This window comes from Caretta caretta, chromosome 4 (genome assembly GCF_965140235.1).
Source record: "Caretta caretta isolate rCarCar2 chromosome 4, rCarCar1.hap1, whole genome shotgun sequence".
In the NCBI taxonomy this organism is placed as follows: Eukaryota; Metazoa; Chordata; order Testudines; family Cheloniidae; genus Caretta; species Caretta caretta.
Genome location: NC_134209.1, coordinates 58,243,593 through 58,315,681, shown reverse-complemented (window position 1 = coordinate 58,315,681; position 72,089 = coordinate 58,243,593).

The following is a 72,089-nucleotide window of genomic DNA, read 5'->3' as shown; positions in this document are numbered from 1 at the left end:
CCTATCTCCTGCCTAAGCCCCAGAGCAAGTCACAAATGGAAAATCCGCCATCTCTGTCATATGCGGGGTGGGGGGGGCCCAATCTGGTAGGTGTGATCAGAGGATGCCAATTAGGTTGAGCCCCTCAGGTGAGTCCACAAACAGCTGTGGGAGGAAGACTTCCCTTTAACCTTTAGTCGAATAGCTAGGGTACTCCCCAGTGTGAGAGGTACCCTAGCTGTGTGGTACCCTATGATGTGGGAGGTATCCCATAGGTACCCTATGATGTGGGAGGTTCCCAGTTCATGTCCACCTTCTTCCTGAGGGGCAGAAAGAATTTAAACTGGTTTCTGATGCCTCTTGGGTGAGTGGCCTAAACGCTAGGTTATAGAATATTCTGATGTGGGTATCCCTTAATCTTTCTTTGATGATCTCATTCCATCAAATAATTAAATTGGGTCAGTGAAAGAATTAGAATGACTCCATAGTCTGGTGGTTGGAGCACTCACCTGAGGTGAGGAGGACTTGAACTGGGAATCTCTCACATCCTGGGTGAGTTCTCTACACATGTCAAGGTATCACTGTAACAAAACCTTTAAGTGGTCATCTCCCCCTCCCCCCCCCCCCCCCCAAAAAAAAAAAAAAAGTTCCAGTTCACAAGTTTGGTTTGGTTTTAGGTGAAAATAAAGATTGGGTCACCTACCTTTTGGGGACAAATTATTGCCCTCAGTCTCTCTCAAATATTGGAGCGAGGATAGCACGTTCCAGCAGTGTCTGAAAGAAAGATCATGATACTGGCAGTGGTCTGAGCAGCGTGACACAGAACATTTCCACTTTTTTTTAAAGTGGTCCATCACTTCCATGCTGGTGCTGTGGTTGAATAAGGTGTTTAAGGTCATTGCCACTGCCCAGTTCTACCCAGCCATACCAGTAAATGCTACTGGGAGCAAAGGAGGGAGGGGAGAGAAGAGTTCCCAAATGTTGCACTCATTAGTGCATCCAGGAACATCATGACTGCTTCCAATGCAGATGTGACAGGGAAGAGCCTCTTGCTCTCTCCTCCCTAGCAGACCCTTGTAGCTCTCACCCTCGTTGCAGAAGGCACAATTTTTGCCTGCAGATGATAAATCTCTAAATGTCTTTTACTACTTCTGGACATACACCTTGACAGTGGTGGTGAATAATTTCTGTCATACTCCCACTCTTATTTTTATGTATTTTGAGCCAAGTAGCTCAAAGGTGGCAAGAACAGAAGAAACAGTCCAGTGACTTCTAGCATCTAAATGGAAATTTAGCATGGATAAATTTTGAGTTGTGAACTGGCACAGTACATACTTAGATAGGCACCCTTCTTATTCTGCTATCCTTTCTCTGTTTTCAGCTGCAGTTAATTACATGTAATCAAATCCATTTTTATTTTCAACCCAATGAAAGGTAATTGTCCATAAAGCAAAATGCATGTTCCACAAACAATTTTCTGCTGCTTTTCTGTAGCTCTCCCTAAAGCAGTATGGCCACAGTTCTTTACAATTAGAATACTGTATTGCTTATACCCTTCCCAAAGGCAAGAACACCAGCTTGAGTATTTGCATGGAATGTAGCTCACAGAAATGTTTTACAGGAGCCTGCCAGTCTTGGGTTTCTGCCCCCAGCAGGGCATCCTGGGATGGATAAGAGGAGTTACTGCTGTGGGAGCCATCCCACTAATCTACTTTGCAATGAATAAAGGACCCCTTTTTAATAAAAATGATTTAATGAAGTTAATTGCCCTTTACTGAGGAGTAGACAAACTAGATTATGGCTTTTAACAGTGTTGCTTATTTCAGATTTGAAATTTAAAAGACCAAAAGTTCCTTCCGCAGATGGAATCTACATTGTCTTGGAAATATATATATATTTTTTTGCTTGAAAACAAATAGTGCAATGGATGCCTTCCTTATATTGGATTTGGCTCTCTTGAATATGCATCACAAAAAGCCTATGTCTGCACTCCAGACATTTTCCATGATACATTAAAGCCTCTCTGATCTGATTTACTAAGCCTGTGTTTTAGGAGTAACTCATAAAAATGTGAAAATGACTTCTTGTCATTTGCCCTTATACAAAAGATACCCTTCATATTTTCATTCTCTTCAGAATGGTACTGATTTGTTGAGACAACCACCAAAAGATAAACAAGGAGTACTAAAATTCTCCTATATAGCAGCCTTTTAAAATAAACTTCAAGAGCAATACAAATATGCAGGGTGCTTCAGTATAGAATACAAACACATTTTTTTGTGTGTGGAATATTCTACTTTTTAAAAGGAATATCTTCTAATTACGGCTGTAAAGTGATTACAAAATTAATTGTGATTGCACAATTAATTGCACTGGTAAACAATAGAATACCATTTACTTAAATATTTTGGATGTTTTCTACATTTTCAAATATATTGATTTCAATTACCACATAGAACAAAGTGTACAGTGTTCATTTTATATGTTTTTGATTACAAGTATTTGCACTGTAAAAAAAATAGTATTTTTCAATTCACCTAATACAAGTACTGTAGTGCAATCTCTTTATCATGAAATTTCTACTTACAAAAGTAGAATTATGTACCAAAAAACCCTGCATTAAAAAACAAAACAATGTAAAATTTTAGCCCACAAGTCCACTCAGTCCTATTTCTTGTTCAGCCAATTGCTCCTACAAAGGTTGCAGGAGATAATGCTACCTGCTTCTTGTTTACAACATCACCTGAAAGTGAGAACAGGCTTTCTCATGGCACTGTTGTAGCTGGTGCAGCAAGATATTTACATGCCAGATGCACTAAAGATTCATATGTTCCTTCATGCTTCAACCACCATTCTAGAGACATGCATTCATGCTGATGATGGGTTCTGCTCAATAATAATCCAAAGCAGTACGGACTGACACATGTCCACTTTCCTTATCAGAGTCAGATGTCGCCAGCAGAATGTTGATTTTTCTTTTTTGGTGGTTCGGGTTCTGTAGTTTCTGCATTGGACTGTTGCTCTTTAAAGACTCCTGAAAGCATGCTGCATGCCTCATCACTCTCAGATTTTGGAAGGCACTTCAGATTCTTAAACCTTGGGTTGAGTGCTGTAGCTATCTTTAGAAATTTCACATTGGTACAGTGATGGTGGCCCTCCGGGTCGAGTTGGGGTGCCCCTGTTGACTCAGACAGGATTGGTACACCCCGTCACACAGTCATTGGGATTCCTTGCTAAGCGAGTGATTCCAGTCAAGTGAGTCCCCACCCCCTGATATGAGATCCCTTAAAGAAATAGTCTGGGGGTCCCTGGGAGGGCAAAACAACCAAGCAGTCTGGAATCCTGCAGCCTTCTGGCTGGGGCAAGAAGTAGTACTTGGGGTATTAGCCACGTGGACCAGGGCAAAGCAGCAAGCTGGCTGCAGCTACTGGGCAGGGCAAAGGAAGCAAACAGTCTAGAGCCCAGCAGCCTCTGGGCTGGGGCAAGCAATAGGACTTGAGGAATTAGCCCCCTGGGCATAGCAAAACCTCAATCAGTCTATGGCCCCGGGGTGGGGCAAAACCAACAGTCTGAAGGCCTTACTTCCCTAGAAGGACATAGCATGGGCAGCAGCCACCTCAGCAGCTTGGCTTCTTGGGCAGTCTCTGCTGTTTGTGAGTCACCTGGACTGTAGTCTGGGTCTTTGGGCTCCACCAGGAGCATCACAGGCTCCAGCAGCATACAGCCTTCCTCCTCTAGTGCCTCCTTTTATCTGGTGTCACCACCTGACGCATACACAGCAGGGGAAAGGGAAAGTGGCTACCTGTGCCCACAATGATTAGTCTGCCGCCAGTGGCCCAGTGCAGGGTTGGTACACCCAGTCACAGGTACCTTCTTTGTGTTTGGTCAGATCTGCAGTGAAGTTTTCTTAAAATGAACAACATGCAGGGTCATCATCTGAGACTGCTATAACATGAAATATATGGCAGAATGCAGGTAAAACAGATCCAGGGATATACAACTGTCCCCCAAGGAATTCAGTCACAAATTTAATTAACGCATTATTTTTTTAATGAACGTCATCAGCATGGAAGCATGTCCTCTGGAATGGTGGCCAAAGCATGAAATACTAAACATTTGGGTGCCCCATCTGCCACGTAAATACCTTGCAATGCCAGCTATAAAAGTGCCATGCAAATGCCTGGTCTCTCTTTCTGGTGATATTATAAATAAGAAGCAGGCAGCAGTATCTTCTGTAAACGTAAACAAACTTGTTTGTCTTAGCCATTGGCTGAACAAGAAGTAGGACTGAGAGGACTTGTAGGCTCTGAAGTTTTACATTGTTTTGTTTTTGAGTGCAGTTATGTAACACACAAATCTACATTTGTAAGTTGCACTTTCACAACAAGCGATTGCACTACAGTAGTTGTATGAGGTGAATTGAAAAATACTATTTCTTTTAACATTTTTACAGTGCAAATATTTGTAATAGAAATATACATTCTGATTTGAATTACAGCACAAAATACAACATAGATGCAAAAACATCCAAAATATTTAATACATTTCAATTGGCATTCTATTTAACAGTGCGATTAAAATTGCAATTAATTGTGATTATTTTTTTTTAGTTAATAGCATTAACTGCAATTAATCAACAGTCCTACTTCCAATTAATTTCCTTCACAGAAAATTGAGTTTATCATAGCGTTTTCCTTTACAGTACCTCTTTTTCATATTCTCCTATCTTTCTGGAAGTTTAATTAAAAAAAAAAATAGTACAATACACACTATATGCTTACCAAAGAAGAATAGATCCAGGAAAATTTAAGTCCTGTGTGACATGTCTGATTCTCTGGGGCAAATCCTAAATATAACATCAAACCTGCAGACATAGTGTGATTTAAAAAAAAAGAATAATAATCTCTCTGTCTTAATGAATGTATTAACCCAAAAAGCTGATTTGGAATCAATACATGCCTCTTTAGGGGCATCTGTCAGACTAGGGTATGGGCACTATAGAAGAAGGTACACAGCCATGGAGACCTAATAAGAGAGGGGAGACTAGGCTTCTATATTATTCTGCACAAGCTATCCACATTGCAAGTCACAACAAGAATGAATTTACTCTCCCTTTCTTTTAGATGGGCGGGCAAGGGCAGAGAATGGACAGAGCTTTAGCACCACCCTCTTCCTGCCCATGCCCCTCTGCCCCCACATCTCCCCCCACACATACTAACTTAGTGCTGCTGGACTGGCAGAGTAGCATGTAACTTGAAGCAAGGACAGAAGCAGGGAATGAATTGTGACTGGATCTCAGTTTATCCCCCTCATTTTTTCTTGGGGCAGCGTAGCTAAGTGCTGTCCTTTAACTCAGGTAGATTATAAAGTTACAATCCAGTACATAATATTTGTTAGCATTTATATTAGTGATATTTACATATTATGTAAGTGGATTTAAAATCTTAGTTGCAGATTTGGGTTTTCAATGGATTGAACAATCAGACCTTTACAAATCACATGCAAATCCATATATTGCACTGTCATACAGGCACAATTTATCCAGACTACTTCTTCATGCACTATGGATTGGTACTGCTAAGCCCCTGAGCCAAAGTTATTGTTTATGGAACTTGCTGAAATAGTCATTTTTCCTTCCCCCCGGGGGTGGGAAGAGGAGGGGGAGTCCTATCTGGTTCTGATTTCTCAAGTAGCCCCCGGAAGCAACATATGTAAACTGCCATTGCCTGGAGAATCTCAGCAGTCTAGTCTGGTTGGAAGGTTTGGGTTTAGTAAAAAGTATAATGAATCAAATACAGTTGAGAACCATCTAAAACACACTTGAATATGCTTCTCCGATTAGCTGAGACCAAGACCATGTTACAGTTTGATTAGCTGGATGCAAAGGAAAAGGAATAGTGTTAGTTCCACATGAAATAACCCTGGAAAAGTAGCATAAAATAACCATACTACTTTACATTACCTCATGTTGTGTAAGGTGCCTAGTTGTTACAGTGATTGGAAATTAGATAAGCTCATGTAAAATTAGAGAAGGAATTTTGTTGAGCTCTTTTTATTCCCCCAAATGCAGGTTTTTGAAAAATACAAGGTGAATGATAAGCCAGAATTTAATTTCAGTGATGTGGGGGAAAACCAAAACTTATGTAGTCAATAGACAATAGTACATGGAAAGAGAAATGAGTGAAGAACAGAGCAAAAGAGAAAATTCTGTAAAGAACCTCATCTTATTCTGAAGTCATTTTTTTTAAGATGCTAGTAATGTTACATCCAAGCAATGAAGAGCATTCGTTATAGATTTTAGCCTTAATTTTATATTAACTTCTTCACAAACCATGTTTGTTCCATTGATTATTTTAAATATTTATCAAGTAACTTTGATTAATTTTCAATTTATTGTTTGGGCATAAGTTGTCTACTTTGAATATACATTATTTCAAATGATTGATCCTGTAAGTCACATGGTATTGTTTCTGTTCCCTGAGTAACAAACAATAGTTTGTTGTAAAATTGGTGGTATTTGCATTACCTGTGTACCATCCTCATGGATACAGGCACCTAAATATTAAAGAACAACATATAATATGACCCCAGGAATCAGTCATAGCAAAAAAACCTCCAGTGTTCTTAGTTGTGAAAATATTTAAAAATCAGTTTGCATTCTCCTCACTCCCCATACAACCAACTTTAGTTTTGATAGGTTTCAGAGTAGCAGCCGTGTTAGTGTGTATTCACAAAGAGAAAAGGAGTACTTGTGGCACCTTAGAGACTAACCAATTTATTTGAGCATAAGCTTTCGTGAGCTGCAGCTCACTTCATCAGATGCATTCAGTGGAAAATACAGTGAGGAGATTTATATACACACACAGAACATGAAAAAATGGGTGTTATCATACACACTGTAAGGAGAGTGATCACTGAAGCTATTACCAGCAGGAGAGCGGGAGGGGTGGAAGAAAACCTTTTGTAGTGATAATCAAGGTGAGCCATTTCCAGCAGTTAACAAGAACGTCTGAGGAACAGTGGGGGGTTGGGGGGGAAATAAACATGGGAAAATAGTTTTACTTTGTGTAATGACCCATCCACTCCCAGTCTCTATTCAAGCCTAAGTTAATTGTATCCAATTTGCAAATTAATTCCAATTCAGCGGTCTCTCGTTGGAGTCTGTTTTTGAAGTCTTTTTGTTGTAATATTGCAACTTTTAGGTCTGTAATCAAGTGACCAGAGAGACTGAAGTGTTCTCCGATTGGTTTATGAATGTTATAAATCTTGACATCTGATTTGTGTCCATTTATTCTTTTACGTAGAGACTGTCCAGTTTGACCAATGTACATGGCAGAGGGGCATTGCTGGCACATGTCACATTGGTAGATGTGCAGGTCAAAGAGCCTCTGATAGTGTGGCTGATGTGATTAGGCCCTATGATGGTGTCCCCTGAATAGATATGTGGACACAGTTGGCAATGGGCTTTGTTGCAAGAATAGGTTCCTGGGTTGGTGGTTTTGTTGTGTGGTGTGTGGTTGCTGGTGAGTATTTGCTTCAGGTTTGGGGGGCTGTCTGTAAGCAAGGACTGGCCTGTCTCCCAAGATCTGTGAGAGTGATGGGGGTCGTCCTTCAGGATAGGTTGTAGATCCTTGATGATGCATTGGAGAGGTTTTAGTTGGGGGCTGAAGGTGATGGCTAGTGGCGTTCTGTTATTTTCTTTGTTAGGCCTGTCCTGTAGTAGGTGACTTCTGGGTACTCTCCTGGCTCTGTCAATTTGTTTCTTCACTTCAGCAGGTGGGTATTGTAGTTGTAAGAATGCTTGATAGAGCTCTTGTAGGTGTTTGTCTCTGTCTGAGGGGTTGGAGCAAATGCGGTTGTATTGTAGCACTTGGCTGTAGACAATGGATCTTGTGGTGTGGTCTGGGTGAAAGCTGGAGGCATGTAGGTAGGAATAGTGGTCAGTAGGCTTCCGGTTTAGGGTGGTGTTTATGTGACCATCGCTTATTAGCACAGTAGTGTCCGTTGCCAACTGTGTCCACATATCTATTCAGGGGACACCATCATAGGGCCTAATCACATCAGCCACACTATCAGAGGCTCGTTCACCTGCACATCTACCAATGTGATATGTGCCAGCAATGCCCCTCTGCCATGTACATTGGTCAAACTGAACAGTCTCTACGTAAAAGAATAAATGGACACAAATCAGATGTCAAGAATTATAACATTCAAAAACCAATCGGAGAACACTTCAGTCTCTGGTCACTCGATTACAGACCTAAAAGTCGCAATATTACAACAAAAAGACTTCAAAAACAGACTCCAATGAGAGACTGCTGAATTGGAATTAATTTGCAAACTGGATACAATTAACTTAGGCTTGAATAGAGACTGGGAGTGGATGGGTCATTACACAAAGTAAAACTATTTCCCCATGTTTATTTTCGCCACCCCCCACTGTTCCTCAGACGTTCTTGTAAAGTGCTGGAAATGGCCCACCTAGATTATCACTACAAAAGGTTTTCTTCCCCTCTCTCCGTGCCCCCCCCCCCCCCCACTCTCCTGCTGGTAATAGCTCATCTTAAGTGATCACTCTCTTTACAGTGTGCATGATAACACCCATATTTTCATATTCTGTGTGTATAATCTCCCCACTGTGTTTTCCACTGAATGCATCTGATGAAGTGAGCTGTAGCTCACGAAAGCTTATGCTCAAATAAATTGGTTAGTCTCTAAGGTGCCACAAGTCCTCCTTTTCTTTAATTTTGATGATTCACAGTAACAACTGGCAACACATGCAAATGCTAGGAGGTGGGGAGGGAACTAAGTTACAGTGCAATGGATTTGTCTGGCAAATTGCAGTGAACATTTAATTTCAAATAATTGTAGGGAATGTTGAAAGTGAGAAAGTTCTGGGAAGATTTCTGCTTGTGAGAAGTCCTGATCTGATTACATCATAGGACCACTTAGACTGAACAAAGATCCCAGATGGCAGCAGCCAGTTCTCTAAACAAAGTATCACTGAGGAAGAAAATTATTAATTCATTGTGTAAATGGAAGGTTAGCTCTTCAGGGTGTGTAAATTGATGTAGTTCCAACTTCAATGGAGCTGCACCAGCTTTCATAAGCTCAGGGTCTGGCCTGGAACTACTATATGCACATTGATCTTCCACTGGATCTGTGTGCTGCCACTGAGTTACTTTGACCTGCGGAAACTAGAAACACCCACATTTTCTTTATTGTAAGACACAGTGAACATATATTTATAGATATAAGATACATTACTATGAATGGAAGGTAGATAGCAATGCTTGATATGTAACATTTTCAGGTAGCTCCTCTGTATCCTCCCATTAATAAAAATAAACTCTTGTTACCCAGGAAACACTTTTGGTTATCTTTCCTCTCCTGGATGCCTAATCAAGAAGATAGACAAACCTATGCACACAGGTTAAGTATATTATGAGTCAGGCTTTTGCTTTATATTCTTTGCAACTGTCAAACCTTACTAATATCCCTATAGCTCATGCTTCCAACTGTTTAAAAAGAACATATAGGGCCAGATTGTTAAAAGGAGAACATGAGATTCTTGTGCATCCCTGCATGCAGGTTTGCATACCTACTTTTATGTGTGCACTTTTATGTGCCCATGAACTATATTTGTGTATGCAGATAATTGGTTTGCACATACAATAGCAGTAATTGCTTGCACACAAAAAATCTGCACAAATGCACACCTTAAATCATGCATTGAACTTTTTTTTTTTTTTTTTTTGCTTCCCTTTATAAAGCTCAGGATCACAAGGACCTGCTTTCAAGAGTGACTGGAGAGGATAACAAATTGTTGTTGCCTTCCTTCCATTGATTCTTACTGGAAATTCAGGAGACCATCACGCAGAAACAGCTCATCAGCTTTCATTGCCTTGTCCTTTCCACTTTACTGGGCTATTAACTATAGTTGTACAATGCCTGGAAGTCAAATCTGTTCCCCTGCCCCCAGCTGTGGCAAAAGGGACAGTCAGCAGGAAGCTGACTTAATAGGTGTTGTTAGCTCTCACCAGTATATTGTGGGCAGAAGTAATCTGATAGGTATGCAGAAGTTAAAGAGTGAAAAGAGATGAAGGTAACAGCATGGACAACAATATGGGGAAGAAGGTGCAAAGGTGAAAGATGATACCTTAGTGGGTGATTGTATACCAGAGGTGGGGGTGTTCAAGGGACAGAATCAAGTGGTCGGGTCTCAGGGTAAAAGAAGTGAAGGGATTTTGGAAGATGGATAATGGAATTGAGGGTATGACGGGACACATGGTAATAAGGTTGTTTGGGTGGGATTTTCAGGATGATTTTAAAGTGGTAAGAGGTGGGGGGGAAGAGTGAAAAGAGTGGGCCTTTTTTGTTAAGAGATGGGTCAGTTGTCCGGGATTTGGGGAAATGTGAGAGAGCTGTTAAAACTTCTGGAATAGACAGAGTTGGGATTTTGCAAGAAAACTGTAGATTACTTTCTTACTGTTTCTAAAATAAATAACAGAAATTAAATCTCAAATGCAGTTAAGATAAATCCAAGGTAGAAAAAATATTTTTTGTCTATATAAAATTCTGGGTTAGTTTAGTTAGTTCAATGATCCCTTTAATGTGTTTAGGGATACACTGACAAAGGGGATTTACACACTGCGTTGCACCCTAGGCATACTGCTACTCAGCGGCATTCCCAGCCCTGAGTTAGCCACCCAGGCTCTTCATACATTGTATAGGGAGTTAGGTGCCTAAGAAAGGAATTCTCAGAAGCCAGCAACCTGAGTGGGAAGCCGGCTTAGCCAGCCAGGAGCAAAATGCAGAGGAAAAGGGTGGTCCTTAGGGCCCAGGTCCACAAAGGTGCTTCTCCACCAAACTCCCTTTGCTGTGGGCATTAGGTCCCTCAAAGACACCCCACTCTGGTCAATCTCAGTTGAGGATTCTCAGTCATGAACCTTCTGCTAGAAGTTAAGCTGACCTGGCACAGGCACCTTCTGTAGGAGAGACCCATCCCATTATAGCCAATACCCCAAAGGTCAAGACATTCACCTGGGCTATGAAAGACCCAGGTTTGAATCTCTAATCTGCCTGATGGAGCAGAGACTTGTCTCCCACCTCCCAAGTGAGTTCAATAACAGTCAGGCTTTCGGCTATTGAGGAGTGGGTCTCTCTCCTGTTGGAGCTGTTCCACTGTGTCTAAATTAAATATTCCTTGGAGCAGGGACTTGAACCTAAGTTTCCACCATTGGGCATGTACAAGGCCACATAAGTCCCTCTGCCTCTAGTCCTTACAGCTAATGTATCATTTTCCCTTTGTCCTTCCTCATTCCAAATTCAATCTTCCATGTGTAAGTTTATGAACAAATCACTTATGAGTACCTTATTTAATATGATCATTTGAACAGCAGCTGTAACTAGCCTGTCCCAAAGATGGCTATTTCAGTAGATAACCTGTTTAAATGACTGTACTTCATTTCTAAATTGGTGTGTGGGGATACAGGATTTCTTTTTGTTTTAATATTTATCAGCAAATTTAATCACAAAAGACAAGTGAAATCATAACTCCCACTCCCAAAAAACCTTCCCCTCAGATAGATTCCCACCAATGCCTTCCATTAAGATGAAAAACATTAATCAAATCTATTTTAGAAATGTAGGGACCTCTACATTGTGGAAAACCAGGACCACTGCAACAATCAACACCTCTACCCCCACTGTATGGCACAATTATTCAACCTTTTCCTTGCTAATATAAACACATAGCATTTATTAAGGAAACAACTCACATCATTACTCGCATAACTTTTCCCTTGGTAAGGAAGAATAAACACATGTGACTAAAATTTGTCACATCACTTAATCATAGAAGTGTAGCGCTGGAAGGAACCTCAAGTGGCCATCTGGTCCATCCTTCTGTTATGGGTGCTGGATCACCTTGTATAGTGGAGGTGCTGAGAGCCATTGAACCAAACTGTAAACCCTGCATATGATGAAAACCAAATTCAATCCAGGGGTGCAGTAGAACCCCTAGTTCCGGCAGAACTCCTATTTCTCCTGTGCTGAAGCAGAATTAATGCATGAGTGAAAGGATACAACAGTGGTGATATAAGAATCTAAAGAGAGTTCCGATTAGATTATTATTTTGAATCTAATTTGTCATAAAAAACTTCTCATTAGAATTCATTCAAATACGGGATTTCACATTGATGTTTTTAAGGACCTTAAATTGATATGACCCTTTAATATCAGCCAGGCATCCATTATAAAACTGGCCTTGTAACAGAGCTCTATGTTTTTTCCTCAACTAAATAGAAAGACACATACCCCGCAACACAAACCTTAAAACAGTGAACTAAAACACTTTTTTTTAATCATGCATATTTAGTGTTACACGCTGATTGTGTCTTTCTGAACCTGACAGTACAATTGAGTCTAACATAAAAAATTCCTTTATGATTTGATGTCTACTGAGATTACTACGTAACTAGGAAAGTCTGCATTTTCACTCATTTGTAAACAAATAGTACTTGTTGAATCACTAAAATATTGAGTCTCAGATACACATATTTGATGCATTTACAGTTTAAGTGGGAATTTGTTCAAGGCGACTTTAACATTTGCAGAAAGTCCAGCACATTTTAAATTAATATTTTTCTTTTTCCCTAGTTTACAATGCCTTCAAAGTGCTGATATGGTTCAAAGTTACTCGTACAATGCAATAGAAACAGGTTGAGCATTAAGTTAACCTCAGCATATCGCATGTGGGGGAAAAAACAAAAAAAACAATTCCCCTCCCCCCCTCACTTTCTGCTTCCAGCACCCATGAACCAAGATGAAAGGCTAGGTTTAAATTAGAATTGCAGAATGAAAAAGCCCCCAGTGCATCAAGAAAAGCATCTGACTCTGACCCATCTCTTTGCCCTTTAGGCTCAAGTGCCCGTTCATGTTCATGATGCATCCGATGAAGTGAGCTGTAGCTCACGAAAGCTTACGCTCAAATAAATTGGTTAGTCTCTAAGGTGCCACAAGTTCTCCTTTTCTTTTTGCGAATACAGACTAACACGGCTGCTACTCTGAAACCTGTTTATGTTATGTTTTCTCATTAAGTTTATCTTGCTGCTTGATTTGAATGTGAGGAGATTGACTGCTGCAGAATGGCAGCAGAGAGAAGTCCGTATTAATGTCATCACCAAAGTGGGTACACAGAAGCTGCAGTTTGTTTACAAGCAGCACAGGGAAAGATTGGACTTCAGGGCACCTGTATACATAGGACAGTGTAGGCAATTACAGTTAAACTAGTTTCTAACAATGCATAAAACAGAAATCAGGTATGAGATATATTAATAGGAAGGCCATTGAAATCAGTGGGAGCCTTTCCAATTACTTCACTGGGCTTTGTTTGGATCAGCCTTACAATTATGTTTTGTGCAAAATAAGGGCAATAAAGTGTGTGTGTGTGTGTGAGTGTGTGTGTGAGAGAGAGAGAGAGAGATGAAATCTCAAGATTTTGGGCAGAATTCTAAGTTGTGTGGCATAGCTGAGCAGGAGGCATAGCGCAGCCTTAAAGCTTCTGTAAGTTGTTCTGGCTATTAGTACTACCAGAGGGGACACTCGGCCAGCCAGGTAGGGCTAGAACATAGCAACACTCTCTCGATGCACCCCTGCACACCACAGTGTAAAATCCCAACTGGTTGCTTTAAACAGCTTTCTGACAGCTTTGCAATGCTCTAAGAAGTGCAGTGTGGGTGGACTGTGATGGATGGTGGGTTAAAATATGGCTGTGACAGGTTGTACCCTCCTTCCGGGGTGCCACCTGCTGTGCTGGGGTCCCACTGAGTCTGCCCGTTCCAACAGCCTGGACTCCCTCACCCTGTCCTGCAACGCAGACACAAACGGATAGGGACACACCTAGCTGTAGAATCATACACTCTGCAATCAGCTCTTGTGGGAAGACAGCTCAGGGAATTTCCCAGCACTTGGGCGCAAACACCCTCTGGAGTGTAAACCCAAAATTATATTGTCTTGTGCTGTATAGAGATCTATATAGCATAAGCTCATGAAATTTGCCCCCTCCCTCAATGTGGACAAAGATATGCACAGTTTTTTGCCCCTCTCTCCCCAGTCATGAATTGCATAAACTGAGTTTGGGAATAAACAAAAACCAAGTTTATTAACTACAAATGGGAAATGTTAAGGATTAGAAGGGATAGCAAACAGATCAAAGCAAATTACTGAGCAAATAAAACAAAGCACACAAACTAAGCTTATTACTCTAAGGAATACTGGCTACAAATAATAATTTCTTACCCTAAATGTTGTTTCAGGCAGGTTGCAGACTTTCCTGAAATTTGACTGCACTGCTTGCAGCTTAAATCGCTAGGGATTCCTTTTACAGGCTGACCTTTTCCCCCTGGGTTCAGCCCCTGCCTCCCCCAGCTTAGTTCCTTTGTTTCTTCAGGTGTTTTCAGCAGTCTTCCTTCTTGGGCAAGGAGGTAGTGGAGAAGATTCTAGATTAGCTCACTCCCCAGCCTTAAACAGGATTTGCATATAATGGGAATCCTTTGTTTCCCATCCCATGGAAAAGTACCAGCATTTTAAGATGGTATCCTATACCAGGTGACATGATCACATGACCCTGCAGTGTCAAACCAGCATCCCGGGAAACTTCTCAGGAAGGAGGGAGATTATCTTAGTATCTTCAAAGTCCTATTGTCCTTCCTAATGGCCCATCCAGGTTGTTTGCATACTGTCAGGTGGGTGTTCCCCAGGTGAAAACCCAATTGTAATTATTACATAGTCAAGATTTCTAACTTCAGATACAGAAATGATTCATGCATACAAATTGGATAATCACATGCAGTAAATCATAACCTTTCCAATGGTACCTCACATGATTCATCTTGCATAAAACATATCTTAGTTGTGCCATATTCATATTATAACAATAATTTTATGAAGAATATGGGGCATAATGTCACCATAGCCCCCTGAATTTTGTTCTGAAATCACAAAAAATTGACTCTTTCACTCAAAGCAGGCCTCTTTAAAATCTTTTAAAAAAAATTAAAAACACGTATAAACACTGTTATTCAGCAAAAATGACTTGACTTGAGTCTTTATGGTTTTTACAGAGTTGTTTTAGGGCCAAATGCACCATTTTGCAAAATAATAATGAAAAGCAAAATTTCTAGTGAAAGGGAGGGAATCTAAAATCTAAATTAAATGGTACTTTTTTTTCCCTAATAGAACCCGGTGAACAAATGTCAGCAATCACATCCATTGCTAGTATAGCTAAGTTTATAAGGCAAGATTTTATTGTTGCTATCAGGAATAAGAGTTATTCAGCAGTTTATAGTATGACTTACCAGTACTCTGGTGGCAATTTCATAAGTTTCCACAGAATTTAATTTGATTTTTTTTTTTAAATTCCTACTGTAGTTCTTAAGATAACCTTCTGAATGTGAAAGAAAGCAATGTTTTTAAGTCTGCAGACAAACATACAGGCTAAAATAAGTGAGCAATTTGGAGGGGCGAGACCTATCAATAGATGTTATAATTATCTCAGTTGTTTTTGTACTCATCTACTAATCAATAGCAAAAGAGGGCACAGTGCAAACCACTAAAAGAAAACCAATATTTTTCAGCCATTACAGCACAGTTACCAGAGATACCTCTTATAAGAAAAAACAGTGTTAACCTCATGAACTACGGTGTAGTAACTGTAGGTAGATGCTGAGTCCAGTTTTTCCATTCTGCTGTGGCTCTCTTTGCAATGGCACAAAGGTCTGAAACTTCAGCTAATAGGGCTACCTGGGAATTCCCAAAGCATGCAAGATTCTGGGTGATGTATAGACAAATAAGCACTTCTATACCATTCCTCTTCTTATGAGGAAAGGTCTGGAGGAAACTCGGCTGGAAAAACAGCCTTGTTAAGTCATTGGCTACTTACACAAGTCTGAGCGGGCTGGAGCCTCCTCTGTCTTATGTTGGAAGGGGAGGGGAATGGTTTAGCCTCTTTAAGTTCTACTCTGAGTATCGTCCAGCCAGATCAAAGAATCAGGTTTGCAGTTTGCTTACTGACGACAGTTTGACAAGTCATGATTAGCTTACTGTCCTTTTTCCTTTGAATCATAGAATCATAGAATATCAGGGTTGGAAGGGACCTCAGGAGGTCATCTAGTCCAACCCTCTGCTCAAAGCCGGACCAATCCCCAATTAAATCATCCCAGCCAGGGCTTTGTCAAGCCTGACCTTAAAAACTTCTAAGGAAGGAGATTCTACCACCTCCCTAGGTAACGCATTCCAGTGTTTCACCACCCTCCTAGTGAAAAAGTTTTTCCTAATATCCAACCTAAACCTCCCCCAATGCAACTTGAGACCATTACTCCTTGTCCTGTCCTCTTCTACCACTGAGAATAGTCTAGAACCATCCTCTCTGGAACCACCTCTCAGGTAGTTGAAAGCAGCTATCAAATCCCCCCTCATTCTTCTCTTCTGCAGACTAAACAATCCCAGTTCCCTCAGCCTCTCCTCATAAGTCATGTGTTCCAGACCCCTAATCATTTTTGTTGCCCTTCGCTGGACTCTCTCCAATTTATCCACATCCTTCTTGTAGTGTGGGGCCCAAAACTGGACACAGTACTCCAGATGAGGCCTCACCAATGTTGAATAGAGGGGAACGATCACGTCCCTTGATCTGCTCGCTATGCCCCTACTTATACATCCCAAAATGCCATTGGCCTTCTTGGCAACAAGGGCACCCTGCTGTCTCATATCCAGCTTCTCGTCCACTGTCACCCCTAGGTCCTTTTCCGCAGAACTGCTGCCGAGCCATTCGGTCCCTAGTCTGTAGCTGTGCATTGGGTTCTTCCGTCCTAAGTGCAGGACCCTGCACTTATCCTTATTGAACCTCATCAGATTTCTTTTAGCCCAATCCTCCAATTTGTCTAGGTCCCTCTGTATCCTATCCCTGCCCTCCAGCGTATCTACCACTCCTCCCAGTTTAGTATCATCCGCAAATTTGCTGAGAGTGCAATCCACATCATCCTCCAGATCATTTATGAAGATATTGAACAAAACCGGCCCCAGGACCGACCCCTGGGGCACTCCACGTGACACCGGCTGCCAGCTAGACATGGAGCCATTGATCACTACCTGTTGAGCCCGACAATCTAGCCAACTTTCTACCCACCTTATAGTGCATTCATCCAGCCCATACTTCTTTAACTTGCTGACAAGAATACTGTGGGAGACCGTGTCAAAAGCTTTGCTAAAGTCAAGAAACAATACATCCACTGCTTTCCCTTCATCCACAGAACCAGTAATCTCATCATAGAAGGTGATTAGATTAGTCAGGCATGACCTTCCCTTGGTGAATCCATGCTGACTGTTCCTGATCACTTTCCTCTCATGTAAGTGCTTCAGGATTGATTCTTTGAGGACCTGCTCCATGATTTTTCCGGGGACTGAGGTGAGGCTGACTGGCCTGTAGTTCCCAGGATCCTCCTTCTTCCCTTTTTTAAAGATTGGCACTACATTAGCCTTTTTCCAGTCATCTGGGACTTCCCCCATTCGCCACGAGTTTTCAAAGATAATGGCCAAATGGCTCTGCAATCACAGCCGCCAATTCCTTTCGCACTCTCGGATGCAACTTGTCCGGCCCCATGGACTTTTGCACGTCCAGGTTTTCTAAATAGTCCCTAACCACCTCTTTCTCCACAGAGGGCTGGCCATCTACTCCCCATGTTGTGATGCCCAGCTCAGCAGTATGGGAGCTGTCCTTGTTAGTGAAGACAGAGGCAAAAAAAGCATTGAGTACATTAGCTTTTTCCACATCCTCTGTCACTAGGTTGCCTCCCTCATTCAGTAAGGGGCCGAACTTTGCACTTGAACTATGTGGTAAGACTATATTTATCAGAACATGAAGAAGATGTTATGTTCTTATATTGTGACAACTCTCCCCACATCCAAATCTGAATTCTTAACACACATTGTTCTACAGTATTTTGAAAAATAAAAACAATTTCTAGGGATAACTGAATATTGGCATTCTGTAAATTTTGATTTGTGCTACTACCTACTATCTACATTCTCTGAACCAGATTTCTATAAATACAGATATTAAGTAATTACTATTAGAAGTTTTAGTTAAAATTCAAAGACTGATAAAATTCCGAATAGGGGAAAATATACCATTTATTCATTCACTAAACAAAGAAAAAAAGTGAATATTTGTTAATTGCCTTAAAATGTTTACTGACACTCCATATAATGCATCAAATTCTGCATTGGGTTGGATGTACATAGCTCCCATTAAAGTCAACAATTACTGTATGAGTGACTGCAGATACCACGGTGATAGAAGTTTTAGAAATGGGGAGATGAAACAAGAATCTTTGATTTAAAAGCCTATTTTTCTAAGGTGCTGACCACCTCATCTGGAGACCAAAGTGCTCAGCAATTCTGAAAATCAGACCATAAGTACAGGAAAAGCACTTCAAAGTGTAAGAAGGGTAGAGCTGCACAAACGCTGCAAGTTTCATTTTGTGCAAGACTAGCAAACTGAATTAGGAGGTCAAACTGAATGTCATAAGGATTCCAAAAGCATGGTGGAATAGCAGTGACTGGAATGGTGGAATGCGTGACTGGAATATAGGCATCAAAGGGCATGTGCTGTTTGAGAGAGAGAAGTAAAGGTGATGGGGTGGTTGTGCACATCAATGATACCTTAAACTGTAAAGAAATAATGATGGAATGGATGAACCAGAATCTGTTTTGGTCAAAATCACTTTGAGGAAGAATTTTAACATGTTTCATTGGGATAGTGTTAAAGATCTGCTATAGACCCTCAGGTTCAGACTTGGAGATGGATAGGTCTTGCTAATGTTAGATCATTAGATATTATGTTAATATTATTAGACATAAAATAATTACTGGGAATTGTGTAATAACGGGAGACTTTATCCTCCCAGATATAGATTGGAGAATAAATGCTATTAATACTTGTAGGGCCCAATTAGTCTTTGACATGACAGACAACAGTATCAAATAATCACTGAACTAGTAAGAAATGAAGCAATTTTAGACTTGTTTTTGGTAAATACTGAGGATATCTGAAAAGAACAAGTTTTCTTTCATTCATTCATGTTCCTATTACGCCTGGTGTTTAGGGCAGTGACGAAGCTCCTTTACTCTGTCTGTTTCTGCCAAGTCTTTCAATGGTTCCCCAGCTGTGCTCCAGGTTTTTCAGCTTGGCTTCCATAGCTCTTCATCATGTTGTTTTCAGGAGGCCTTGTTTTCATTTGTCTTCAGGTGTCCATCTGATTGTTACTCTGGTGATGGAATCAGTTTCCATCCGAAGCACCTTACCGATCCATCTCCTATGCCTCCTGGCAATGATGGCGCTCAGATCCTCTTGGCTGCACTGTGTCAATAGATCTTGGTTTGAGATTGTTCTGGGCCAAAAGATACAGAGGATTTTTCTGAGGCAGGTTGTATCGAATGAAGACAGTTTGGACATGTCGTACTTTCTCATTCCCCAGCATTCTGCACTATAAACTGGTGTTGAAAGTACACAGCTCTGATAAAGCTTGAGTTTGGTTTTGGTGTTGTATTTTGATTATTTCCAGACTGTATTTAAGCTCCTGAAGATGTTCCTGGCATTATTGATTTTGTTCCGGATGTCCTGGCTTGCTCCTCCATCCTGGCTGATGGTGCTGCCCAAGTATGTGAATGTTTTTACATTGATGAGAACATAATCCTCTCTCTGTACTGGTGATAGTGAGGCAATATTAAAGGTCATGATATCTGACTTATTGTGGTATGCGATAGGAGAGTGACATCTGTGAAGTCCAGGTCTTCAAGGGATGAGAAGAGGATCCATTTAATGCCTCTTGGCATGCCTTCTGTTGTATGCCGCATTACCCAGTTGATGGCAAGGTTGAAGAGGATTGCAGACGTGACACAGCCATGACATACGCCTGTTTTGACTTCAAAAGTGAGTTCACTGTGATCAACACTGCATGTAAAATTGAAATAGGGGCTTTTGATGATGTTGATTATATGGAAAGGAATTCCATTTGCCTGCAGAATGTGCCATAGGTGGTCCTGTGAACACTATCAAAAGCCTTCTCAAAGTCTGTTTTCTGAACAGGATGATGGACAACACCATGAGGGTGTTGCCATCTTTTTGAAGAAGGGAGTGGAAAGAGCAGGTAGTAGGAACTAAATTTGAGTTATCATGAGTCAATTAGCTTAAAAGGAAGGATAATCAAAAATGTATCATCAGCTGTGGTGGTTTTTTTTGTTGTTGTTGTTTTTTTTTGTTTTTGTTTTTTTATTTCAAAAGGATAGACTTGCGTTAATAGTATGTAGGAAAAGGCTCCAGACCCAACTGGATGAATAACCCCCTCAAAAAGGGAATAAGCAGAGAGCTTACAGGAATGGGAAAACAATCTAGGCTCTGTAGTCCGGACTCTGAACCTGAAGGGAACTCTCGTCAAAACTTCTAAAAATGCCCTTTTCCTGGTACCTATTCATCCAAGAATACTATTATGCCAAAGAAATATAGTTGTTGGGACCAAGCCCCAACTTCTGTACTCATAGCTCATAACTGTCCAGTTCTGCCACTAATCTACCAGCCACACCATCATGTAATGCCACCTAGCTGTTTGTCTTACAATATAATCCATGACAGCTAAAATAGCCAAAATGAGTGCAACAAACCATAATGACACTTTGAGAAAACCGTTCTCTGTGCCCTGGGGAGGCCCTACATTCATTCTTCCCCTTTCTTTCTTCATATTCCTCACCTTCCTTCTTCACCACCACTGGAATGAAATTGGTAGTAGCAGGACTACAGCAGTAAGTGGTTTGGAAGTTTATCATAGGTAGGAGGTCTGGCTTTTATTGCTGCCTCATCTGGAAAAGAGGTTTTGGCACTGGGCTTCAGAGATGAGCAACCATGCTGTTCTCACTATCCTAGAAGGAACAGCTTTCATTAACATCCCCTTGTTACAATAGAGTGGGCAACAGAGGGGGGACTGGGCTGATTTCACTATCTGAGGTGTACTTGCATTTTTTTGGTTCCTTCTTCTGGAGTGGAGTAGGCCACAATGGTGAGATGCTGTAACACCTCACCGTCCTAGTTTTATTATTTCCACCTCTTCTGAGATGAAGTGGTTCAAAGCCATGGTAGGCCCTCTTGAACCATTATAGACTGCTCTCTCTTTGCCATAGTCATCTGCCAACACCATGTCATGTAATAATGGAAACTAGGCTAAATTCTGATCTCCTTCACTGATGTATGTAGGGTAACTGCAGTGAAGTCACTAGAGTTACTTTGGATTTAAACTGGTGCAACTGAATAAGAATTTAGTCCTCTATCCTCAACTAGTCTACTTAATCAGCACAATATAGAATTCAATTTGGTAGCTACATTTTGAATAAACATATGTTAGGGCATATTATACTCTTTTTTAAAAGGTTTCAGATGTACAATTATATTTTACAGATCTGTGAAGCAGGAACAGATATGCCTTTCCTTTGAAATGATATTATGCAAAACCTCTCTTCTGTAGGTTAACACAAACAAGATTAAAAGCATTTGCAAAGCTAGGAATGTTTACACAGCTGTCATTTTTATAGCAGGTACTGCGTTAACCCCATTGTCAATGCAGTAATTATGCCCATTTTCAAGTTTTTGACATGAATCCACTTACTTGGAATAAAAATTAAGGTATAAACAATATTAGAGCAGCTTATACCATGGCATATAATAGAACTTGTCCTCAAGTGGCTCTATGGCTATATTATTGGTGCTGTTTTTTCTGTTTGTAAGAGAAAACAGGATGGCTACTGATTGAGTACATGCACTAATACAGTACCAGCTGAAATGTCAGCAATAGAGTGGACTATTTCCCTTCTACCCTATAAATGTGATTCAGTTTTTGTGTCTGTGCTTTCCAAATCCTAAGAAGAGAGATTCATCTGAAACCTTTTTTTTTTTTTTTAAAGGCAGGATATGATATTTGGTATAAATATCTCCTATCTTCCCCCAACAGCTCAAACTACCAAAACACTTATTGCTAAAACCCCTACTTCCAGAGGGCTAGGTGGCAGGTACCAAATAAAATCCTTAGAGGATCAAAATCTCCACAGGGTAGGAATTACTGTATAAAAAGTGCTAAACTATAGATCAGAGCATTTCAAATTCCTCCACATGTTCCTTTATTAGTGTTAAAACTTCAGTTTTGGTGATCACAGTAGCATGTTCTCCGTGACTCCAAATAGGGACTCCAGCTCCAGGCCAATGTTTCCTGATACTGAGTACAGCCAGGAACTGTTTCTCCCTAGAATTTTTTTTATTTATTTTTTTTTGGTTGGGGAAGGCCGGGGGCAGATAACGCATATTGCTAGGGAGAAAACAACCCATTGCTGCTGTCGATGTTCTACTACAAATCTAACTTAAAGGCTCTGCTGACATTCCATTGACTTCAAGTTAACTTTAAGTGTATGCTATACTTCTATTTACTTAATGTAATAACACAGCCCATGCTGAAGTGTTATTGAATAGGAATGGACATAAGCAAGTGCTTAAAGTTAAGCATGTATTTAAGTGCTTTGCTGAAGTAGGGCATTGTAAGATGAATGGGTGTTTTGGCTTTAAAAAATGCTTTATCTGTTTTATTTTTATTTGAAAGTTTTTTGTTTGTTTTTCTGTAAAGATGGTATCTAGAGTAGAATCTAAACAAGCAAATAATGAACTTTAATGGTGGAATCCTAGTCCCACTGAAGTTGATGATAAAACTCTCACTGACTTCAATAAAACCAGGATTTCACCATATGTTTTCATCCCACTGTTTTGAATATAACCCAGTTATTTCACTACTTCATTCCCCCCCCCCCCTTTGGTCTCTCACCTTAAATGATCTGATTCCCCAACATTTTCTTGTTCTAGGGAAAGTGTTTCTGAAATGTTGAAGTTGATCATTAAATTACTCTTTGTAAAATGCCCTTTTCATCTGCTTCTAATTCCTTTGACATTCACAAGCAGCCCATAAATGCTTTTCATTATCGATTACACAGTAGTGCAATACTACTGAGATGATCCTCTTGTTAAAATGTCCTGGGATTAAATCAAAATAAACCAGACAATTTTTACTCAGAGAAATCTGGCTTTGCAGTTCTTCTGTTGGTGAAGCAAATGTAATTGTAGGATTAGTAGGGGAGAACTTTGGTCTCACCTCTCTTTCATATATAATTGACAGTGGTAATCTGGACTCTGAGATGACACAAAAGGAGCTGAGGAATTCTTTGAGATGTCCATGTGGAGAGAAGCAACAGATGTTCAGAAGAATGAGCAGAACTTCATTGAGGATACCTGGAATAACAGTTATATAGGAAACAGCGATGGCTTGGATTGGAGGGCAAGCCACAAATTCTTTCTTCATCTTTAGCCTGCCTCAGTGTGTAGACCAAGTTAAGGTTACAGCAGTGGGAAAAAATATTCAGGTACAGGGGAAGTGCTGATTGTTTCTTATGTATGAGTAAGAGGATCCAATAAAAAAAAAGCCCTCAACAAAGTTATGCAAAGGAAAGAGCCGAGAAAAGGACTGTACTGGGTAATAGCAATTTCTTTTTATAAATCAGATTTTGATTCAGCAGACCCAAGTTTTGTGATTCAGGGCATTTTGCCAAAACACAATTCAGCTCTGGTTCATTCTTAGTCATGTTGTTACTAGTAGTGACAGGACAGGTAGCCTGTCAGAAGAGAAAATAGGGTTGGAATGTAAGGCTCCTATGGGACTGTCAGAGCTGGAGACAGTGATTTGAGAAGGAAAATATCTTTTTCTTGTGGTCTGGCTCTTTTCTAACCCAGTCTTGCAAAATGTCTGATGGGCAGCATAGCTGCCCCACACTCTTTTCAGCTTTTGAACTGAGGGAAGACGCTGTAGTGACACTGAGTGCAAAAGGGAAACCTTAAGTTACAGCTGAAAACAAGCTTTATTTTATTTATTTATCCTTGGCAAAAGGTTGATGGTAATGGTATCCATGATTTGTGGGATGTTTTGTTACTGCTATCTTATCTTTGATAGTTCTTTGCAGCTTTGATAAAGGGGTTAAGCTTCTTGCTAGCCTTACTTATGCGAGTAGACCTATTGAAATCAGTGGAGCTAGTTTGATACATGACAGTTGAAAGATCAGGCCCTTAATAAGGCCTCAGATATTGCTCATTTATACTAAGGTGCCTTTACGCTAATCTGGCAATGCATAAATGGCCCTTAAAGTGGGTGCAAATATAATTTATGCTCACTTTAGATCCCCTTCAGCCCTAAAGTGGCTATAGCGTAAAGAAATGAGCTGTAGCTCACGAAAATTTATGCTCAAATAAATTTGTTAGTCGCTAAGGTGCCACAAGTACTCCTTTTTATTTTGTGAATACAGACTAACACGGCTGCTACTCTGAAACCTGTCAGTGTAAATGTGAACCATGCCCTTGTACTTTACTACATGGCTGCATCTAATATGCCTGCTGCTTCAAAATGCCGCTTTTTTTTCATATACAGTTTTGTCTCTCGGTGCAACCTCTTTAATCCAAAAGTTAATCCTGGTCTGACTAACTCCTATTATAATCCCATGCAGCTGTGATGAGCTCCATGAAAATACCTAAGATACATAAAATAAATATTACCATTGTTCTTTTACTGGTGTGCTATATGTTCCCAAATAGACGGACAAGTAAGGAGTTTTGCAGATGAATATAAAACACGTGTGTTATAAAGGAGTGCATAGGTTTAAAAAAATCAACTTCTTATGTATTAGTGGAAAGGAGTAGACAGTGACCATTGTGCTAATCATAAATTTAAAATGACATTTTCGTTGAATGATGTTTCTATGTTGGCTGTGGTGAATGTCTAATATACTTGTGACATCACTTTAGGCAATATTTTATGAAATGCTGTAAATGACATAGCAGCTTCCTGTAGCTCTGCATACTGCAGGAAAGGCAGGTGTCAAGACTATCCACGGCTGTGAGATTATTCTAATTCCAAGCCCTCTTTAAGTGCCTGCAAATCTATAACCTGGGTGTCTACACAGCACTAATGAAACACCAACAATTGAATAAATGGATAAAATGGATAAAGAAAACTAAAACGTACATACTGATCAATATGACAAGGTGTGTACCCCACACAGGTGAGGAAAGGTTTAATGTGGGCATGAGAGGCCAATTATGCTACCTGTCTGCACCTGAAGGATGAGCCAGGCTTAATTAAAGATGAAGCCCAGCTAGGGAAGAAGCTGGATGGTGACTATAAAGAAGCGAAATACTGATTAGAAGGGGGCCACTGCAGGGAAGAACTCTGCAGTCACTTTCTAGAGCTAGAGTGGAGCGATCAGGAGGGTCAAGGTGGAAGCTGAGGGGGAGAGTTCACCCTGGGATCCTCCCCTAAGTAGAGAACTCTGGCAAGAGGCCAGGAGAAACAGGGAACAGACAGTGGGTGTGAAGCAGGCCTCAGTGGTGAGCTTTAATAGTAGGGCAGGATCTGAACTTCTGGGGGGAGACCCCTGGGGCTGTTTAGTGAAGGAACAAAGAGAGGGACTTCAGAAGCATGCAAGGTTAAGCTTGAAGTGGGCAAAAGTCGGTTTAAGTTTATACTTTTGTTTTATGATTTACAGGGTGATTCCAGGGGAGAGCCTGCAAGTCCCAGCCCTAAAAGAAGGGAGAACGTAGAAGTTGTGGGAAAGGCCTAACAATCTTGATAGGAACAAGTGTGGGAAGGTGGCAGCAAGGAGTCTGGTGGAGTGGCTCTTGACTGCCTGTCCTAGGGTCACTGGACTGGAACCCAGTGTAGCGGGCAGGACTGCATTCTTCTGCTAGCCACTAGGAAGGCAGTGTGAAGCCCCGGAGAGTGGGATAAGATGATTGAGAACCACAAGGCTCAAAGTTTGACTCAAAGACCTTTTGTAAGGAAATTGGACTTGCTGTTATCCAGAAAGGGGTGGGAGTGACAATGACCTGGCCAGAGAGCCAAGTCTGGAGAAGAAGACCACCATAGGAACAGAGCAATCATCAGCAGAGGGTACTATACAGGAAAGTTCTGTTATACCACACGTAGTCATAAGAGGGTGCCCTGTTGGGGAGTCCACACATCCACAATCAACAAGACTGCTTCCCTCTCTGAACCTGAGAGATATGGTCAGGAAGGGAATCTTCTCACATGCTTAAGCAAGTACACACAGCTGAGTTAATTTCCTGGCTCTGCCACTTTCTGACCGTGTGACTCTGACCAAGTCACTTCACCTCCCTGTGCCTCAGTTTTCCTTCCCACTCTTTCTTTTGTCATGTCTATTTAAACTGTAAATTCTTTAGAACAGGACTTTCTGTCTCGGTGGTTGCTATATAAAGAAGTTGGCTGAAAAATTTCCAGTACTATTTTTGATGAAAAAATTGGCTTTTGGCTAAATTAATATTTTGGTAAAAAATTACTGTTTCCTGAAAACCAAAATATTATTGTTTGTGGCCAAAATCTGTCTGTATTCAAATTTCTGCCAAAAATAAATTTTCTGGAGGGTAACCCTTTTTCAACCCGCTCTACTCTACCGTAGTTAGCACAATGAGGCTATGATCTAGATTGGGTCTTTTGAGGCACTAGTGTGATACCATAGTAGATAGTAATGACACATTACCTTGCCCTCCACAATATCAGTTTTCGTATACGTGTGCAGTATTTTTATAGAATTATTTACATGGAAGTGCTGAGTTCTAGCAAAAGTCATATACTGTATGGAGGCAGTGTGGCCTACTTGATAGGAAACTGGACTGGGACTCAAGAGGCCTAGGCTCTATACCTGGCTCTGCAACTGCTTTGCTGGGCAACCTTGGGGAAACTGAGGCACAGAGAGGGAAGTGACTTGCCCATCTGTAAAATGGGGAATAGAGACAATGACCTCCTTTCTAAAGAGCTTTGAAATCTATGGATGAAAGGTTTTGTAAGAGATTGTTGCTGTAATAAAAGGAAACTGACTTTATGGGTGTGGTACACCCATCAGGTCCTGATAAATGAATTCTGATCAATAGTTCAAGAAGAAAAGTCTCAAGATCCTTGCCAATATATTGAGGAGGAAATTTTCTTTTTGACCCTACCTTTGATGAGGTCAAACACAACTACGTCATTTTTCTCCCCAGAGTCCCAGAAAACCTGGATTTCCCCTCCCCCCAACCCCACTCCTAAAAGTAGTGAATGGAACTTGAAACACTGTTAAAAGGAACATTTTTTTAAATAGAATTAATTTTAGTGAGAACTCTTGGGATGTTCCTACAACTGTAATAGTTTGTTTTGTTTTATCCTCAGTCTCCTCTGTCTTTCATGCAGACTAAAGGGTGGGGAGTAGGGGAAGCAATCAGTTTCCCTTAGTCCTTCTTCTTAGGCAATAAAAGCTACGTGTTTAAAAGCAACTGATTTTCCTCCCCAAACAGACAGCACTTGGATACCCAGCACTTTTGATTGTCATAGTTTCTCTCCAGGTGATACATGTTTCTGCCTATGGCAGTGCATAAAATACATGGTCCTGATTCAGAGTCTGGGTAGACTGATGATACTATAACTGCCCCTTCCAAGTTCTCAGTTTGTAGATAAGGACCATCTGTAACTTCAGTCTGGTAAACTGGTCTACGATATAATGCCCAGCACCCACATTACCAATGAGGACATTCAACTGCAATGCACTCTCTCACCCATCCTGTACACTGTGACAGTCTTTCCCACACACCTCTGGGTTAAGGTATTTTGTTTTGTTCTAAGATTTATTATTATTTTACACTATATATGATCACTGGGAGACTTTATTTTCAGAATATCTGTAGTGTTATCATTTAAAAAAAAAAACTTTTAAGGCTGAGATTTTATTCTTTGCCAAAAAGTCTTAAAAATGCCTTTGTTAAATTGTTTCTCATCTCACCTCTGGCCATTTCAGTATAGTATACAATGCAAGAGACTTCAAGAATGCAACATTAAACAGCTCGCTTGTGCATACTGTGATATTTTGTATTTCTTTAAATGTCATTATGCATATCCTTTAATGCCAAATATGTAATGTTGGTTCAGCATGGTTGCTGTGGGAACCAACGATATTGAATTTCTAAACTGCTGTCGGTGAAAATTCCACTTCATAACATAGGCATATCCAAACTAGCTTTGAGATAGCTAGGTCAGGTACCAATAGTAGTGAAGCCACAGCAACACGGATTTCAGCGTGAGCTGTACAAGCTCTCCCAGAACCCTGAAGATGTATTCCAGGGACTATGCTGTGTTGGAGCCCAGGGTGCTGTGGTTTTGTTGCTTTTGAAGTTCACTGCTGTGGGTAGCTAGATTGCAGCACATATACCCATACACAAACTCGCTTTAATCACCCTGGAAGTGTATACATCCTGGGTCTGAGGAGGAGGGAATAATTTACTGCACAAAAGGGGGCGATATATCTCACTGCCCCCTCTTCTGGGCCTCGCCAGCTTACTCTGGTTAGTGAGGGAAGGGATGGAATTAAGACACTTCTCATTTCCAACCCCCCTGCCCATTTCCCTTCAGCCGGAGTCACAATTTGAACAGCCTTCACTGAGGAAGGGGAACAGTGGGTGGTGAGCAGTCTATTAATCCCCTCTGTGGTGTAGAAAGAACTATATTATGTTAATCCGCTGGGAGCTGGGGGGGGCGGAGAACATAGATTAAAAAAAAGACTTATGGAACCTTGATTTCTTTCATTATAAGTCAATGGCATCTGAAAAAGGGCAGGTAACAGTGGACTGCTTGCAGCAGCAAATAAAGGTTATACTGGGTCCGACACACTGCTTATGCTGTGTACCCCGTATAGAGCCTCCACTGGGGTCCACCTTACTTTCTGGTAAAAATGAGGATAATTGTCTTATTGTATCCCAGAGTCTTTTGCCCATCCCTATTGGATTTACACAGAGATTCGGGTGAAGAAAGTCTCTAAAGAAACAAATAGGGCACTACTGAATTGAGATAAGTGGTGGACAGATACCCAATGTTGTTGACAGAAATAGGAATGATAGGACGCTCTCAGAGCAATAAAGAATGTTGGTCATAAGCATTCAGGACTTCCTGAAATGTATAAAATATGCAGACACTTAAAAACCATAATTTAAAAATTCTGCATTCAAAAAGTGTGTGTGTGTGTGTGTATGGGGGTGGGTAGAAATGTTGAGGATAGCTGAGGTGTTCTTATACTCAGTTGATAATACTGAGAGACATGTAATCGTAATGATCATCAGTGGATTGTTTAATTCTAATCTCTCTGACAATCCTCAAAATATTATATTCTGTGCAAAATAGAAAATATCTGCAGGTATGACTAATACCATTCATTTATACTAGTGCCTGGTATATAAATGTTGCTACAGCATCCCATTGCTCAATTTTCCCTTTAATGTCCCAGACATCCCAGAAATACTTTCCTACCCTGTAAAAACACCTTAGAGCAGAGACCGCAGACAGAAAAGTGAAAACATTTAAAATCAATTAATTTGGAAACATCAAAGCCATCTGATGTTTGCTGGTCAGTGAATTGCTCAATGATTGGCTTGATGTAATTTGTTTTAAAAGTGCCAAAATTTGGAGTCCATATGCATTAAACCACAACTACTGAAATTACGTTTATGAATTAGGGAAAAGTGGTAAAAGCGTAAGGTATAAAGAAACATGATTTCTGTGTACAGTCGAGAATGCCATTCAAATGGTAGTGTGCAAAAAGAAATGAAAAAGTAAAATAGGAAAAAGAGAAATTCAAAAAAATTGTTTCATAAAGAGAGGGGGGTTACTTTTCATTGTAATAATTTCAGATTCTGTTTCATGTGTGTGAAAATAGACGAGGCAGTTATATTATTCATCAAAAGTGAAAGGAATAACATTAAAATTAATAAGCTGTAATGCTCCTGATTGGCTTCAGAAGTTTAACACAATAGCAAATGGGTTTCTGTATAAATGAAGGCAGAGAGTTATTATGGAAAACTGTTCCAGGAATAATATTAAGGCTGAGTTCTATGCATTTTATTAAGTGTGTAGAACTTGAGATGCCATTTTAATAGTAATTTCTTGTAGAATGATATCTTGCGTCCATCATCTGAAATTCAAATCACTAATGTGTACAAAAATCAGTATAGTTCCTGATATGAAAAATAGTTGATTCCATTTGCGTACACTTTTATACTTCTCCAGCTTTTCATAGCTACAGGACATAGTTATTATTCCCTTTGACCTTGCAGCTTAAGCAGTACTGGGGCAGGTCTGAACTTGGAGAAGAGATTTCCGAGTTGCACCTAAGTGCTGTTGGATTTGGTCTTGGTAATTCAGTAGTAAGTGTTCTTTTTCCTTCTCAGTCAATAGTGAATCAATGCCCAAGCAAAGTGTTGGGAGCACTGTATTGCCGGACATACCAACTCTTGGATGAGATGTAAACTAAAGCTGTGACCAGTTGTGTTCATTCAATATAATGGCACAAATTCAAAAACAAATTTAGTATATGAACTTCAATGTCTTGAATGAAGAGTGTGATAAACCAACAGTCCTTTGTTTAGAGGAGAATAATCTTTATTTCCTGGCTCTGGTCAGATGACAAGTGTAGCCACATGCAACTTTGACACCCAAGTCACATAATGGGTTAGTAGTATACATTGACTCCAGTGACTACTGTTTAATCACCCCTTTTAAATTCCTGCCAATAACTTTCTACCTGCCCAAATATAATAAAAACCTAATTTAAATTGGAATTTTTTTTACATAACTTCCTATTCTGCGGTGCTGCTATGGCCTGATAAACATCGGAATCTTGTCCCAAATACAACTCCATTTCAGTGGTTTGGTGTAATAATCCTTACATATTTTTTTACACAAAATTTACAAAGTGATAGTTTGAGATGAAATATGCATCTTATACAGGGGAGGAGAAGCATAGTCTTATGCTTAAAGCACACAACTCCTAGAGTTGAGGCATATGTTTCAAGCCCATTTATGTGACACCTTTGCTCTGTGGGTTATAGCCAAACTGAATGACCCTTGTTTCTCCATCTGTAAAATTAAGATTACTACAGGGCAGCATGATGTTGTGAAGTCTTTATTAGGTGAAACTAGAACACATTGTGAAATTGTTACCTGATCTTCCATTCTCTCTACATCTTGCCCCACATATAGACCTTATTTTTTGTACCCACTCCTTTGAGGTGTGGCTCAAACCTCTCTGGAAAACCTTATTGAATGGGTTGTGTTTAGTAATAAGTACTAAACATTAACAATTCAGCAAATTTCCAACACTCACAATTTTTCAAAACACCCAGTTCCTTCCTTGACACCACTTCAGGCAGATGGTGCACTGAGCGTGAATCCAGAGTTGAGTGCTGCAGCACCGTGAATGTTAGCCACCTTAAACAACAAGCCCTTACTGTTTCTTCACCCCCTGGATGGGGCAGAGTCCTCTCCTGACTCGCTAGTCTGGAGTCCAATGCAGGTCTTGGCTGGATCTTGGTAGCTGCTGTGGGCAGGGGGGTCAGATTTCTTCCATTCTGGACATTTGTCTCTATAGGGATGGAACTCCCTGATCCAAAGCAGGTCAGGCTCCCTTTTGTGAGGGACTAGGAATTAATCAGAGACTCCCTGAGCTGTTCTGCTTCACTCTCAGTGCCCAAACTCAATGCTCAATACTGAAACTTAACCTAGTCTTTGTCTCTGTCAGGCTGTCCCTGCCACTGAAAGGCTGAGCAGCCCTTTATCAGGGGGTAGCCGTGTTATTCTGTATCCACAAAAACAACAAGGAGTCCAGTGGCACCTTAAAGACTAACAGATTTAGCTGAGCATAAGCTTTCATGGGTAAAAACCCCACTTCGTCAGATGCATGGAGTGAAAATTACAGCAGCCCTTGTTCATCATTGGCCCATCAAACGGCTTGACCATATGACTCTATCCAGAAGCCTCCCAATTGGCCACAAAAAGTTTCTAGTCCATTCTGTCCACATTCCTGACTCCAAGCATGCAGGGAAATGGTGTCGGAGGGATGTTGTAGTCATTGTAGCCCATAGGGTAGGTTGCCCTAGAAGCACAGTTGGGCGTTCCAGAAACTGATGCCTTCCAAATGAGTGTTACATTTCATTACAAATTCTAGTTAAAATAAGCACAGACAGGAATCTTATACTCTAGTTACTGTCTTGCTGTTGCCATAACAGTCACTTGCTAATTAAGATATGTTTTAGAAAGTGATTGAGCTATAAACTGCCTTTTCACATGTTAAATGGACATTCTTACACTAATCACCTGCAATTAAGTCAATCAATCAGGAAGGAGGTATTTTTGGAGGTTTCTCTGGTATCATAGATGCAATCTATTTAATCACTCACTTTCAGTGAGGAGGTATGGTAATTGCACATTCACAGCTGAACAGGAACAATACTGCAGTGGAACAATGTGCTTCTAAAATCTTTAACTCAGAAATAGCCAACATGGCCGTTCATTTCACTGTTTCTCAAACTGTGTATGAGTAGCTCTTTCCCCGTAAACCAGGGATTGTCAATTATTTTTTCTCAATGTCCACATTTTTGGTTCAAGGTATACTCAAGGTTCAGACTTCAGAGAAAATAATTTTAAAAAATGACAAGCAAATTAAAAAAAATCAGGATCCATTCAAAAGTGTGTGCTCATCCAGATTTGGCCTGTGATCTGCCTGTTTGCTACCCCACCATAATCTATACAATAAAAGGTGTTGAGAATTAAGCCACTGGGGACTGGACTTTTGGGAGGGAATATCCTCAATAAGATCAACCTCAGGCATAGCTGTCTGCTGAACAGGGGAGCAGGAGAAATGGTTTCATTCTGGCAGCAAAAGAAGCAGGCAAATTACATTATAAAAGGGGAATAAGTCTCACCTAGACCTTTGTATAACTTCTCTTTGCAATTCCCCCCCCCCCAGAAATATAGTGTATATTATTAGCCCCCCCCCCCCACACACACACACACAGAGTGAAATATCAATTACATCTTACAGAACATCCTAATAGGTAGCAAAATGTTAAAATCTACTGGCTTCATTTTATGTTAACTTGACAATATCGCTAAGCTTTTATGTTATGTTTTTAGAAAACGCACAGGATACATCGTTTTGCTGTAAAGAATGTAAAACAGGCACTTAAACTGAATTTTGCTGTCTATAGCAGGAGATTTGTCTGGTAGAACCATAATTTATGCCAGAAAGGGGAGTGAAGACTAAAATAGCATTAATGCTGGTATAAGCAGTTGGTTATGGTTTCCTGAGTTTAGAAACATAGGCAACCTTCATGTATGTCAGCAATATCCATCATGTGGGCTAAAGGTAACTAGCCCTAGCTGCCTGATCTGGAAACTCTCTGATTAATATGCACTTTCTGTGAAATTACTTATTAATAACCAGCTATATACTTGAAGACACAACTGTATAGTGTATTTTAAAGCCTAAACATTTTTTATTCTCTCCTGGCTAGGAACTTTATATGCTTTTATCATCAGTGCAATAGTTAGCAATTCCAAAGATTTAAATTATAGTTAGGCTTCATAATCAACATGAAGTTGAGATGAGCAGCTCTCATTCTCAACTCTCTCACTTGAAGCAACTGTTTCAGGCACCTTACCGACTCAGGCAGACATCAGTTTACATATGATTCATATTTTGATGGATTTATTTGCAACCTTAAGAGCTGAACCACTGAGAATGTTTCTTTTGCAAAATTTCTCAATCATAAAAAGCCTTAAAAGTCTCATTGCCCTCTTACTTACATGACTAGGTATCAGGCAGAACTTCACTGAAGTCAATGGAATTGTCACTGCTCTAAAATCAGTGTAAATAAGAGGAGAATCGGCTCAGAAGTGCGGAAAGGGGCTTTATTGTAATCCAGAACGCAGAGTCACTTCATGTTAGTACAACTGAGAAATCATATAGGAGAAAGTCACAGGAGGGAAATAGAAAGAAACATGAAATTTTGCTGTGGGGTGGAGGTGTGTGAGAGGGAATCTCGTCAGTTCTCCAATTAGAAATAAATATAACAGGAATAAAGACTATGTAAATAAATCAGACACATTAACAAATAAGATTTCTAAACTGATTTCTTTATCCACTTTCCCTGATGATAGGTATTCTATGGATTAACATGAATACCCAATAGTCATTGGAACTGGGCCATGCACATTGGTGATCAGAGACCCAGGATCATGTCCTAGCCCCCAGGCTATAGAGTCATTCTCTTGCTCTGTCTTTCTGGCCCAATGAGTACTGAAGTATGTTATGCAAAATGGAAGAACTTCAATAGAAGAAATTGATAGAGACATGACCTAGCATGCCACATGTCCAGTGGCTGGGACACTCTTCTGTAATGTGAGAGAGACATGTTTAAATCCCTTCTCCACATCAGGCAGAAGGGAATTGAAGCTGCGTCTCACACATCCCAGGTGAGTGCCTTAGCCAGTGGTCAGAAGGTTATTAGGTAGGTGCTGCTACCACTTCTGGCAATTTTGTGAATAACGCTTAAGTCTGGGGGAAGGCAAAAATTGGCCATAAGTATTTGGCAAATTTCTGTCAGACTTACAAATAGTTTCAGAAAACTGCATTTTCTGTGGAATAAACTATTCATTTGAAAAACCTCACCTGTTAATAATGAGGCACTGCTAGTTAAAGTACAGGGAGGACTGCCTGCAGAAAGCTACACCAGGCTTAGGGTAGTGCAAAGGAGAGTTTTAACACTCTTTAGCACACTAACTCCTGACTTGCGTGCTGTGCATTTAGGCCATATCTAAGGATCTGGTCCTTTATTTGCAAGTTTGGAATACTGAAGCAAAGTGGATAGTGGATATTTGCACTTTTTTTTTTTTTTAACAGAGGTTGACAGAGGGGATTTGAATTTTGAATGCATGCTAGGAAGCAGGTTGCAAAGTTTGGATTTGGACTCATCTGAACATTTCAAAAAGATCCGTTTGGCTCTGGTGTTTTGTTTCCAGTTTATGTCTAGCTAACATTTATTTTATACTCAAATTATAAGTATATATTAGGAATTTAGAGTGTTTAGAACATGGGAAAGGCACTAAGCCTTGGAAAATATCTCAGCCTGGGTACTGTAGCAAGAGTCAGTAGAAATCTCCATCAAAGACTTTTCACTATCTGCACAAAGAAGAAGCAGCAGGGGACTGGAAGGCGGTTAGATTAGAAAGTATTTAAGGGAGACCCAAGAGGCTAAAGCCCTATAAGCCTAATTTTACAAACAAGCAACTGGAAACATTAAAAGGTTATACAGCATTAGGAAAGAAGTAGATAAGTTAGTAGCTATAGGCATCATTCACCTCTAGGACCTGAATTTGATTCCGTCCTACCTAGGATATCTGCTGAATATGAAATGAGTTTTGAGAGTAGTTAGTCTCACCCTATCCTCTAAAATAGGTAGAATAAAATTTTCATCCCATCTTCTTTACACAAAACTAAGGGGTGGGTGTATGTGGGGGGGATTAGATAACAAAGCATAGAAATGTGTGTGGTATGCTAGCTCCAAATGAAAGTAAGGTCCCATGTGATTGCATAATCATTGGATATGGAATTACGAAAGTTTACTGCAATTATAGGCTATAAGTTGCTTCATTGGTACAATTATATTAATTCAGAAACATGCAATTTGGTAAAATATATGTATATAGATTTTAAAAAGCATTACTTCTGCATTTTTTTAAGACATACAAAGTTAGTAAACCCAGTATAGAGGTTTCAGAGTAACAGCCGTGTTAGTCTGTATTCGCAAAAAGAAAAGGAGTACTTGTGGCACCTTAGAGACTAACCAATTTATTTGAGCATAAGCTTTCGTGAGCTACAGCTCACTTCATCGGATGCATACTGTGGAAAGTTTAGAAGATCTTATTATATACACACAAAGCATGAAAAAATATCTCCTCCCACCCCACTCTCCTGCTGGTAATAGCTTATCTAAAGTGATCACTCTCCTTACAATGTGTATGATAATCAAATTTGGCCATTTCCAGCACAAATTCAGGAGAGTGGGGTGGGAGGAAGTATTTTTTTCATGCTTTGTGTGTATATAATAAGATCTTCTAAACTTTCCACAGTATGCATCAGATGAAGTGAGCTGTAGCTCACGAAAGCTTATGCTCAGATAAATTGGTTAGTCTCTAAGGTACCACAAGTACTCCTTTTCTCTGTACAAAATATATACCTTTACAAAGAGACAAAAAAAATATAGGATTGAACCTCCCTATCCAATCCAGTGATAGGGAGAAACTATAAATAAGTACTGCAAAAAGCACTAGGTTGGTTCACATTTACAGTACTAGTTATAATTTTATTCATTATAGCCTATATATCCTTATTATTCTAAAGATTTGCAAAGTACAAAAGTGTAAAGCTCCTTTGGCTGCATTTTTATGACATAGGTAATGCAGTATAATGGGATTTAAGGTAATTTTTAAGCCACAGCATAGCCACTTTATATCAGCAAGAGTATTAAAAAAAGGTTTGAACAAAGTTTTATATATCATTTTCTATTTTTATTGTGCTATTCAAAGTGTTCCTGTGAAGCTGTTTTAGATAAACACTCAAGGGCATGCCTATAATCTTTTTCATATTTTCAGTGCATGAGTATAAGCATAAGAAAATCACCTAAAATGTGAATGTTATGTTACTGCATCTTGCAGACACCCCTACTGTACATAAGAGAATTGCATGTTGCAAGTGATTCCCTTACCGCCAGATTATATGCTAACATACTACAAATAAATAAGAATAATACACCTACCAGCAGTTAGGGACAGAGACACAAAACCATGAAGATGTATAGTTTCATCTGATAAGATTGCTTAAATTTAGAAGCTAAACGTAGAATATGTTATTCTGAATAATAAGTGCTGCAGAGAAACTTACCTATATGAATACTTAATCATTGAATATTTGGCCTGTTATTGAAGATCGAATCGAGAGAACCTGACCTGGCGATGGTTATTCATAATAATAAAGTTAAGGATAAATTTACAATAGTGTGATGTCTTGCTATGGTGTTTACACAGTAAAAGAGTGGAATTATATATGTAGACATTTGCTGAGAAATAATTTGATTGCTTTGTACTCTGGTTTCAACTGCTGTATGGTTATTAAAATTACTGTGTGCTTATTAGGGTTATGTCATAAAATATGTGCTTTTGTTACTATGAAAAGAAACAAATTATATTTTTAACATCAAGATATGCAAACAAAGTAGAGCATAGAGATCTTAAAACAAGCACATTGCATATCATTTTTATTCTGTTTTTCCTGTTCACTAAGTTTTAAAGAATACTATCTACATTCAGAAAAAATAGAAACCATAATCTGTTTGGCTTTAATGTTTTGAATGTACCTCTTGCCTAGTGATTTTTTTTTTAAATATGCCAGTTCCTATTTCCAACCCACTTTCAACTGAGATCTGTACATGTTGCTCACAACTGAAGGAACCAGTTTGGCAGTTCTGGAAGGTTTACATTTCAGAATTTCTCGACAAGTGTAGTATTGTGGTATTTGTGGAAGAAAGATTATGTAGACTCTTTTGAGAATCTATGTTTTGAACAGATTATCTGTAGGGACATTTATAGACTGGGGGCTGTTACATTTGTTTTCTTAGGCAGTTGGGGTTTAATTCATTTTCTGATGTTGACCATTAATGTTAGAGATGGGTAGGAGCTGAAATACTTCTTAACATGATCTACCCCCTCAACAAATGTGTGGGTCAGGCTTTTTGTTCCTGAACTAACTAGTTAATGACTTCCAGTGGTTGGAAGGCTAAAGGCTAATGTTTCATCATCTTCAGAAACATTGCCATGTCATTCAGAGACATATGTCAGCATTGTGAAAAAGAGTTGTAAACTGGAAAAAATAATTGTGGTGTGTTGTGGATTTTCTGGAGGTGATACTGATTTTGCTTACTCCCCAGTCTGGCAGAGCACTTAAATTTGTGCTTAACTCTAAGCAATGAGTAATCCCACTAAAGTCAATGGCACTACTTATGTGTTTAAAGTTATTCATGTGCTTAAGTGAGTTGTTGGATCAGAGCTTTATGTAGGTTTTATATCAGTGTGTTAGACCAATAAAATAAAAACCAGCAGGATCTTATTAAAGGGGAAAAGGCAAAATACCACATTTATTGTGAATACAGAAAGAATCATAGTAAGCAGTTAGTTATAGCTATAACATTCCATTCAATCTCATATTTAATCCTACATTCATTCATACAGACACACACACAGGTTCTGCAAGGTTGTTGTCATAGTCACCAGCCTTAGAGTTGCTCATGCCAAGCCACTGGCCAGGTGGCCTGGACATGAGGAGGGAGCAGGGCCTTGTCAGATGCACATCTGATGCTCCTGGAAGTTGGTTTGCAGAATCACACCCCAACGTTCTCACTTTCTAGAGTCCATTTTTATAGGAATTGCTTCATCATGCTGTTGCTGAATCAATCAGCAGATGTCACATTCCTGAGGTCTGCGTGCTGCCAGATGTTATCTTGTTCTTTGGTTCTCCCATTCTTGAGGCTGTTGGGTGGATTCCAGTCTGCCCTCCGGGGGTCCTCTGGTTATTTCCACTTGACGCCTTTTTCAGCCGATGGACACTGGATTCTTAGGCTGACACCTCCCTGATCATTCAGTTATTATCCACACCAAGCATCCATCCACATACATCCTCTATCTCTATTTTAATCACAGTTCTTAACAAAGCGAGATGAATACAACGAAAAGGCAGGGAGTCTCTGGGTGCTGTTTCTGTTGTTACAGAGTATTGCTTTGAGTCTCTCTCTGTGTGAGTAGTTGTTGTTACAAAGAATTGCTTTGAGAACAGACTCTGTCTTAGAATGTACTAACACAATTAGCAGCTTGCAAGTTTCACACATAGAGGGAGAGAAACAGTACCAAAACCCAAGAGACCTCTTAATTAGTAATACCCTGGAATTTAAACTATGGGGAATCAAACTCATTTGTGATTTTAATACAGAACTTCTTTAATATGATCCAACAAGTGTAATGCCAGTGACTATTGATTCTCATTTGTGTACATGAGACCAGAATCATGGTCTCTCTTTCTAGTGGATCCCCTTCTCAATATACAGGTGAGTTTCATCATACACATATTTAACTTACTTGAATTCAACTATATGCGCTCGGCAAAAAAAAAAAAAGAAAAATAATAAGATACCTGTAAATAGTGTGGGTGATTCCACTCACCATTCCTCTTAATGAGAGTATGCCCAAGAGTGAGCGCGAGATGGGAGACGTGAATCTGCTTTTCCCTCAGTCGGTCTCAGTTCCCGCGTGCCTCTCATAGTGTGAGCATCTCGCCGCGCTGAGTGTGATTCTTGTATTTAAAGATACTGTACGTATTTTTCCTACAACATGGCCCCTAAACACAAGACAACTACTTCAACTGGTGCTCAACTGAAGAAACAGTAATCTGTTCCAATGCTGGAGGAAAAACTGGCTGTGTTGGACTTATTGAGAGACGGTATGTCTGTCTCCTACGCGGTGCATAAATATCGCTGCAACAAATCTAGCATCCGTGCCATCAAGATTTGAGAGAGAGAAATTCATCAAGCCATGGCATCAAGTGCTCCAATAACTGCCAAGGTGATGAGCCAGATACTTGATAAGACTTTAGTGAAGACTGAAAAGGTATTAAATTTGTGGCTGGAAGACATGAACTGTAAACGTGTGCCTATCGATGGCAACACGTTGCGAGAAAAGGCACTTTTTTGAACAGGGCCTCTACGCACTGTTCAAACCTCCCACTGAAGAGGGACAGCCTTCTGATGAGAAGGAATTCAAAGCCAGCCAAGGTTGGCTTAACAGTTTTAGGAACCGCTTCAACCTCAAAAACGTGCAGACTACTGGTGAAGCTGCATCTGCCACTGAAGAGACAGCAAAAGCCTACCTCAAACAATTAAAGAAAATCATAGTAAAAAAGGACTATCTTCCAGAACAAGTTTTTAATGCTGACGAGACTGGGCTTTTCTGAAAAAAAATTCCCAACCACACTTACACTTCGAAATCAGAGAGACAAGGCTTCAAAGCAGCTAAAGACCATGTGACTGTTGTTTTGTGGCAATGTGGCTGGGCATTTAATAAAGCCTGGCTTGCTCTACAGAGCTGCAAATCCCCATGCACTAAAAGGCAAGAACAAAAATCTCCTGCCTGTGTTTTGGCAATCAAATAAAAAGGCTTGGTGACAGCAGCATTATTTCTGGATTGGTTCCACATTCCGGAGGTCAAGCGGTACCTTGAAGAGAAAGGACTTGACTTTAAAGTGTTGCTGATCATAGACAATGCTCCTGGCAACCCTGCGGCACTTCGGTTTGCGCATAACAATGTTGAAGTCGTCTTTCTACCCCCCCCAATACCATTTCCATCCTCCAACCTCTTGACCAAGCTGTGATTCGCTGTTTCAAGGCCACATACACCAGGCTTACGTTCTCACGGATACATAGCGCTATGGATGCTGATCCCAATCTTAATGTGGTGGAGTGTATACTGTACTTTTATGGGCAATTTAGGGATTTTCAAAGGTAAATTTGACTATGCGCGATTTTCGCCTTACACGCTGACTTTAGACAGCGTAAAATGCGACTCCACTGTAGTGTAAATCTACTGACTGGCGCAATATTTAAAAACACATTGTGCATATTCCATAATACATCAGCAGTGACACAAGTACTACATCTCTGGCATAAATTAATCCATATATATTTGCTAGTGAGCTTGTGCTATTGTCCTCTCCCACAAAGAATAAAAAATTCAGATAGTCGTGATCTATACAAGTTGACATTACAATTCTAGAATACAGTTTTGGATGGAATGCACCTCTATTTTATGTAGATATCTTTGGATTTTGTCAGTGTCATTTCATGTGGTACTCTGCAGCCAGGAGAATCGGTGAGTGCCATGAGAGGTTTCCTAACGCCAGGGATGCAAAGTGATACCTAAGCGATTTTTCATTTCACTACCATCTCTCAAGACAGACATTTAAAAACAAGTCTTTGTTGGGAGAAATATTTCATTTTGTTTTGGTTTATAATAAGTTGTTTCATAAATTAGGCACAGAAAGTAGCTAGCAGCTTTCTCTGGATCTGTCCTAAATTCAACAACTGGCCCATCTGGTACAGCAGACCCACATGGCTTGTATTGTTTAATTATTTTTGAATATGTTGGTATTTGCATTTTATGACACACCTTACAAGTTGAACTGACTGCATGACAATGTGTTTATGACATAAAGAAAAGAGAACAATTGTTCTGAAATTCCAGCTAAATCGATGACACTAAAACTTCTACATAAGCAACAAGCTACAACTCTTATTTATTTTTTTTTTAATTTCCTTTTTTTCGCTAAGGGTGTCACATAGTTCAGATCCACAGCCAAACCTCCCACACCCAGGTAGTGTTGAAAACTTCTTCTTTGTGTCCCTATTTGTTTAATCTACATTTTTATACTTTTGTGAAAGCCTGTCTTCTAAGCAGCTTTTTGCTACCGTACAATAACTTTTTTACCATACAGTGCAGTAACTCTCAAAGTGCACTTGAATAAGGAAGACTGCTTTGAGAATGAATTTCTAATGTGGCTATTATCACAGTATTTAGGCACCATACACAAGGCTTATTAGAGGAACTATTGTAGCTGTATTAGTCTGTATTCTCTGGCCCTGCCTATGATGGGAGAAATCCTAAACCCTGCTCTGGTCTCCTTGTGTATGTCTACACAGCAATTGGACACCTGCATCTTGCCTGTGTCCATTGACTCAGGTTTGCTGGGCTCCAGCTAAGGGGATGTTTAATTGTGGTGTAGACATTTGGGCTTGGGTGAAGCCTGGGTTCTAGGACTCTGGGAGGTGAGAGGATCCCAGAGCTTGGGTTGCAGCCTGAGCCTGAATGGCTGCACTGCAATTAAACAGCCTCTTAGCCCAAGCCCTGTTAACCTGAGTCAGCTGGCACAGGCCACCCATAGGTGTCTAATTGCAGCGTAGATATACCCTTTATGTCAGGTAAAAGGGCAGGAGCACTGTAATGGGGTCCTTAAACCCCTGTTTTTTTGTCTTGGGGACAAATTCCTCCAGAGAGGACACTGCAGAATAAGCCTGCTTCTCAAGGACTTCCTCACAAACTCTTGCATAAGAGTTGTCCTAGGGTGGGGCTGGGGCTGGAGCGGCATAGTGGGGGGTTGGGCTGCACCACTGCAGAGATTCTACATAATGTTGCCTAAAATAGAATTCATAGAATCATAGAATATCAGGGTTGGAAGGGACCTCAGGAGGTCATCTAGTCCAACCCCCTGCTCAAAAGCAGGGCCCATCCCCAATTAAATCATCCCAGCCAGGGCTTTGTCAAGCCTGACCTTAAAAACTTCTAAGGAAGGAGATTCCACCACCTCCCTAGGCAACGCATTCCAGTGTTTCACCACCCTCCTAGTGAAGAAGTTTTTCCTAATATCCAACCTAAATCTCCCCCACTGCAACTTGAGACCATTACTCCTTGTTCTGTCATCTGCTACCACTGAGAATAGTCGAGAACCATCCTCTCTGGAACCACCTCTCAGGTAGTTGAAAGCAGCTATCAAATCCCCCCCTCATTCTTCTCTTCCGCAGACTAAACAATCCCAGTTCCCTCAGCCTCTCCTCATAAGTCATGTGTTCCAGACCCCTAATCATTTTTGTTACCCTTCGCTGGACTCTTTCCAATTTATCCACATCCTTCTTGTAGTGTGGGGCCCAAAACTGGACACAGTACTCCAGATGAGGAGATTCAATGCCCCCTTCCCCAAGTCTTCACTCCATGGGCTTCTCATCCAAGTTTCCTTGCTCAGTAAGTCCTAGTCTCCCACTCAGGACTCTCTACCCTTGTCCCAGTTCTTCCCCCATACTACCCTGGTTCCTCATTGAACTTTCTTCCTTACCCAAGCTTCTAGTGCTTTCCCTGCATGTTCCCCGTCAGTACTCACTTCCAGTTCCAATCTTCCTCTCTGGGCTCTTTGCCCATTCTCAGGGTCTCCAGGTTCCTCCTTGGGCTCTTTACCCAGTATCTTGCACAGCAGTGCTAATTTGGCAACTCCAGTCCTTCCCAGCGCTCACTGGTTCCTAGTCCCAGTCTCCCCCACACCCCAGTTCCAGTTTCCCTCTCCCCTCCTGCTCCTTGTCCCCCTCTACTTCACTACCATGCCCCACCCCTGTATGTCTGGCTCATGACCCCTCATGCGTTCCTCCTCTGTGCTTCCTGGGCTCCATGGGGGTGGGGTGGGGTGCGGTGTGGTATCATTGAGAGCACAATATAGATGGTCTCCATGCTCTCCATTCAGGTGCCCAGAACCAGATATGGCACCACCTGCAGCAGCTGTGGCTCTAAGTGTCCTGCACAGTGCTGGACTGGAATATACTCAGTGCAGTTTGAACCTTTGGGGAATTTAGCTGATAAAATCTACTGAACATACTTGATCTACAATTTTTCAAAAGCTTATAAATTAGTCAATTTTTAAAGTATAGCAAAAGGCAAACTACTGATACAAAGGTTCATCCCTTGCCAAATTTCAATTTCCTGCTTCAAAGCATGGGAGGAGCTAGAGATTTTCAAAGAGGTCACCATAATTTTTTTACATGGACAAAACCATGTATTTTTTCCTAGTCTGTCTTGGAAACAACTGGACAGTTCTGGCTGAAACTTTCCAAGCAAGCTCAGCCTGAATCAGACAGCTGGCAAGGAGCGGGATTAGAGGTGAGATACTCTATGTACCCCTGATGGATTTAGCTCAGCCTCAGCCTCACCCTCCTCACAGAGCTCTCTGGGGGAAGGGGAGAATCTGCTTCAGAACTGATTAAATGTGCTTTCTGCAGAGGGAGATCCATACACCAAGAGTAACTTCTTCATGCAGATGTCAAAGGCTTCTCTGAGCCCACATTTTTAATGGCTGAGACAAATGGAACATTAGTGAAACATGGTGCAACCCAGACAGATTTTCAGTAGATTATTTATTTTTAAATCATCCTCCCAAGAAAGAAATACATTCATTTGCTGTATCATTTCTGGAGCCCAACTATTTCATCTGCAGCACTGGCTCCCTTGATGAGAAATGTTTAGATGGTCATTATGCCAACCATTATGCTAAAGATCTATGGAATAAACAATTTGTAGAAGCTGACTTGTTCAGACTAGTGTAAGTGAACTGAAAAACTTACATATGAAAATGTAGCATGCTTTACGTATTGCATCTATTACATGAGAAGGATTAATTTAGGTGATTTAAGCGCTCAAATGTAAATCATTTTTCAAGCTTAACATTGTAATAAAATAATTAATTAAACGTGCTCGATAATGATATGGATTTTTCATTTTCAAATGGTAATATCAAGGCATTAGGAGAGAAGAATAAAATATAACAAATATTCTTCATTGGAAAGCTTATTTTCTACTGTTGCTGTCAGTTCGGGCTAGAATTAAACTACCCACTTGAGCACAATTTCTCTCTCTCAAAAAACCACCCCCTTCTGTATTCTGAATAAACTCTCATGACCTGAATATGATGTAGCTCCTAGAAGGCAGTAAGTGCTAAAAGGCATTGGAATGGAATAACTGAAGGAGCTAGCAGAAAACCGTTAGACTTGTCTCAAATGTCATGCAAGATATTTTCTCATTTATAACATGTAAAACATGTAGGAAACATCTTTTAACTAAGAACGGGGGGGGGGGGGGGGATTGAAAACTACTGTTATGTCCATTTATATTCATGATAGAAGCCCTGGGAGTAGCTTTGGAAACTTTGAAAAACTTTTGATTGAGGTTTTTTTCCTCCTGTTTTGAAATTCAGAACTTTTACCACTCTCATCTAAAAGGCTATGATAAAGATAAAGTTTAAACTCTTTCTTACTTTTCATGATTACGGGGCCAGTTTTACGCAGGAAGGAGGATGGTTTCTTTAAGGTAAAATTTTAAGGAACAATATGTACGTCTACATTATAAGTTAGTTATTTTACCATTTCCACTGGTGCAATTGGTTTCTCTCTCTCTCTTTTAGTAATCACTATTTTTGAAGACAAATCCTCCTTCAGAGTGCTTTACTGCTGAAACAGGCCACCTAAAATGAGATGAAATACAAGCATAAACACTGCCAAATTAAATGTAAAAATGTAATAAGAAACTCAAAAAGGAGTTTGAAGAACAGCTAGCCAAAAACTCAAAAAGTAATAACAAAATGTTTAAGTACATCAGAAGCAGGAAGCCTGCTAAACAATCAGTGGGGCCCCTGGACAATCGAAATACAAAAGGAGCACTTAAAGACGATAAAGTCACTGCAGAGAAATTAAACAAATTCTTTGCTTTAGTCTTCATGGCTGAGGATGTTAGGGAGATTCCCAAATCTGAGCCGTCTTTTGTAAGTGACAAATCTGAGGAATTGTCACAGACTGAAGTATCACTAGAGGAGGTTTTGGAATTAATTGAGAAATTTAACAATAACAAGTCACCGGGACCAGATGGTATTCACCCAAGAGTTCTGAAAGAACTCAAACGTGAAATTGTGGAATTATTAACTATGGTTGTAACCTGTCCTTTAAATCAGCTACTGTACCCAATGACTGGAAGATAAATATTAGCATTACATTAGCTAAGAAGAGCTCTGGAGGTGATCCTGGCAATTACAGACCGATAAGTCTAACATCAGTACCAGGCAAATTAGTTGAAACAATAGTAAAGAATAAAATTGTCTGACACATAGAAGAACATAAATTGTTGTGCAAAATTCAACATGGTTTCTGTAAAGGGAGATCATATCTTACTAATATATTAGAGTTCTTTGAGGGGTCAACAAACATGTGAACAGGGGGGATCCAGTGAACATAGTGTACTTAGATTTCCAGAAAGCCTTTGACAAGGTCCCTCACCAAAGGCTCTTACGTAAATTAAGTTGTCATGGGATAAAAGGGAAGATCCTTTTATGGATTGAGAACTGGTTAAAAGACAGGGAACAAAGGGTAGGAATAGTAAATTTTCAGAATGGAGAGGGGTAACTAGTGGTGTTCCCCAAGGGTCAGTTCTAAGAGCAATCCTATTCAACTTATTCATAAATGATCTGGAGGAAGGGGTAAACAGTGAGGTGGCAAAGTTTGCAGACGATACTACACTGCTCAAGATAGTTACGACCAAAGCAGACTGTGAAGAACTTCAGAAAGATCTCTCAAAACTAAGTGATTGGGCAACAAAATGGCAAATGAAATTTAATGTGGATAAATGTCAAGTAATGCACATTGGAAAAAATAATGCCAACTATACATACAATATGATAGGGGCTAATTTAGCTACAACTAATCAGGAGAAAGATCTTGGAGTCATTGTGGATAGTTCTCTGAAGACATCCACGCAGTGTGCAGCGACAGTCAAAAAAGCAAACGGGATTTTAGGGATCATTAAAAAAGGGATAGAGAAGAAGACGGAGAATATCTTATTGCCATTATATAAATCCATGGTACACCTACATCTTGAATACTGTGTATAGATGTGGTCCCCTCAAAAAAGATATACTGGCATTAGAAAAGGTTCAGAAAAGGGCAACGAAAATGATTAGGGGTTTGGAATGGGTCCTAAATGAGGAGAGATTAAAGAGGCTAGGACTTTTCAGCTTGGAAAAGAGGAGACTGGGGGGATATGATAGAGATATATAAATTCGTGAGTGGTGTGGAGAAAGTGAATAAGGAAAAGTTATTTACTTTTTCCCATAATATAAGAACTCGGGGCCAACGAATGAAATTAATGGGTAGCAGGTTTGAAACAAATAAAAGGAAGTTCTTCACTCAGCGCACAGTCAACATGTGGAACTCCTTGCCTGAGGAGGTTGAGAAGGCTAGGACTAAAACAGGGTTTAAAAGAGAACTAGACAAATTCTTGGAGGTTAAGTCCATTAATGCCTATTAGCCAGGATGGGTAAGGAATAGTGTCCCTAGCCTCTGTTTGTCAGAGGGTGGAGATGGATGGCAGAAAAGAGATCACTAGATCATTACCTGTTAAGTTCACTCCCTCTGGGGTACCTGGCATTGGCCACTGTCAGTAGACAGGATACTGGGCTGGATGGACCTTTGGTCTGACCCAGTATGGCCATTCTTATGTTCTTATGTTTTAGGGGGAAAATGTTAATCTTTTCAAAGCTACTGTTTTTTTTCCAAAATGTATATATGAATATGAGATGTCTTTGACATAAGACAATGCCTTTCAACCATAAATCCTTAGTCCTTAACTTTGCCCACAGAAAATGTCTGAAATCCTACTTAAGTATTTAGGAATTATGAACTACTGATTACACATGGCATTGAAACATATTTGGCAATAGCTATGCAGTATAGAAGCGCAAGCATCATAAGCTTAAAAAGATTGCAAAAAAACTCATTGCCCTTCTTTCACAACAAGCAGCTCAGAGGTATCATACAGCTGTGTAAATCTTAAGGTCAGGTATATGGGATTTATTAATATTGGAATAAATCTGCTGGCTTGTTGCTTTGTTAACCCCCAGTTTGTTACTGGCTCAATATTAATCTTCATGGAACATAGTGAGAGAAGTACAGTTTGCAGGAGGCAAAAGTTTGTAGGAGGCACAAGGGAAGACAGTCTGTTTGCATATGGCTTGATTGCAATCTGCAGTTGCATCATATCTGTAAATGGCTCTCTGAAAGAGCCAATTTGTTTTTAGAAACATGGAGTCCTTTCATGTTTAACTTCTTACCCAGCATGCAGTTCATGAAACAATAGAGGACCCCATAATTTCCAAAGGACAGAAAGGGCAAGCAATATTATGAGGTCATGGAGGACTGGGGTTTGGAAGGAGCATGGGAGTGGAAGTGACCTCGGAGTTGACTGTGGAGAGAGAGCCAACTAAAAAGTTGATAGCTGGGCAGGAAACCAGCCTGTTGTTGGCAGGGGGCTAGTAGCTGTGACAGGTGGATACTCAGAAACATCCTGGGAGAAAAAAGGGGAAGAGGGGGACAAGTACTATAGACAAAAGAACTAAAGTCTGTCTGGGGGATTTGCAGACCATTGTATGATTGCCTTCTGGATGCCAGGAGTGTGTATTTCTAGCCCTAGGGGTGTTTTAATGTGATTATTAAACCGCATTAAAATCAGGCTCTATGCAATTTAACAAAACTTTATAGCCATATCAGAATAAGGAAAAGTTAAAATGCCCAGAGAAGGGGAGAAAACAACCCCATTTTTTAGTTTGAAATATGGTAATTAGTTTGGAGCCTCTGCGTGCACAACACTGAGATGTTGATGGGAGTTAAAGTATTTGTCATTTGTCAAGTTAATCAATGAACAGCGCAATTCACAAAGTCAGCACCAAAGGCTGGCATCCCAGATGGTGGAATGGAGTGCTGGTATGCAAATTCTCTGCTCTTACTCAGTTGTAGTTTATGGAAGGTGACTAAGAAAATCTCTGTTCAGCAAGTATTTACTTGCTTAGTTTAACAATGGGGCAAGAACCCGGAGATACTACTTTCATAAGTAGAATGGGCTGGGGGTGGTATTTTCTAATGTCTAACAGATTATGGCTAATTGAGACTAGGGGTGGATGTAAAACTCTTCTTGGTGGGAAGGGTGAGTTGAGAGAGGAAAGGAGATGAGAGAAGGAGAGATAAGAGAAAGCTCTACTAAAAACAGATTTTTTTTTTGTAAAAGGCTTGCAGTGCCATTTCTTTTCACATAGTTCTAGATACAAATACTGGTCATAAAGAAAAATATCTGATTTATACCTGCATATATCACAGCAAGATTGTGTGCCATAGTTACACGTGTTTTTGCTTCTGTTACAAAACACCCTATTTGAGAAATGGGGCCACACTTTCTCAGGCCAGTAATTAATTGACTTTTTCTACTATTTATGTTCTGTGAACAAACACACTTTTTGTCAATGCAAAGAAATCTCCATTTGGTCCTAGGGTGATCAGATGTCCTGATATTACTGGGATCATCCCAATATTAGGGGCTTTGCCTTATATAGGCAACTATGCCTTCCCCACCGTCACCCTGAAAATAAGTGTTCCAATTTTTTCACACTTGCTGTCTGGTCACATGACTTGGTCTCCATGTGGGTTTCAATTCCCCTTAATTACTTTGTTCCCCAGGCACTGATGGAATGTAGGGTATTATTCCAGGCCTGTAGCTTTTTTTTTGACCAAATCCTCTTCAAGGCTCCCATGCCCTGGAGAAACGGCCAGTAAACGTTTAGTGACCTTCTGTACAAGCAGATCCATCTTGGGGAGTGAAATTATTGTTTGTCTTCCCGGCAAGTGAGATTCTATGTAGTTCATCACTGTTGAAGAGGCACCAGAAGCAAGCAGATAAAAGTTTTGTAAATGGAATCAGCATCAGTAGCAAGCTTTCTCAAAACATCTCACCATACAGAAACATACAGCCATTTATTGTCCATGATCTTAATGCTGGGATATCTCAATGGAGCTCCATGTGTGTATCTCTTGAAGTGTGAGATACTGAGGTGAGCTCCTTACCACCTAACTGATTAGAGATCACTGATTCAGCACACATGCCTCATGACCTCTAGGTGAATTCCATATGGAGATCTCAGGGAACTAACCCTGCAAACAATTATGCATGCATAAACCTCAGAGTTAAGTTTTAGGGAGGATGGAATATTCTGCTCCCTCTATAGGGGAAAAGCCAGCTTTCACCAGTCTCATTTACATTTATTATAACACCTATAGTTCCACATTCTTGGTTTTATTGCTTTAGTTGGAATTTGTCTATGTTCTGATGTATAAATCACAATAAATTGTTACTGTGATTATACTCATGAAAGGGCATTGTGCAAGATATGCCTGTGGTTATATGTTGATAGATGTTTGTCTCTGTGTGTGTATAGTTTTCTAGTGTGCTGTCCCAGCTGGCGTGACAGACCTTGAGTGAACCGCCATATGACCACAAGATCCATTAAGGGACGAAGGTACACAGCCAGGTTTATTGTCAATGAACCACGATACTAGTATCCCACGCACTTTACTGGACCACTCATACATGTAAGCCCGTAGCAGACTTTCCATTCCCCTCCCTAAGCCAGACAAATATACTTTCTTTGAGATACATATTTATATCCTGATACAAACAAGTTAGTACCGACCTTCTCACACAGTTACTGCCCCCTGACGTGGCTAGTTATTACTTATTACCTTGTACATGTTGGTTTAATTAAAACATTTTTATTACATATTGTTATTTTGACCTTATTTTTTAGGAGGGGTTAGTGTGTTTTTGTTATTTTGGGGGAATGTTTTTGTATCATTTGTGATATCGGGATGTTTTGGTACCACTTGATATTGGGATGTGTTTGCATGAGTACTTTGACTAGCACCTCTTAAGAATGGGTATTTTTTGTATTATTAGCCCTGTTCTTGCCAGATTCTGTGAGCAGGTTCTGCTTCATACCATGTGTTTAATACAAGGGCTTATACCTTAGGCTCTCTTCCTACTATATTCCCCTGTTTTTTGTGTTTTTAAGAGGAGGATGTTTATCCATTGTTGCAGAAAAGCATAATGCATGGACTGAAGATGACGCAGCAGGTTAAGTAGTAGTATTTGGCTATTTTATTTACGTGGAGTAGATGGGGGACACTGGCTTGGTAATAGAATTTAAATTCAAGCAAAGAGTAGAGAACTGTGTCTTAGATACCACAAGCTGTATATCAGGAATCACAGACTATGTCCCAGAGTTCTGTTTTGCTTTAGGTTCCTCCCTGGAGATTCTGAGCCCTGGGTGGATACTGAAAGACTGGACCAGGTTGGGCAGATGGTGGCATTGTTGTCAGTGCACAGCTGACTTCACAAAGGGGCCCAGCCAGAGCAGCAGCTTGCAGAGCTGATGTCACAGAAGTGAGCCAGGTGGCTGCATATCAGAGAGGGACTTAGTGGTATGGATTTCTGTGGACTGCAGCAGACAGAGAAGAGTCATCCCCTGAGGCCCCTGAGTGCCAATAAGTCTAACTGGACCCATGAGTGAATTTTGGCCAGGTGGGGGCTTATTGTGAGACTGGGGGATTGTATACACAAATACTTAGTTCACAATAAATCAGAGCATGAATCTACCTCATACCAGCCCACTGTGCACTTAGTTGGCACTGTGTAAAATACCTTATTTAAATGAATCTCAGCCATAGCTGGCAGAGATTCATTTAAATAAGGTATTTTACACAGTGCCACCTAAGTGCACAAAGGATCTTATGATGAAAACAGCTCATCTATATAAGCAAGCTCTGTGGCCAGTCCATATCTCATACAGAAGACCATGACATGTTGGGTAGATTCACACTATGGCTTATGAACTGTTTGTTTAGATAAGTCCTAAGAGTTCTGGACCTGAGCAAGTTTTTAAAAAAAATACTTGGGACAGTGATGATGGCTATACTTCTGATACACTGCCTCTGTCTGTCTAATTTTGTTGTGTATATACTGGATTATCATGTGTCATTTGCCCATTCACCTCCTCCCTTTTCCCTCAGACATAAAACAATACTCCATATTGCCAAGGACTCCCGAATGCCTGAGAGTGGGGAAGAACCACCTAAAAAGGTGGTCAAGGAGGTTATATTTTAATTTCCCAGAGAGCAGTTCTGGATCAGTATTCGAGTCTAAAACAAATGAAACTTTGAAAGGTCCCCTAGACACCCTGAACCTGGCCCATATTGCTGTCAGTGGCAGGGGTTGTAACAGAAGTGATCAGCCACCCTGTTGCAGTGGTATTCTGGCACATTTTATTGTGGTTAGATGAACCTTTGGTCTGACCGAGTATGGCCGTTTTTATGGTTCCTAGCTGCAACCAAAATAAAATAACCACATAAAACATGCAAAACCAGAAATGCAAAAGTGGGAAGTATTAGTAACTAAATAAGTGACCATACTTTTTTTAACCTCTGTTTTGTCTCAAAATTTGTGAGCAGGGCCTTTCACAGTGATAATTGAATAATCTCTTGATACCTGGACCTACATAAATTTAGGGATAGATTCTTACATGCTTGCTTACACTGAAGAGTACTTTACCAGTAGCAAGGATCCACTAGTAAGTACTACTAAACCAGAGTAAAAATATTTGAATCTGACCCTTAAACTTCGGAGAATTCAAAGAATAGGAAAATTGCCATTTTCCTGAGGATTTTATTTTCTCTTTTTTGCAGTAAGGGGGTGACTTTTCATGGGACCTGAATGTTCCATTTTAGAACACAGTTGTTTTCCTATTTCACAAATAGAATACACTTTTTTTCTTTTTTTCTTTGATTTCATGGGTGATGGTGAATATTTGCCACTTTTTTCAGAATCAGACATGATCTCTAACTTGATCCCAGGAAAGAAAGATTTCTAAAAGGGAAAACTCAGTTGCTTTTCACAATCTGACATTCAGTTCTAATTTTTAAATCCCAGACCTTAATGAGTAATAATGAGCACTGGAGGAGGCACAAGGAGAATCCTTGATGAAAGATCGGACGTGTCCCTGAAAATCAAGGATAAAAAGTCAGAATTTACCTAATAATTTAGAAATTAGCTGTATTTTTTTGTGTTTTGACTATCTTATATTTTGTTTTACTTTGGACTTTCATGATAATTAAAATAAAGTTTATCTTTAGCCTAGAAACATTTAAAATAAAATTGTTTTTGAAAACCTTGTGTGCATTTTTATGCACACCAGTATAAAGAATGAAAAATCAGATCCTCAGCTGGTAGAAATTGATGTTGCCTCTTTGTAGTCAGTCGGGCTACACCAATTTACATCAAGTAAGGATTTGTAATGCCCAAAATTACTCTTCCCTATTGCATTTATTAAAACTTTTAAATATGTTATTTAGAATTTGTTTTACTGTAAACTAAATGTCATGTTTATGTAGTGGATAGCCACATACACTGAACAAGTAAGAAGAAAGTCAGCAAATCACACTAGCTGGTGTCAAAATGTGAAAACAGAGTCCAGTGTTTTTAATTTAGGAAACTCTCCAAAGGTGGTTGCTGTGTTTCCCATTCACAATTAAAAAAAAAAAAAGTTCTTCATTTAAGTTTCTGGAGAGCATTGAACAAAGTCATAGCTGGAATCTAATCATTCTGTGCACCTTGCAGAAGTGAAGTCTGAAAGCTTGAAAGAGTATGGAAGCAGATTAAAGTGCCATGGATATGTAGACACAGTTCACCTTTTAGAAAAATGTTCTATGATTAGTAGAATTACTGTATAAACTGAAGAGCCTCAGTAGACAGGCTGTGCTTTGTTTGATTCAGTGATTTGATTTAACACCTGCTGTGTTAAGCTGAAGGACAAAATTGCTGAAAGATTTGCTGAAGGGCTTGATACACAGTAATACAACACTATATATGTGTGCTGGAGTCATAAGAAATTACTGAACCTGAAAGAATCTTGGTTGAAATTAAATGTAAACAGTGGCTATTGTATCCCCACTTGCACAATCAATAACCAAACACTGAAGATGTATTTTTCACTGAATAGTGTCCCTATGGGTGCTCCACTTGAGGTGGTCCACATGTGCCCCAAGTGCCTTGACTAGAGGCAGTGCGCCCTAGCTATGTTTTGAAGCAGTGCGCCCTAGCAGTGTTTTTGACCCATACCAAAGGTATATAGAAATAAAATGCACAAACTGCCCTCAGTTCCTTCTCTACCACCCTGCCAGATATGACACGTTTGCTAGCACTTGCTTGCGCAGGTACCTCTTAGCTATTGTTTATAGTTTATTTATATTTACAATAGTTTTATTCTTTTACTTAGTATTTATTTTGGTTGAGTTTTTACCCCCTGTCACCCAAGGTTTTGACCTTCCGCTACCAACCCTTACCCCGTACAGAAGGTCCTTTTTCAACAAAGCCTGTTTTGTTTTGGGGCATGCCTAATTCCCCAGGCTTCAAACATTGCCTCACTTGCTAGGAGTCCTCTTCAGTTAGAAACAGTCACCTGCATTGTATCCCCTGCCTTGGGAATACATGTTTGCACCATTGTACAAGCGGGGATACAATAGCCAGTGTTTACATTTCATTTGAACCAAGATTCTTGCAGGTTCAGTAATTTGTTATGACTCCAGCACACACACATTATATAGAGATGACAGGGAGATTAAATTTTGCCTCCTTGTGATGGAGTGCTCCCTCCATCCACCATTGGATCTCGGCTCGAGACACCCCCATCTTCCTGTACGGTAGCCTCCAAGTAACTCCACTAGACATGCAAGTGATGTAGGAAAGACTTTTACTAAAATGAGTGCTAAATCTCTTCAGAAAGAACATAAATCAAAGATCTTCCATATCTGAGACACTGTTCCTCTCAAAGACTTCTGTGGAGGCTTCAAGCAATGAAGAGAGCTCTAAAATAAAATCACATGGCACCCACTGATTGGTACCAAACCTTTTGGTACTCTTGAAGCATGACCAAGGTTCTAGAGACTTTAGGGGCTCCTCACTGAAGAAGACTGTATCAACCGCAATATCTACTGCTTCTTCAGTACTTCAGCTGCCAGTCCTGCAGATGTGGGTACATCCTGTTCCTGCACAACTTCTCCTAGTACGATAAGAGTTCAGGGATTTATTAATTTCCATTGAACCATCTGAGTCTCCTTTACTAAGTTCAGTTAGACTTCCAGTGCTGCAAGTTCCACTATTTTCCTGTACCTTGCCTATCACTGGTATAGACTGATTCCCCAGTAACTAAAAATATGGAGAGATAAAAAAAATCACCCCTTCTTCATCTGACCCTCCACTAGACTATGCATATGAGAGCTCTTTAGACTTTCAAATTTCTGTTCAGGGTTTTATGATTACCTGCCTAGACTAGAATCTCTTCAGCTTGCTCTACTGAGGGATGATTCAAGGCTTGTATGATGACATTGACCACCTCAGTACCCTCCATGGTATGACCAGTCCTGGATTCCTCCCTCATTGACTATATTGGGACCCTTGGACTGTATACCACCAACATTTTTGCAAGATATGAAGAGAAAACCAGAGACAGTACTCCCCAATCCTCTGTTTCCTTCACAGCAATCCGCATTGCAGGAGAAGACATCTGAGGAGCAAGAAAAGAGAGCTGGTGAGAAAGCTACTCCTCAGACTAATATTTCATCGTCCTCGCCATATGAAGCTGTTACACCTCCTCCATCTACTGTTTACAACTTCAGGAGTTGGTGAAGATGGTGGCAGACAGTCTTCAAATACTATTAGATGAAGTACAAGAGACTCAACACAACTGCTGGACATTATTTATGCACTATCTTCAGCATGGGTGGCCCTTCCTATAAACTAGGTGTTATTAGAACATACCTATAAAATCTGAAAGGCTCCTGCCATTACCCCCACCAACAGCTAAGAAGACAGACAAGAAGTACTACATTTGGCTAAAGGTTCAGAATTTTTTTATTTTCCCATCCTACCCCCTAACTCTTTCATCATGGATGCAGTAAACAAACACAACAGACACCATTCAAAGGCTACCATACATGATAAAGACCAAAAAATGCTTAAATCTCTTTAGTCTAAAAAGAGACTTGTCTGTCACCCTGCTGTTTAGAATTGCCAACTGCCCTCTGATTCTTGCAAAATATAACCACGTTAACTATAAAAAAATTAACTCCTTTTTTGAACATCTCACAAAAGCATAGATAGCAATTTCAGGCCGTTATCACAGAGGAATAGCTTCTGGCAAGGACAACTTTGCAAGCTTCTCTTGATGCAGCAACCTGATCCATTTCCATAGCTGTAGTCATGTATCAAGCCTCATGGCTGCAGTCTTAAGGATTTCCTTGTGAAGTCCAAAAAACTGCAGAGGACCTTTTCTTTGATGGACTTTAAAATATTCAATGAATTTGTTCATTCTCTAAAGGACTCTAGGGCAACCCTTCATTCACTGAGCTTATCTATGCCTGCAAACAAAACGATGTTTAGTCTGTGTCAGACACCTCAGAGACCCTGGCCCAGCTCAGTTCTCAACCTACCACAGGTCTTTGGAGCCACCTAAAAAGAATCCCAGAGTGCCAAGGGGAAGTTCTTTACTGCATCTGTATTGATGCAGCAGCCATTTACAAAATATATATTTTGTCAGCTTGATTGAGGACCAGAATCACCTCTGTGACCTTGATCTGATGTTGCACCATCCTTCCCATTCCATTCTCTCATCTTTCTGGGGAATAGTCTCTTCCACAACACATGGGAGCAGACTACCCCTGTCAGAGGAGTCTTGACAGTTATAAAATTGCGCTAACCCATGCATTTTGATTTTATATCCTCCTCCGTCCTTCCCTGTCACTTTTCAGGGACCCATCTCATAAAACTATGAGACAAGAGATTTTCTCCCTCCTCTACATAGTAGCTATGGAACCTGTCCCCACTAAATATAGAGGAAGGGGATTTTACTTCAAGTACTTTCTGGTTCCCCAAAAGAAGGGTGGTTGGAGGCCAATTCTAGATCTTATGATGCTGAATATCTTATCAAAGTACTGTGACAGGGTCAGGCCAAATGGCTACAGGAGAGTAATTTTTTGAAGCAGATATATTAGCCCCAGGTTAAGTCAGTCCCTTTTCCCTGGGTAATGTAACAGGGAAGGTTTAAAAAAAAAAAAAAAAAAACACAGAAAAGAATTTTATTGTGTAACTCTTGCAAAGAGTTACCAAAGAAAACAAAACAAACTATGCAACAAAACAACGCAAACAGAAGGTATAACACAACAGCTTTCAGGAGGGAGAAGTGTTCACGCTATCTTGGGCCCAGAGTGGGGGGGGGAGCTTGCACTATAAAAGAGCCTTGCAGGGCCTGGAGGAAGAAAACATGGACCTGAGTGTACAGACACTTCAGGCCCTGCCCTCCTTCCTTCAGGGGTAATGAAGAACTCCAACAGGGGCCCAGTGCATTCCTGACCAGAAGAACTCTAGAATCCTCCACTCGCACCAAGTCGGCCGGGTCCTGGACCACGAGGAGTACGTCATCGGCGTACGCCGACAGGACCAGCCGCAGCTCCGGCTCCTGCAGCACCAACCCTGTCATCCTCCTGTGGAGGAGACAGAGGAAAGGCTCGATCGCCAGAGCATACAACTGGCCCGAGAGGGGGCACCCCTGCCGCAATCCTCGCCCGAAGCTGACCGGTTCAGTCAGGGTCCAGTTGAGCCTAACCAAACACTCCGCGGAGGCATACAGCACTCGGAGAAAACTCACAAACTGAGGTCCGAATCCAAACGCCTGCAGAGTGCTCAGGAGGTACCCATGGTCTACTCTATCGAACGCCTTCTCCTGGTCAAGAGACAGGAGGGCGAACGACAGACCATCTCTCCGCCCGAGTTCCAAAAGTTCTCGGACTAGAAATAGGTTGTCAAAAATGCTGCGACCCGGGACAGTATAGATCTGGTCTGGGTGGATCGACAGGGAAGGTTTTTTTTTGAAACAGAAAGAAAGTTTATTGGTAACGCTTACAGAATTACCAAAGGAAACAAAAAAACTATGCAACAAAACAACGCAAACAGAAGGTATAACACAGCAGCTTTCAGGAGGGAGAAGTGTTCAGGCTAGCCCGGGCCCAGAGCGGGGGGGCTTTCTCGACACTCGTGGTCTTCCACCCTCCTGAGTTACCTGGTGGCCTAGAGCGGGGGGGCTTCCTCGACACTCGTGGTCTTCCACCCTCCTGAGTTACCTGGTGGCCTAGAGTGGGGGGGCTTCCTCGACACTCGTGGTCTTCCACCCCCTCGAGTTACCTAGTGCCGCGCCCACTGTCACCGATCCTCCCTCTCCTGAGAGTGCCCGGTAAGATGGGCACGGCTGCGGGGTGGGCGGTTTAGGGGTGGGGTGGGTAGACACCCATGTATTATAGGACCCCTACTAGATGACAGGAATGATGGTATCCACAGCGGCAACGGCTGGGGCTGGCGTCTCTCACTCTTCCCCTCAATCAAAGGGTCAGACGGAGGGAACCGGACGGGGTCACCGAGCAGAGAACCCCAGACAGCGCCCACCGCTCCTCAAAAGCGTCAAGGGAGTCGGTGTACGCCGCCCAGAGGAACTCCGCCCGGATACGTGAATGTACTGAGGATCGGAAAAGGGCCCCACAATTGCAGGACGTTTCATGGGCCAACCTCCTCTCTCTGGTTTTATAAATGGCTGTTTTAGCCAAGGCTAGGAGGAGGTTGACCAGAAGATCCCGCGACTTTGTGGGGCTACGGATGGGAAGTGTATAGATAAAAAGGTGAGGGGAGAAATGAAGCCAGAAGCGTAATAGAATATTTGTGAGGAGCCGGAAAAGGGGCTGCAATCTGGCACACTCTAAATACACGTGCGCCAGGGTTTCCCTCACATTACAGAAAGGACAAGTGTCCGGGATGGGGGTAAACCGTGTCAGAAACACGCCCGTGCTCACAGCTCCGTGAAGGAGCCGCCAACTGATGTCCCTGACGGGCCTTGGGACTAAGGTGGAATACAGGCTGGCCCACCGAGGTTGCTCACCCTCCAAAGGTGGCAGGAGATCCCGCCACTTTGTATTGGGGCGGGACAGCAGGGTGTGGGCGTGAAGGGTGTGAAGCGTAAGTGTATATAAGTATTTCCGTGGTGCAATTTGAAAGCTAACCGGCTGCAGTTCGTGCAGCCGGCTTGCAGTGAAAGGGTGAGGGGTTTGTTGGGATCTACGGGGTGGGGGCCCGATGGAAAGGTCCGGCGGGCCTGGGGTAAGGGATGGGCGGGGTGCGCCCTCGCACAAGGCTCGGCTAACATAAGCCCGAGCAGCGGGGGTCAAGGCGGCCTTCACCTCCTGAAGTACGCGCCGGGGGGTACGGAGGCTGGAGAGCCCCATGCGCCGAGTGAGCGTCAGGGGATCCAGCCAGTCTCTCCGGTCGTAGTCCAGGAGGTCTCCGACCCTCGTGACTTCCGCCAGGACCAACCTCTGGCGCACCGAGCGGGACTCCGCCACCTGCACACGGAGCTGGGGGTTGTGTAGCAGGGGCTCCGTGAGGAGATCTGCTCCCACGGTGGCCGCCACAGACCTGGTTGTTAGAAACAGTTTCCAGGTCCGGAGGAGGTCCTGGTAGAAGACCGGCAGCCCAGAGAGGTCTCGCGGAAAACCCCTCGGAGAAAGATAAAAAAGCTGCTGGTCATATCGAAGCCCTTGGAAACGGCGCAGGAAGGCGTGCGCCAGTATGCTCCACGCCGAACTACGTGCACTATAAAAGAGCCTCTGCAGGGCCTGGAGGCGGAAAACGCGGACCTGAGTGTACAGACACTTCAGGCCCTGCCCTCCGTCCTTCAGGGGTAGATGAAGAACTCCAACAGGGGCCCAGTGCATTCCTGACCAGAAGAACTCTAGAATCAATCTCCGGAGGTGGGTCAGGAAACCCGGGGCCGGGGCCAGGGTGTTGAGCCGGTACCAGAGCGTGGACAGGACTAGTTGGTTAAGCACCAGTGCTCTCCCTCGGAGAGTAGCCTCGTACATCTCCGGATCCGCTCTATCACCCCGCCCTCTAAATTTTGCCAGTTCTCCGGCGGGGAAGGATGCGTGGCGGAAAGGTAAACGCCAAGATAGAGCAGTGGACCCGCACTCCACCGGATGGTCTGAAGTGCGGGTGGGAGGGAGCTGACCTGCCGCCAGTCCCCCACCGCCAAGCCAGAGCTCTTGACCCAGTTGACTCGGGTGGAGGAGGCTGCCGAATAGATGGCTTGGCATGCCTCCACTCCCGCCAAGTCGCCCGGGTCCTGGACCACGAGGAGTACGTCATCGGCATACGCCGACAGGACCAGCCGCAGCTCTGGCTCCCGCAGCACCAACCCTGTCATCCTCCTGCGGAGGAGACAGAGGAAAGGCTCGATCGCCAGAGCGTACAACTGGCCCGAGAGGGGGCACCCCTGCCACACTCCTCGCCCGAAGCTGACCGGTTCAGTCAGGGTCCAGTTGAGCCTAACCAAACACTCTGCGGAGGCATACAGCACCCGGAGAAAACTCACAAACTGAGGTCCAAATCCAAACGCCTGCAGAGTGCTCAGGAGGTACCCATGGTCTACTCTATCGAACGCCTTCTCCTGATCAAGAGACAGGAGGGCGAACGATAGACCATCTCTCCGCCCGAGTTCCAATAGGTCTCGGACTAGAAAGAGGTTGTCGAAAATGCTGCGACCCGGGACAGTATAGGTCTGGTCTGGGTGGATCGACAGGGAAGGTTTTTTTTTTTTTTTTTTTTTTTTTTTTAAAACAGAAAGAAAGTTTATTGGTAACGCTTACAGAATTACCAAAGAAACAAAACAACTATGCAACAAAACAACGCAATCAGAAGGTACAACACAGCAGCTTTCAGGAGGGAGAAGTGTTCAGGCTAGCCTGGGCCCAGAGCGGGGGGGCTTCCTCGACACTCGTGGTCTTCCACCCTCCTGAGTTACCTGGTGGCCTAGAGCGGGGGGGCTTCCTCGACACTCGTGGTCTTCCACCCCCTCGAGTTACCTAGTGCCGCGCCCAGTGTCACCGATCCTCCCTCTCCTGAGAGTGCCCGGTAAGATGGGCACGGCTGCGGGGTGGGCGGTTTGGGGGGGGGGGTAGACACCCATGTATTATAGAACCCCTCCTAGATGACAGGAATGATGGTATCCCCAGCTGCGACGGCTGGGGCTGGCGTCTCTCGCTCTTACCCTCAATCAAAGGGTCAGACGGAGGGAACCGGACGGGGTCACCGAGCAGAGAACCCCAGACAGCGCCCACCGCTCCTCGAATGCTTCAAGGGAGTCGGTGGACGCCGCCCAGAGGAACTCCACCCGGATACGTGAATGTACTGAGGATCGGAAAACGGCCCCACAATCGCAGGACATTTCGTGGGCCAACCTCCTCTCTCTGGTTTTATAAATGGCTGTTTTAGCCAAGGCTAGGAGGAGGTTGACCAGAAGATCCCGCGACTTTGTGGGGCCACGGATGGGAAGTGTATAGATAAAAAGGTGAGGGGAAAAATGAAGCCAGAAGCGTAATAGAATATTTGTGAGGAGCCGGAAAAGGGGCTGCAATCTGGCACACTCTAAATACACGTGCGCCAGGGTTTCCCTCACATTACAAAAAGGACAAGTGTCCGGAATGGGGGTAAACCGTGTCAAAAACACGCCCGTGCTCACAGCTCCGTGAAGGAGCCGCCAACTGATGTCCCCGACGGGCCTTGGGACCAAGGTGGAATACAGGCTGGCCCACCGAGGTTGCTCACCCTCCAAAGGTGGCAGGAGATCCCGCCACTTTGTATCGGGGCGGGACACCAGGGTGTGGGCGTGAAGGGTGTGAAGCGTAAGTGTATATAAGTATTTCCGTGAAGCAATTTGAAAGCTAACCGGCTGCAGTTCGTGCAGCCGGCTTGCAGTGAAAGGCTGAGGGGTTTGTTGGGATCTACGGGGTGGGGGCCCGATGGAAAGGTCCGGCGGGCCTGGGGTAAGGGATGGGCGGGGTGCGCCCTCGCACAAGGCTCGGCTAATGTAAGCCCGAGCAGCGGGGGTCAAAGCGGCCTTCACCTCCTGAAGTACGCGCCGGGGGGTTCGGAGGCTGGAGAGCCCCATGCGCCGAGCAAGCATCAGGGGATCCAGCCAGTCTCTCCGGTCGTAGTCCAGGAGGTCTCCGACCCTCGTGACTTCCGCCAGGACCAACCTCTGGCGCACCGAGCGGGACTCCGCCACCTGCACACGGAGCTGGGGATTGTGTAGCAGGGGCTCCGTGAGGAGATCTGCTCCCACGGTGGCCGCCACGGACCTGGTTGTTAGAAACAATTTCCAGGCCCGGAGGAGGTCCTGGTAGAAGACCGGCAGCCCAGAGAGGTCTCGCGGAAAACCCCTCGGTGAAAGATAAAAGAGCTGCCGGTCATATCGAAACCCTTGGAAACGGCGCAGGAAGGCGTGCGCCAGTATGCTCCACGCCGAACTACGTGCACTATAAAAGAGCCTCTGCAGGGCCTGGAGGCGGAAAACGCGGACCTGAGTGTACAGACACTTCAGGCCCTGCCCTCCTTCCTTCAGGGGTAGATGAAGAACTCCAACAGGGACCCAGTGCATTCCTGACCAGAAGAACTCTAGAATCAATCTCCGGAGGTGGGTCAGGAAACCCGGGGCCGGGGCCAGGGTGTTGAGCCGGTACCAGAGCGTGGACAGGACTAGTTGGTTAAGCACCAGTGCTCTCCCTCGGAGGGAGAGACATCGGAGTAGCCTCGTCCATCTCCGGATCCGCTCTATCACCCCGCCCTCTAAATTTTGCCAGTTCTCCGGCGGGGAGGGATGCGTGGCGGAAAGGTAAACGCCGAGATAGAGCAGTGGACCCGCACTCCACCGGATGGTCTGAAGTGCAGGTGGGAGGGAGCTTACCTGCCGCCAGTCCCCCACCGCCAAGCCAGAGCTCTTGACCCAGTTGACTCGGGCGGAGGAGGCTGCCGAATAGATGGCTTGGCATGCCTCCACTCGCGCCAAGTCTCCCGGGTCCTGGACCACGAGGAGTACGTCATCGGCGTACGCCGACAGGACCAGCCACAGCTCCGGCTCCCGCAGCACCAACCCTGTCATCCTCCTGCGGAGGAGACAGAGGAAAGGCTCGATCGCCAGAGCGTACAACTGGCCCGAGAGGGGGCACCCCTGCCGCACTCCTCGCCCGAAGCTGACCGGTTCAGTCAGGGTCCAGTTGAGCCTAACCAAACACTCCGCGGAGGCATACAGCACCCGGAGAAAACTCACAAACTGAGGTCCAAATCCAAACGCCTGCAGAGTGCTCAGGAGGTACCCATGGTCTACTCTATCGAACGCCTTCTCCTGATCAAGAGACAGGAGGGCGAACGATAAACCATCTCTCCGCCCGAGTTCCAAAAGGTCTCGGACTAGAAAGAGGTTGTCGAAAATGCTGCGACCCGGGACAGTATAGGTCTGGTCTGGGTGGATCGACAGGGAAGGTTCCAGAATAACCAGGAACTTTCTGGAAACAATAAGGCAGACAGGCTGATTAGAACACCTGCAGCCAATCAAGAAGCTGCTAGAATCAATTAAAACAGGCAGGCTAATCAGGGCGCCTGGGTTTAAAAAGGAGCTCACTTCAGTTTGTGGTGTGTGTGTGAGGAGCTGGGACCAAGAGGCACAAGAAGCTGAGAGTGAGAAGGCGTACTACTGGAAGACTGAGAGGTACAAGCATTTTCAGACATCAGGAGGAAGGTCCTGTGGTGAGAATAAAGAAGGTGTTGGGAGGAGGCCATGGGGAAGTAGCCCAGGGAGTGTAGCTGTCACGCAGATGTTACAGAAGCCACTGTAGACATCTGCAATTTACAGGGCCCTGGAATGGAACCCAGACTAGAGGGCAGGCCTGGGTTCCCCCCATCCCTCTATCACCCCAAATCCCTACTTGATATCGGAGGCGTTGACCTGGACTGTGGATTCCACCAGAGGGGAAGGTCTCTGGTCTGTTCCCTGATCCACTAGGTGGCTTAGCAGAGACTGCGGGGATTGTTATTCCTTTTCCCCATGCTGGGCTGTGATAAGGCTAACTGAGTGAATGGCAGATTTGAGCCACAAAAGTGACCAAACTGAGAGCTTCTGTGAACCTCTGAGGCAAGCAAATCCGCCAATAAGAGCAGGACCCACGAAGGCAGAGGAGGAACTTTGTCACAGTACATAAATGCAAGATATTAACACTTGTAGCTATCATTCTATTCCTGGATCCAGTGGACTACTTCATGACTTACCTTCAAGACATGTACTTTCATGTGCTGATACACTCCTCAAGAGAGATTTCTACTCTTTGTTGTAGGTCAGGACCATGATCCAGTCAATTATTTGACTCTCTACTGCTCCCAGAGTGTTTACAAAAGTTATGGAGGTAGCTGACACGCAGCTTCACCAGTGGGGAGTCTTCCCTTCTGTCAATTATTGGTTTTTCAAGGGGCATTCCTACATCAAAGTTCAAACTGCTACACCTATCTTCCACACACTTAATCTTCAGCTCGACATGGCAAAGTCCTCCTCCTTAACTCTACAGAAGCTAGAGCTCATAGAGGCTACTCTGAATGCCATGACATCTAGAGCCTACCTACCAGAAAACAGATTTTTCACTCTGCATCAATTAATTACATGAGGGCAAATGGCCCACAGGTCACTGCCAGGTCACTGCCAGATCCTGCCCGCAGCTTCTTGGGAACATATTGTGTGCCTTTGTAGTTCTATATGCTCACTTAAACGTGTGCTGTTTCCAAGGGTGACTTTAGGACAGCTTATGTCCCCAACAGAGACCGTCAGAACAGAATGCTCTCTAGCTGTAGGTATGTGTAGTGTACCTCGACTGGTGCAAGAGTCCAGACAAAGTGTGCTTAGCAGTTCCCTTTTACCATCCCACTATCACAATAGTTTTGGATGCATCCCTCCCAGGATGGTGAGCCCATCTACAGGACCATACTATGCAGGACAGATAGTCTGCTGAGGAATCTATCCTCCATATAACTTTCTGGAGTTCAGAGACATAAGATACACTTCTAACCACTTCCTCCCAATGATAAGTCAGTCCACCCATACAGAAAACAGACAGACATGCATAATGAGAGATAACAGGGCTAGTATGTACTACATAAATTAACAAGGGGGAGTGAAATCCCCTCCACTCCGCTCAGAGGCAATCTGGTTATGGAACTGGTTTCTCTCCAGCACTGCTAAGCCTCAGGGTTCTAAACAAAATCAGATGGGGCAAAGCCACGATAACCTTGATTATGAGACAAGTACAGTTTTCTTATATGCTTCACCTCTCCTCCTGGCCAGCCATCAACCTCTCACTGATGCCCACTCTTCTAACTCAAGGACTTGGGGAATATTTGTCATCCCAACCTAAACTCCATCCATCTCAAGGCTTGATACTTAAATGGCTCTTTGCTCTAGAGAAGTTCAAGAAGTCCTATTGAACAGCAGAAAGGAATCTAGTAGGAAAACTTATCTCCAGAAATGGAAAAGTTTTCACCACTGCTGCACTTACCATCACTCTTTATCTCTCACCTACTCTCCCATCTTTTAGGTTCTAGAATACCTTTTCACATTAAAGAAAGGAGATCTCTTTTTGAGCTCCAGTAAAGTCTACCGCGAGGCCATCAGTGGAACGTTTCCTGGTATTTGCTCATCCTACAGCTTCAAAATTCATCAAAGGATTATTGAACCTCTTCCAATATGTAAGAGCCCTCTCCCATGTGGGATTTGAACTTAGTTCTTAAGTCTCTGATGAAACCTTCTTTGAGCCACTAGCTACTTGTTCATTTATAAACCTTTACAATAAAATTACCTTTCTTGTGGCAATTACCTCTGCTTGAAAAGTTGGTGAATTAGGGGTTTTGATGGCTGATGCTACTCTCTTCAAACATAAGGTATCCCTCCAATCATATCTGATTCCTATTTCCTACACAAAATCATCTCCAACTTCCATGTCAGACAATTCATCTGCCGGTTTTCAACACTAAACCTCATCCAAACAGGAGAGTGCTGTCCTTCACAGCCCTGAATGTTAGGAGAGTGCTTTCATGTTTGGATGAGACTCCATCTTTTAGAGATTCTCTCATGCTATTTGCAAAAAAAAAAAGGAGTACTTGTGGCACCTTAGAGACCAACAAATTTATTTGAGCATAAGCTTTCGTGAGCTACAGCCCACTTCATCGGATGCATTCAGTGGAAAATACAGTGGGGAGATTTATATACACAGAGAACATGAAACAATGGGTGTTACCAAACAGACTGTAACAAGAGTGATCAGGTAAGGTGAACTATTACCAGCAGGAGAGCGGGGAGGGGGAAACTTTTGTAGTGATGATCAAGGTGGGCCATTTCCAACAGTTGACAAGAACATCTGAGGAACAGTGTGGGGGGGGGGAGAGAAATAAACATGGGGAAATAATTTTCCTTTGTGCAATGACCCATCCACTCCCAGTCTTTATTCAAGCCTAAGTTAACTGTATTCAGTTTACAAATTAATTCCAATTCAGCAGTCTCTCATTGGAATCTGTTTTTGAAGGTTTTTTTTGTTGAAGAATTGCCACTTTTAGGTCTGTAATCGAGTGACCAAAGAGATTGAAGTGTTCTACGACTGGTTTTTGAATGTTATAATTCTTGACGTCTGATTTGTGTCCATTTATTCTTTTACGTAGAGACTGTCCAGTTTGGCCAATGTACATGGCAGAGGGGCATTGCTGGCACATGATGGCATATATTACATTGATAGATGTGCAGGTGAACGAGCCTCTGATAGTGTGGCTGATGTGATTAGGCCCTATGATGGTGTCCCCTGAATAGATATGTGGACACAGTTGGCAATGGGCTTTGTTGCAAGGCTAGGTTCCTGGGTTAGTGTTTTTGTTGTGTGGTGTGTAGTTGCTGGTGAGTATTTGCTTCAGGTTGGGGGGCTGTCTGTAAGCAAGGACTGGCCTGTCTCCCAAGATCTGTGAGAGTGATGGGTCATCCTTCAGGATACAGAGTAACAGCCGTGTTAGTCTGTCTTTGCAAAAAGAAAAGGAGTACTTGTGGCACCTTAGAGACTAACCAATTTATTTGAGCATGAGCTTTCGTGAGCTACAGCTCACTTCATCGGATGCATACCGTGGAAACTGCAGTAGACATTATATACACACAGAGACCATGAAACAATACCCCCTCCCACCCCACTGTCCTGCTGGTAATAGTTTATCTAAAGTGATCATCAAGTTGGGCCATTTCCAGCACAAATCCAGGTTTCACCCTCCGCCCCCCCCCCCCCACACAAACTCTCCTGCTGGTAATAGCCCATCCAAAGTGACCACTCTTGAGAGTGAGTTTGTGTGTGTGTTCGTTCCCCGGGGCGGGGAAGGGGGGGGAGTGAAAAAGCCTGGATCTGTGCTGGAATGGACTGTAGTTTTCTCAGGAAGTCAGTGGTGTCTTGAAGACAGCTGGGAGTGCTGGTAGCATCGGGCCTGAGGAGGGAGTCTACATAGCCAGACATTCCTGCTGTCAGGGTGCCAATGCCTGAGATGATGGGGCGTCCAGGATTTCCAGGTTTATGGATCTTGGGTAGACAGTCTCCACATAAAAGAATAAATGGACACAAATCATGGCAATTCTTCAACAACAAAAACTTCAAAAACAGACTCCAACGAGAGACTGCTGAATTGGAATTAATTTGCAAACTGGATACAATTAACTTAGGCTTTAATAAAGACTGGGAGTGGATGGGCCACTACACAAAGTAAAACTATTTTCCCATGTTTATTTCTCCCCCTCCCATTTGTTCCTCAGACATTCTTGTCAACTGCTGGAAATGGTCCACGTTGATTATCACTACAAAAGGTTCCCCACCACCACCCCGTTCTCGTGCTGGTAATAGCTCACCTTACCTGATCACTCTTTTTACAGTCTGTATGGTAACACCCATTGTTTCATGTTCTCTGTGTATATAAATCTCCCCACTGTATTTGCCACTGAATGCATCCGATGAAGTGAGCTGTAGCTCATGAAAGCTTATGCTCAAATAAATTTGTTAGTCTCTAAGGTGCCACAAGTACTCCTTTTCTTTTTGCGGATACAGACGAACATTGCTGCTACTCTGAAACCTGTCTCATGCTATTTGTATCTATAACAGACAAAGCTAAAGAAAGAAGTGTCTATCCAGAGACTTTCCAAGTGGGTTTCCAGCTCCATCCTCTGTTCTAATGTGCTGTTCTAATGTGCTAATGTGCTGTGTCCACCTAAGGCCAGACTCCATTCAGGGGTAGCTCAGTGGTTTGAGCATTGGCCTGCTAAACCCAGAAAGGTTTTGAGTTCAATCCTTGAGGGGGCCATTTAGGGATCTGGGACAAAAATGTGAGATTGGTCCTGCTTTGAGCAGGGGGTTGGACTCTATGACCTCCTGAGGTCCCTTCCAACCCTGATAATCTATATCTCAGTTTATGTCCATTGTCCTTCTGAAAGATATTCCTCTTGAAGATATCTGCAAAACTGCTACATAGGCTTTGATTCACTTGGAGTCACTGTGCCTCAGTTCATGCCTCTAAAGCAGATAGTATGTTCAGTTCTACAGAACTCTGTCTAGAATTGTTTGCAGCTCCCATCTCCTACAGAGGGTACTGCTTGAGCCACCTCAAATGAAGCGTTGTAGGTATGCTACACAAAGGAGAGGTTATTTATCTTGGACAGTAACTGGAGGAACTGTGGGTGCTCCTGCCCTCCTTCCCTTCTGCTTCAGAATTTTGTCACCATGGGACTTTAGCAGTAGAGAAGAAACTTAGGCCAATTCCTCTGTTATTGCCCTATGTTCCCTTGGTACAGGGCATGAGGATAGCTAGGGCACATGTTCACACTGAATGAGTGCTGCTGCTACAAATCTTCAATCAAAGGCCTGTATACCCCGCCTCAAGTGGAGCACCAGTAGAGAGAGACATCTCAAAGAACTCCATTTATTGTACAAGGCAAGTAACTTCTCCTTCCCTTTATATCTACTTTTCAAAATAAACAATAATCCTAGTTGTAAGTAACTTTCTTATCAAGATGTTGGTGAATTCAAAAGACACAAAGCTGTAATACTGACCACTTCCCCTTGTTCAAATCTATTGTAAACTCCTGCTTAGTAACAATCCGTTCAGCAATTGCTTGATCCTGCAAGATGCGGCATGTCTTCAACAGCCAGAAAGCCTTCAAAGAGCTGAGGGAATGGGTGCTCTGAACATTGAATGATTGAGCTGTGTAAACTATATGGCTTCCAATAAGGTCTTTACAGATGCTTATTGCTTTCTTATTGATAAAAGTTTCTTAGGGAAGGTGTTTGACCTTAAGAAAAGTGATTGTTTTGTGATAGAGATGATTGTAGTTTCCCAGACTGTTGATCCAGGTTTTCTCCACCACTACAGTCATTTTAAACAGAGGCTAATCTCATTCATAATTGGATATTTGATTTCTCTTGATACATCACATGTTGAGATTGTGGGAGAATTAGACATGTCTTGTTCTTTCTATAAATGCTGTCTCTAAAAGATAACTCTTATGCCAAGGGCCAGCCCCTTGGTTCTTATAGAAGCTGTGAGTTTTTCCATTCCCTTTAATGGGAGCAGGATGAGGTCAGAGTTGACAGATAGGCACTGGCTAATGTTATAACATTACTCCCAAGCCACAACTTTTTAAGTGGATGACCTATGATGACCTATGATGGTGATATGATGGTGATATGGCTATGATGGCCCTATGATGGCGATACTTGATGGCTCAGAGACAGGCTTGGCAAAATATTAGTTTTACTCTAAAGACCCAAACTATGCCCCATTTTCCCCCAGGATTGCATAGTTCAAACATTTACTCAACAAATATATTTTTATAACAAAAGCATTTAGTGTTCTGTTTCCTTTTACAGTTTTCTATTTTCTTACTTTACTTATTTACTACTTATCTTCCCCCATAATAATACAAAAGTGAAGTCTGAGACTAAAGAAAAAAAAAAGTGGAAACATTTAAACCGTTTCCAAACAAATAATATAATGAAAGGGCAAATTAAAGTTTGCGTAGCAGAAATAGGCTAAAAGAGGGAGGGAAGAGAGAGACAAGCATTTTATTTTCTTTGTGTCTGCTTAAGCAATCTGGGCATGTAACAAGAGTCATCTATCATAGTTATTGCCTTAGATACCCAGTGCTCAGGGCCAGCTCTTCCTTAGGCCTGTCTCTTGGGAGTCTTTAAAATGGGGCAGTCTGGCTGGATGAGGAAGTGGCCAAAATAATTCTCCAGCATTAACAGGTACAATTGCTTCTGGAATATGTCAAGATTGTGAAAGTCTGACCTTTCCTCCTCTGTAACTGATTTCATTTCCAGCTAAAGCATTGCTAACAAAAGTGAAAAAGATGAGCTGGCAGGTGAAGAACTTAACCAGTAACATTATGATGATCGTTTCAAAAGACAATGATCTTGACAGGTTTGGTGTGGAAGGAAGCAAAATATAGCAATATTCCAATAGTAAGAGATGCTCTAGTTACTATGATATATATATATATATAGCTGGTTAGTAGCCCATAGTGTGCACCAGTAAATTGACAATCAATTTACTGGTGCACACTATGGGCTACTAACCAGCCTAGGAATGTATAATTGAAGGTCAGAGATTCATAATACAAGCATGGAAAAACTGTCTGAAGTAATATAAAAAAACGTGAGGACTGTTTTTAGTGTGGAGTTTTAAAAATGGGCATCACAGCAGTCTACCTTATTAAATCTTCTAAAAGTGCCCAGTCACATGCAGTCTCATTACTTTGAGAGACTGTAAAGCTTTGTGGAGGCTGGGCCAGGCTACATGTGTGTATAGACCTGTTTCATGTGGTGAAAAAGAAGAGATATAAAATCAATACAAACATAATACTAAGGAGAATATTAGGAAAATTAGTGATTTCAGATAATGTGGCTTTAATAGAAAATGTTAAGTGTGGGAGGATGAGTGCTTGATGTCTGATATGTGGGCAGGAAAATTCTCTCTCCTTTAAAAATATGTAAATATTTTAAATACATGGACAGCTTAATTCCTGGTATTTAATCTGAGAATGAAAAATGGTACTGTTTATTTTTTTTCACTTGTTTTGTACCTCCTAGCTAATAACTGAATTTATTCACTTTACTTTTCATTTTCTTTGAAGATTAAAGACATGTCTGGCTTTGTACTGGAGATGCCTGGACAGTTGACAGCCCATTAAACTAAAGTACTACAAGCCATATATTTTAAGGTCCTGATTGCCAAAGCAAAACCAAAATGACTTGCTATATATGTACAAGAGCAATGCATTTTGAAGACACTTTGAAATTGATTCATCTTAGTTTCTTAAAAACACTCATGGCAAAAGAGTGAAATTGTGATTAAAATCCCTTTGGGGTCAGGGCCTTTGCAGAAGGAATCTGGGGTGTATATAGTGTTTTTTTTTTTTATGTTAGTGCCACTCAAAATAAATAATAATGTTTGGGGCCAGGTTTTTAAAAAAAGTTGCAAACTATATAAATTAGTGTATACTGATTTAACCTCATGAGGATCTGGACACAGTTGCCACTTATTCAGATTAGGCTTTGTGTTGATCAATAAGGACAGTGAAAATATTTTTAACAGGTTGGATTTCCTTTACACTGCACTCTTCATGTCACTTTTTCAGAGGGAAATGTAGTGTGGCTCTGTTCCTCCCAATTAGCCTTCAGATGTCTTATGATACTCTCTTTCATGAGTTCACCAGCCCTTTTAGCATCATATGCACACTGGAAATAACTCATCTGGAGCCCAACATTATTCCCATTTCTGAGTTGAGTATAACTTGAACGCTTTCCATCAAGCTAAACATCAGAGGGGATGATGAGACCCATTGTTTAGAAAAGATCTTTATTAAGAAAACAAAAGCAAAACAAAAGTTCTATGACAAAGCTGTCCTGGAGACACTGTGTAAACTGTTTCAGATGGTGGTCAATAGTCAAAATGTAAGGTGACTTTTTAATAAACGTTTATGGCTTGGGGAAATTGGTTTTCTTTGTAGTGAGGGACTGTTCTTCTTACAGATTAAAGTCATCTGGAAGGAGGGTAATTTTAATTTAAAGCACTAGAACTAAAGATTTAAGCAACCAAAAGAAAGCACTGTTCTACCCAGGTCTCATGAAGCGCAATTAATTAGCCCCTTCTTTCCCAGATAAAAAAGGGGGAAAAAAGTCAGGACTACTAGGACCCAAGAAATAGATCTAGAACATAAAACCTCCTAACCCCGGTGCCTTTATGAAGTGTGAACCAATCAGACTCATAATAACTGAAGTCCTTGTGGAAGGCTTGGTCCACCTGTCAATTAAATAGATTCCTATTCTATATAGTGTTGGTGAACACTAATAAGGACCACCTAGCTTCATCACAACTGAACTCATCAGAATCTCTTTCTGAAAATACAATCTTCTAGCCCAGTGGCTCTCAACCTTTCCAGACTACTGTATCCCTTTCAGGAGTCTGATTTGTCTTGCCTACCCCCAAGTTACACCTCACTTAATAGATAGATTCATAGATACTCATAGATATTAAGATCAGAAGGGACAGAATCTCACCCACTTACCCCTGCAA